Source organism: Lycium barbarum, chromosome 3 (assembly GCF_019175385.1).
Source record: "Lycium barbarum isolate Lr01 chromosome 3, ASM1917538v2, whole genome shotgun sequence".
In the NCBI taxonomy this organism is placed as follows: domain Eukaryota; kingdom Viridiplantae; phylum Streptophyta; class Magnoliopsida; order Solanales; family Solanaceae; genus Lycium; species Lycium barbarum.
This window is the reverse complement of record NC_083339.1, coordinates 36,829,491-36,901,579: the sequence shown is the minus strand read 5'-3', so window position 1 is coordinate 36,901,579 and position 72,089 is coordinate 36,829,491. Positions and strand designations below refer to the sequence as shown.

At 38.4% G+C, this 72,089-nt stretch overlaps 1 protein-coding gene across 4 annotated transcripts; it reads right to left on the bottom strand.

The window, feature by feature from the left end:
* Positions 1–26,466: 26,466 nt before the first annotated feature.
* LOC132631008 (uncharacterized) lies at positions 26,467–37,177 on the bottom strand. Of its 4 annotated transcripts, XM_060346602.1 has the most exons (6): positions 36,731–37,177; positions 35,786–35,860; positions 34,936–35,004; positions 32,742–34,386; positions 27,513–27,587; positions 26,467–26,731 (listed from the first exon to the last, which is right to left on the bottom strand). In XM_060346602.1, the coding sequence occupies exons 4-5, from the start codon at positions 34,384–34,386 to the stop codon at positions 27,541–27,543; spliced, it is 1,692 nt and encodes a 563-aa protein (XP_060202585.1). In that variant the 5' UTR covers positions 34,936–35,004; positions 35,786–35,860; positions 36,731–37,177; the 3' UTR covers positions 26,467–26,731; positions 27,513–27,540. The 4 variants fall into 4 exon arrangements, with proteins under 4 accessions (XP_060202585.1, XP_060202584.1, XP_060202587.1 ...); XM_060346601.1 differs by lacking the exon at positions 35,786–35,860; XM_060346604.1 differs by lacking the exons at positions 34,936–35,004; positions 35,786–35,860.
* Between the last annotated feature and the right edge of the window lie 34,912 nt (positions 37,178–72,089).

Below are 72,089 nucleotides of genomic sequence, written 5' to 3'. Positions count from 1 at the left end.
AATGTTGAATATGGTTAAATACGACCCAGTTTACTGCCCATAAACTGGTTTACGGACAGTAAACCAGGTCGTAAACTACCATGTCCATCAGCCAAAACTTTCTGTCTTTGAAATGGTTAAATACGACCACAGTGGACGGACCGTAAATCAAAATACGGTCCGTATATGGTGGTTTACGACCACTGTTCATCCCGACAAGTTTTCATTAAAGATCATATTTTGAATAATTAAAAGGGAACTTAAGCCCATTTCACGTCATTTTTCATCCAACACTTCAAGAAAACTCTAGAGTGTTCTTCAACACTTCAACTCTAAGAATAGCAAGAAAATCGAAGGAAACCTAAGATTATCAACACCAAATTCATGAGAATAAGTGTAAGAACTCATCAAAGGATCTTCTAAGTCAAGAAATTCCCAAGAAGGTGGAACTAGGGTTTTGGCTAATTGAAGTATTTCAACTTAAGGATTGTTCAACCATCCTCCAAGGTAAGTTTCATGATTATTCCATATTGTTTGAAGTATTGGAAAGCTTAGATACTTGAAATGTAGAAGAACATAGAAATGGGTCATTATTGAGTGAATAGTGACATAAATGAATGATAGTGGAATCGAACTATGAATATTGAAGTGTTGTGAGTACTAATAGGTTATAAATGATGTTTATATCATGAAACAAGCATTAAATGCATGAAAACGCAAGGATGAGCTAGAAGTAGAAATAAGGGAAAATTGGAGGAAAATGGTGGATTTTGCTAAACGCACGTAAATGACGATTGTCGATTATGATATTGCGAATAATATTATGAATACTGGGAGTTGATATAGAACGTGAGAAAAGTAGTATGAGCGAAGGAAGCGTTGTCCGACTTCTCCTAGAATTAGCGACACGTTCTTATAGTCAGTCACTAATGTTGATACGAATTCTCTTATGAAGGTAACGATGTGATATCGATGGAGAACAGGTGAGCGATATCTTAGCTAAACGACCAAGGTATGTGAGGCTAGTCCTTCTTTATAAAGGCATGAATCTTTTAACTTGAATCCCTATTTCTTTCGTGAGTTCTTACATTCTAAGAAGTTAAAAGCTTATACTTATGAATGTCTATATGAGATACGTTATGCGATATGATGACACTAGAATGATGATGATTTTATTCCTTGCCTACACTCACCTTATGTACTAGTCCTTTCAAGGTGAGGCAGAATGTCCATGATGGTTCCATAATATAATCGGGGGATCACGACCATACGTCACCCCGATAGAGTAAAGCTGATCATGAGTCATATATACGCACTATGATAAGATAAGTATTTTATGATAAGCATATTACTATGAGCATTTACATTGAGCATGTCATGAGCATTTCACACCGGGCCTAGACACCGGGCCTAGTTGGTCAGGCAGACACCGCTTCGGCGGGCGGCGATACGGATACACCACGACCTACGGGCGTGGGCAGACACCACTAGTGGGCGGCATGAGATGGTACCCCGGACGCGGGAGGCCTGTACGCGGGCTAATATTATTTATTATCACACCGTTCCGACATGGACGGGCAGCTTGCATATGATGCATACATGTTATGATGATGAGTAAGACAGCATGCATTACTTCATGTATGATATCAGTCAGATTCAGTTGTCTCATATTGATGTTATCCTCATATTACTGATGTTTCCTTTCATTATGTACGCCTCTCATACTCGGTACAATAGTCGTACTAACGTCCTTTCTTCGGACGCTGTGTTCATGCCCACAGGTAGACAGGGAGGAGAGCTTGGCCCAGGTCCTCAGTAGCTGTCAGCTGTTGGATAGCACTCCATTGTTCGGAGGTGCTTATGGCTATCCTTTTGTTGTACATTCATATATGCATATTTTGGGCATGACGGAGTCTTGTTCCGTCCATGTATTCATTATGTTAGTAGAGGCTCGTAGATACGCAGTGTGGGTTAGATGGTCTCACAAGATGTTTTCATATGTATGTATATTATTTTGATGGCCAAGAGGCAAATGTATATAAAGTATTTATGTTTTGATTAAATATGATTTTCCTACAATTGGTTTGTAAAATTTATAAAAGAGTATTAAATGAGCAAGACAAGCAGTAGAGTGAGCGGTGCTCGGTAATTGCTCCGGGTACCCGTCGCGGCCCCTAGCTGGGTCGTGACAATACCTTAGACCTATTACCTCGTGTCACTTCTTTGCCCTTAATTCGAACTCTTCCATTGCCGTTTTTCTGCGATTTTGCACTTAGCTTTTTTGTATCGTACCTAGAATTTTACCACTACATTGTTGTTATTGGACCCTTACTCCTCTTATCAAGTGCTTATCCACTTGGCTTGCTTAACGTACAAATATTCATAAGTTGCATAACCATTCTTACATATTCGTATAAAATGTATTCGATTTCAGACATATTCTTTCCATCTTCTGGTTTATTCTGTTTTACACATCCCGTTCCATCCATCGTTATTCCTTGTTGGCCCTCCAGTGCAGATTCCTTACAAGTATGATCGAACATCACCTCACGTCGATGATTCATATACTTTCATGGCGTATTTCCTCATGTTTCATATAATTAATGGTCCACGAACTGTTTTCTAATATCTAACGAACCCTTTTATTTCATTCATAGGCATTACATCCTTTCTTTCTTTCAAAAATTTCCAAACTACCTAGCGCGGGTATTCCTATTACGATAATCGTTGTTACCCGAAATATCCTTTGAGTCTTATAATTCTCTCCATTATTCTTTAGGAACTTAGCTCGTAGTCATTTCCTTGCTTCCTTTACTATTCTCTAAAACATATTACTGCATACTTAGGTATGACGCCAGTTTGTCCGATAAAAGGGATTCAAATCATGACATAAACGTATCATAATTCATGTTGACAAGAAGCATTTTCTTAAGGTATCTTTCATTCTTTCCATTTATGTAGGCCTTTCGGCACTCATTATCAATTTATTTATACTCCTTTCCTGTATTCTCTTGGTATGTCGATACGTTTAAGCTCCGGCCTCGAGTTAATAGATTTCCTTTCTTAACGCTTGAAGATATTGTAATTCTGTTCTAAGTCTAATATAATAAGTTCTCCCCCCCCCCCCCCTTTTAAGGGGCTCCCGAACCTCACGCATTCCTCTTTTGCTCCATACGACCGCATCTTATCCTTTTCATATGCCTATCTTCGAACTTTTATTCAGATAGTCTCGTACTTTGCCGGTAATTTCTCTCGGCTTCCCTTACTGGGATTTCTTACCTTTTTCCGATATTTTGGTCTCTTGTCTTCCATCTACGCGCTCTTTTTTTTTTTTTTCAAATATCGTTATATTATAACCTTTCCAGTCTTAGCCTATAGTGAAAATAATAACAGCTTGCCTTATTGCACTTGCACCATTTATTTCTGTTGTCATTTAAGCTTTGGTGCCCTTACTCAATTAATGCCTTCCACACCGTAGTGCCGGTTTCTGGGACTCACATGTCCGCCGATACGATCACATATGGGATGCCGTACGCATCTATACATACATATATATTTATTACCATCTAGCCCACAAAATACCTCCAAACGCTATTCAAACCTATCCTAATTCCAGAGCTGTGGCGTACTTTCTGTCTTTCTTCTAATCCAGCCATTTGTGTGCTGGGTGACCTTTCATGGTCTCCACCCATCCCGTATACTCTAAGTTCACTTAGACTATCCTAGCTTTTCATTTGTCTCTTATGTTTGAATATATAGAATTCTTGCATTCTTCCCAGGGGGTCACCCATCCTCCCACCTTAGCACGCTTAACCTCGAAACTTCGATGGAATTTAATGCTTTAATGCTGATATAATTACATCCGCTTTCTCATATGGCCTTTATTACATGATTTGAGGCCAGTCGAGATCTTACAGGTTCCGAGACATTTTCGTATTACGCCCTTCTTTGTACAATTACTATTTTACCCTTTTTACTTATGTGTATGATTATTGCCTGTCCTGGGCTTCCAGATTACTGATGGTGGCGGACATACCTTCGTCGCCATTTCCTATAAGTACTCAGGTATCCGTATGTCCAGATTTTCTTTTACCATCCGTACATACTAATCTACAGCAAAACTGATTGTTAGTTTTCTCTGAATCATCCAACAAACCTTGTTCTTACTAACCTCGAATATTATCCCTTTTAACCCTTCGGACTGTTTATTTATCTTTCTTACAATCGTTCCTCACGTCGTGCCCAAATCTGTAGCTTCTCTAAAATGTCACATCCCACCTATCGTCTATTTACGATGTTTCCTTTCCATGCTTCTTCCTGTTAGGTATACCTAGTTGAATTACCACATTTTGAAAAATTTGACCGAGTCTCCTTTACCATCCTTACTATTCAAAATCTGTACGCAACAATTATCAACAATACCTTACAGAGCATACAGTTATATAACACATTCCAGTCATCAAGAACTTCAAATTTCAGGTAGCAGAACAAATATGTCAAGGTTTATTTCTATAACTTTCCATATCATCACTTACTTCCTCCCGTTGTATGTACGGCCCACATAAAGAATTTTATTTTCCTATGACTTGGCTCTATCGCACGATCTATGACAGAAAGAAGGTCAACAATCCCTAGATGCCCCGAAGCCTCCTGTTTATAAATGTGGCGCGCTTCACACCATAAACAGGACTCTACTGGACACGACTTTGCAGACAACCCCTAGGACAGACCTGCTCTGATACCACTTTGTCACACCCTAATTCCACTAGGGTGTGATGGGCACCCGGCCCCACATCCGGAGCCGAGCGAACCCACAGACCTTTAGGACACACATAATCTTATCAGACTTTTAAATCAAATAAGGATAAAATACATAATAACTTTCAAAATATTCCTTTTTGATGCTTTCCAAATCGAACTGAATCTGTGACCATACAGAATTTATCACATAATACAAAACGACATATCGGCTAATGAAGCCGCTTACACACCCGACATACTATACCCACGACTCTGTCTGCAAAGTCTCTAACATCAACTCAGAAAAACATGCGTATAAACTCTGACTCGGCAGCACTCCAGGAGCAAATGGAGCTTGCCAACTCTGCTGGAACATCCTCTATAAAATCTTCACATCATCTGAGTGTACCTACGCAGCATGAAACGCAGCCCCCGAGCAAAGGGGGTCAGTACGGAATATGTACTGAGTATGTAAAGCATGAAGTATAATAAACAGAATCATAACCGGAACAGGAAGTACAAAAAATGAGTGCAATAATCAGAATATCAGAAATGCTTACTCATATAACATAGTTAATGCATGTCAAAACATATGCCATATCCGGCCCCATTATGGGACTCGGTGAACAGAACGTGGTCGCCACCCTGTCACTGGCGCCACAACACATCATACTCCAGAGTAGGGAATAGCTCCGTAACATATTATATCATGTCAGAATGTGCACATATCATAACATATCAGATGGCCATATCATGTCATATCATCACATATCAGAATATATGTACATGGCACAGCATACTCCACAACCCATGTACAGGTATACCTGCCCCCTCACATCGAGGCACGACGAACAATGCAGTGGAATACGCGTGATAACATATCCTGGCCCGGGCTCAGTGAAGGAAGCATTGAGGCATCCACGAGTGGAGTAGTGAGAAACTAAATGCAATATAAAACATAACACATTCACAAGGACTCGATAGGACATCTCAAATGACAGATCATAATAAAACAAATTGGACGATAATCATAACGCGTGTCTTTCTGATGTCAAGATGGATCATGTCAAAATAATCTTTCTGGGATCGTTTTTACGTTCCAAAATAGTTTATAAGACTCAATGGAATATTTAAAACAATTGTCGTTTAGTAACTAGAAGAGTAGCCGAAACGTTTCCTTTAAATATTGCTGGAAAACAAATTAATAGTACAATAGGAGAGGATCCGGAAATAGTGGGCCCGCCTCGGGTCAAACCGAGGTGGCGTAAAAAATTTACAATTCTTAAGCTTTATGGAGTCGTGTGCAAAACGTTTCGAGGCATTCCGATTTTATTTGTGAAAGATAAGAACGTTTTATGACGCAAGACTTTCCAAGAAGTAAAAGTGTTTAAACATATTTTTCATCAAGACTTAGGTTCATAATTCAATCACATTGAATGAAAGAGGGCCAAATCTAAGCTAAGATTTCTAGGAATGGAGTCTTCCCCGAGGCTCGTATCATAACCTATTACGACTAAGACATGCCAAAGAAAGAAAAGGTAGGGCTTTACATACCTTATTCGCTCCTTACGCTTATCCAAACTCAATTTCCAAACTCCTCAAAATCTACAAAAGGTCACAATTACCAAACTTTAACTATAAGTCTTTAGGAATTCAATCTTAAATCAACATGTGTCTACAGAAATTTGGGTAGCATCTCCCCTATATATTCAACACTCCCGAGAATTTAACTCGGCCAAAACATTAATAACAATACCAACAATATCAACAACCAATCCAAAACGCATTCTAACATAAGTAATCTTCCTTTCTACATAGCACATCATCTTTCAATCCAAAATCATCAAACTTTCATTTTCAATATAGAGTTCATAACAACCACAACTAGAATATTACATAAAATTGATTCATCTTGCCTATACCACATCTACATACACACGGCCTTATACATATATACACAACCATCATGAAATCGTTCATATTTTCATGAATTCTATCCATTTCTACTTACTACAACATAAATGAACCCTTCATAACATATAAAAAGGAAATAAATCTTACCTTTTCTTCCTAACTTCTTCACTTGACCACGATGCGAAAACGACAAAACGAGCGACCTATCTTCCAAAACAACTACACCACGTTGTAGAGGACCCTTGAATTAGTAAGAATACTAGAAGAAAATAATTTTTGGGATCAAAATTGAAGACTTCAATTTCCATGGTCATGGCCGAACCCGTCTTTCTTGCTCTCTTTCTTCTTTTTTTTTTTTTTTGGTCTCTTGAATCTTCTGGAATTATGACCCCTTTTGTCTAATTTATTTGATGAATTAAATCATTACATGGGCTTGGGCCCTTTTTTTACTCCTCATGGCCGAATGGCCCCTATATTGGGCCTCTTTTTTTTATTTTTTTTATTTTTAAGACCAATATTTCCATAACTAATCGTAATTCATGAAAACTAATTTTTCCCAATTTCCAATTTTTGCCCTTAACCTTCCTCAATATTTCCGCACCCATAACTTTTATAAACAACTTGTGTGCTAATCAAGGTTAAAATGTAGGCTTGCACTCAACCTCCCGCAATTGTCTTGAATTATCCGAATGCGCAAAATGCGGGATATAACACATTCTGCTTAAGCTTCAGAAATTGCTCAGCCTTAGCCTCTCTGACTTCTGTTGGCATGAAGTGGTCCAGAAATGTGCTTGTAAATTCATCCCATGTAGCATCAGGTGTATCCTCACCTCGGGATAATTCCCAATATTCATACCAAGTGTTAGCAATGCCCTGTAGCTAATGAGCTCTAAAAGTAGCTGCTTCGGTTTCTGTAACTGTCATAATCCTGAAGATATTTTGGAGAGCATCAATGTAGTCCTGAGGGTCCTCATCTTTCTTTGTCCCTGTAAAGACTAGGGGATTCATCCTGAGAAAGTCCTTAGTATTAGAAGACTCTCCATTACCTCCTGAACTTGACCCAGATTCCTAACATTGGGCCTGAGCTGCTACCAGTTGTGTGAGCATATTGATAGCATTCCTAACATCCCCATCTGAATCAGTAGGAGGTGTAACTGTAGGAGCGGTTGGGGCTGCTGTCTGATTCGGAACGGTCTCTTCGCGAGTTGTTTCCGCAGTAGCCCCTTGGCTGGTGGCTGTAGCCTTTCTGGTATATTTCCTTTTCGCAGGCATTTTCTGAAAATACGTACATGCACGAGTTAGAAAGGCATCCTAAAAGTACTACTCTAACTGCACGATCTATAATATGAAAGAAGTGAGACAATCCTGAATGTCTTGGTGGTCAACTATTTATATGTATGTGGCCCTCACACATATAAAAGTGACCCCACTGGACACGGTTCCATAGACTCCCTAAAGACACTTGAACCTAGGCTCTGATACGAATCTTTGTCACGCCCCGAACCATGGCCTAGTTACCTTCCAAAGGGATCAAAGGCACCTATCTTATGCAACAATCCTCAAGAGAATAACAATCTCTTGCAAATTGAATGATCAAACCAAGGTTGTACAATTTGGAGTCCACCAAATCACAAGTCTCAAGTAGAGAGAAAAGTTCAATATTCATATATTTCAAGATAGGTTCCAAAATCAGAAATAGTTCTAAGTGTAGCTTATATAGGTAAAGTCTACACCTGGTCATTAAAATAATAACCACAAGTCGGCTTTTAAAATATGGCCTCACAGGGCTCCAAATCATTAGCCACACGCATGGGACTCCAAAGTGGGTCCATGGGCTAGCACAAATAAGTCCATAGGCTGCTTCCCTGGGCTAGGTAGTGTCCACGGCTCCTGAAACGCAAACTCCTTCTCTAAAGCTAGGTGAACACCATGAAGGACCATAGCCTGACTCCTAGTGAATGGCCGGGATGGCTGGAACATGTCTTGATCAATTTGGAATGCATCATCCTCCCCTTCTTGGAAATATTTCGTCCTCGAAATCGCCGTGTCTTCACCCTCAACTACATCACCTGAAACACAAGGAACTAGGTCAGAAACATTGAAAGTGCTTGAAACATTATACTCACTCGGAAGATCAATGACGTAGGCATTATCGTTAATCTTTTCCAACACTTTAAATTGTCCATCTCCTCGTGCGGACAGCTTTTCTTTTTTGTTTTTGGTTCGGGAATCGATCTTTCCTGAAATTCACCCAAACCCAGTCGCCCTTTTGTAACTCCAACTTTTTTCTTCCCTTGTTCTCCTTGGACTCCACCTTGGCATATATGCCTTTTCCAGATTTTGTCTCACCTTAGCATGAAGTTTAAGCAATGAATCTGCCCTGCTTGTACCTTCAACATTCAAAATAGCATCTCGAGACAAAGGGATTAAATCCAATGGAATCAAGGGGTTAAAACCATACACACACTCAAAAGGAGATTTCCCTATCATTCTATGCACCGTACGGTTATAAGCAAACTCAATGATGAGTAATTGATCAACCCAATTTCCTGATTTTCCTTTGGTCATCGCCCTAAGTAGAGCTCCCAAAGTACGATTCACAACTTCAGTTTGTCCATCCGTTTGAGGATGACAAGAAGTCGAAAACAACAACTTGGTGCCAAGTGCACCCCACAAACATCTCCAGAAATTACTCAAGAATTTCGTTTCCCTGTCACTAACAATGGTACGCGGCACGCCATGCAATTTCAACACATTAGCAATAAATAAATAAGCAACATGCAGCATCATCACACTTTTTACACGGGATAAAATGAGCCATCTTAGAAAATCTATCCATAACAACATAGATACTATCATGACCAACCCTAGAACGAGGTAAACCCATAACAAAATCCATAGATATATAATTCCACGGGCTAGTAGGAACTGGTAAAGGGGTATACAAACCATGGGGACTGGACCTAGACTTAGCTCGCTTACATTCCAAACAAGCACCACAAAATTGCATCACATCTCGCCTCATCTTAGGCCAAAAAAACTGCTCCTCAAGAATACCTAAGGTCTTATCCACCCCAAAATGACCTATCAAACCTCCACAATGTGCCTCACAAATCAGTAACTCCCTCCATGAGGACATGGGTATGCACACCCTCCCCTTCTTAAAAAGATAGCCATCATGCCACTGATATTTCTCTACCCGCTCCCACTCACTAGATCCTCACGAATGCTCTTATATTTAGGATCGTGCTCATACATAGACTTTATGCTCTCAAATCCTAAAAGTATAGAAGTCAAAGTGGTAGCTAGGGAAAACTTTCTAGATAAGGCATCGGCCACTACATTCTCTTTGCCTCTCTTGTAATGAATCACATAGGGAAAACTCTCCATGAACTCAACCCACTTAGCGTGTCTCTTGTTCAGCTTCTCTTGGCCTCTAAGATGTTTCAAAGACTCATGGTCACTTCTAATCACAAACTCTTTCGGCCACAAGTAATGCTGCTAATGGGCTAAAGCTCTCACTAAGGCGAACAACTCTTTATCATATGTCGAATAGTTCAAAGCTGCCCCCTTAAGTTTCTCACTGAAATAAGCTATAGGCTTCCCCTCTTGCATTAGTACTCCACCTATCCCGACCCCTGAAGCATCACACTCAATCTCAAAGGTCTTACTAAAGTCGGGTAGTTGTAACAATAGGGAAGAACTAAGCCTATGTTTCAACTCCTTAAATGCTCTCTCTTGGGACTCTTCCCAAACAAACGGTTGTTCTTTCTTTATCAACTTAGTCAAAGGTGCTGCTATGGTGCTAAAATCTTTCACAAACCTCCTATAAAAACTAGCCAACCCATGAAAACTTCGTACTTGAGTAACACTAGACGGGGTAGGCCAATCCCTAATAGCTTCTACTTTTGACTCATCGACTTCAACGCCACTAGCACTCACAACAAAACTAAGGAAAACAACACGTTCAGCACAAAAGGAACACTTTTTCAGATTAGCATACAATTTCTCTTTTCTCAAAACATTAAAAACTTGCCTTAAGTGATCAACATGTTTATCCACAGTTTTACTATACACAAGAATGTCATCAAAATAAACCACAACAAACCTATTTATGAATGGTTTAAGCACATGATTCATCAATCTCATGAAAGTACTCGGTGCGTTAGAGAGGCCAAATGGCATCACTAACCATTCATAGAGACCAAACTTAGTCTTGAATGCGATCTTCCATTCATCACCCGGTTTCATCCGGATTTGATGGTAGCCAGACCTAAGATCAATTTTAGAAAACCAACAAGAACCACTTAACTCATCTAACATGTCATCTAACCTAGGAATAGGATGACGATACTTTACCGTGATCTTGTTGACGGCTCTACAATTACCACACATTCTCCATGTTCCGTCTTTCTTTGGCACAAGTATGACCGGAACAGCTCACGGACTCAAACTTTCCCGCACCAACCCCTTGCTTAAGAGCTCATCAACCTGCCTTTGGAGTTCCTTGGTGTCTTCCGGACTACACCTATAGGCTGGTTTGTTCGGAATTTAGGATCCGGGCGCAAAATCTATTTGATTCTCAATTCCTCTCAAGGGAGGCAGTCCACTTGGCATCTCCTCGGGAAATACATCCACAAAATCTTGCAAACGATTCTCAACAAAACGTGAAAATTGATTAGCATTAGACAAATCATCACTATCACTCAAGAGAATACCTTTATGCACTAGGCAAATCATCATTTTGTTTTCATCGTTACCTTTAAAGTACTCTCCCGGTTGCATGATTGCACATACCTTTTCGTTACCCAGCGGTGGTGATGTGGACTTAGGATCGGTCACAATACTAGCCTTACCTTTAGCCGCTTCCTTCAACTCCTTCATCCGACGATAATCTTCTATCACTTACTTTGGTGACAAAGGCTTGACTATGAGACTCTTACCTTCACTTTGAACTGCATATGTGTTGGCTCGGCCATCATGAATCGCAGCTCTGTCATATTGCCACGGCCTTCCCAAAAGTAACTAGCATGCCTGCATTGGTACCACATCACATTTTACCTCATCTTGGTAAGCTCCTATCTTGAACTTAACCAAAACCTGCTTTGTAACTCGCAATTCACCACACTCATTGAGCCATTGTAACCGGTAGGGTCGGGAATGTTTCAATGTAGGCAGTTTCAATTGCTCAACCAAAGTTTGGCTAGCAACATTAGCACAACTTCCTCCATCCACAATCAATGAACAAACCTTCCCCTTTACCCTACACCTAGCATGAAAAAGATTCTCCCTTTACACATCTTCTTCATTTTCCAAGATTATAGTGCTCAAGTTTCTCCGCACCACAAGAAACTTCGGGCAGATCATCCTCCTTTTCTCCTTTCGGCTTTTCAAGATCATGATCAAGTTCTTTTTCATTGCCATCTTCTGGTTCACTTTCTTGTTCTTGAACAGTGCCATCATCAAGAATAAGCATGGTCCTCCGAGTAGGACACTCTTTGGCAATATGCCCATATCCCCTATATTTATGAGATTGAATAGATGAAGCACTAGGAGAATTGAGTTAAGATTTACCTCTGGAGTCCTTTGGTTTAGATTTGGTTGGATTCTTTTCAAGTGGCCTTTTAACATCACGGCTAGCACTCGAACTTGGACTCTTCAAATCCTTACCCCTACTCCATGGAGTAGTATTAGCACTTCCTCTCGATCTAAATGTCTTGTCCTCCTTGACCCCTTTTTCTGCCTCTATAGCCGCTTGGAACACCTCATCAAGATTACAGTAAGTGAGTAACCTCAATTGAGATGAGATTTCTCGGTTCAACCCAACTTTGAATCGGATGATAAGCTGCTCCTCGTCTTCTTTAAGATCAAGAGCCATTCTTGCTTTCTCAAACTCATCATAGAACTCTTCTAGTATCTTAGAATCCCGCTTCAATTCATAGAGCCTTCAAAGTTGCTCTTGACGATGCTTGGCAGTGACATACTTAGCATCCAAGAAATGTTTCAATTGCCCCCAAGTAAGATGTTCCGGTAAACTATGTCTTCTCCGAACTCGCTTTTCTGATTCCCACCATGTAGAAGCATAGCCTTCAAAAGAGGCAATGGCATAAACCACTTTCCGCTCCTCCGAAAGTTCATTTGTGTCAAATATTCTCTCAATCCGAATCTTCCAATCGATGTACTTGTCCAGATCACTAGTTCCTTTAAATGGTGGAATAGTGATCTTGACATTGTTAAGATTAGTATCCTTTCTACCTTGATTCCCTCGGACCAGATCCGGATAATCATCATGGTTGCCATAGTCATGCTCAAGATTTCTCCCAACATATGCTCTTCGACCTCCTCTTCCTCTATATCTCCTTTGGCCCCTTTGTTCTTGGGCTCTCCGAACATATTGTTGATCAAACTCATCTTCGGCTTGTTCTAAGTCATGGACCTCAACATTTTCATCAACTTGGACCAAATTTCTCCTTGCCCTCATAGGAGGTACTTGCACTTGAATATGAGGATCCGGAAGTATGGGATTTTGAACTCTAGGAACTTGAGGAATTCCCATAGCATAAGCATTACCGGCAACTTCTTCCCTCATTCTTTGTTGACGGGCCACCTCATTAAATTGCTTCGGTGGTATTGTACTAGAACCGGTGTCCCCTGGAACCAATGGTGCTCCCCCTTGTTCAAGTGCTTGCATCCTTGTTTCCACTCCGTTTACCTTAGCCATCAACTGAGTTGTCATGTTGTTCATTGCTGCCACAAGGTCAGCTATAGTCACTCCTCCTTGTGCCTCCTCAACAATTTCATCTCCTGCCATTGTACCTGCACAACAAAGCTTAAAGAAATGGGTTAAGGTTAGAAATCACCTTACTCACTCCCTTACTTTATTTGGTTGGCGCTCGGTTCCCTCAATAATGTAAAGGTTTGGTTCGCTCAAACTTGTTGTAATTGGCTTTCTCGGAATTGACCAACTCCTTTTCGATCACTTCATTAGACCAAAGAGGCTGCTACCTCTTCGGGATTAGAGTGAGTTTATGGGACTCTATAGTCGGACGACTCCTTTAAATGTGGTGCACTTGAGTCAAACAATTCACTACGAATCAAAACGAGAAAAGTTTAAAAAGAATTAGCACGAAAGAAGTTATAGCTCAAGAACTAGTAAACTTTGAGTAGGTAATTACTCAATGGATACTAGCTAGAAGTTATGTCACAAAGAAATGATTAAGAAGCTTCCCAACCCCCCCCCCCCCCCCCTTAAAACATGCAAGGCAGACCCTTAAGTCTTACTCTTTTCTCAAAGTGACTGTCAGTCTTCCCAAGAATTGACTTGGGAACTTGTGTCAATTAATGCTTTGACTATTTGTTTGCCTGTACACCCTTTCACACACCCCAAACTGATTTTTTTACTTCTCCTAATGAGTGCAACCCCCTTCTCCACGTTTTGGAGGGGTTTAATGCACAAACTCCTTGGGAATTGACTCTTGACTAGTTTCTTTGACTTCCGAAACAGCTTTCACACTCCCTAACACCTTGAAAGCTTAACTTATCACCAAAATGATCAAACAAAGTTAGTAAATCTGAAATTATCAAGAACACACATGAACTTTCACAAAATATTTATGAACACTCAAGAACACAAGTATTCAAAACATTTCAAATGATATACCAAAATGACCATCTTGATGTCTAGTTTCCAAATATCACCACAGATCGCCCAAGATACCTAAACTAATGGCACGATTGGAGACTTTAAAATAATAGTTCATGAACTTTTTCTTTAACATATGAACATCCAAGTACACAAGTCTTCAAACACAAAAATCAGATTCACCAACAGATCAAGAACACCCAAATATTCCAAGTAACACGAATATCATCCAAAACAACAACTATCAAGAAGTTTAACCCTAAGAACACTAAGAAATTCGTCCAAAACAGAATTAATTTTTTTTTTTTAAATAAAGTTTGATACAAAACAAGGACTAGATTTGTAAGGACAAATCTATGACTGGCTCTGATACCAAATGATGCAAGAAAATAAAGACAAGATAGAAAGAAGACACAATTGATAAACAATTGGACAATAACTAGAAGAACAAGTCCTAGTTACCTTCCAAAGGATCAAAGGCACCTATCTTATGCAACAATCCTCAAGAGAATAACAATATCTTGCAAATTGAATGATCAAACCAAGGTTGTACAATTTGGAGTCCACCAAATCACAAGTCTCAACTAGAGAGAAAAGTTCAATATTCATATATTTCAAGATAGGTTCCAAAATCAGAAATAGTTCTAAGTGTAGCTTATATAGGTAGAGTCTACACCTGGTCTTTAAAATAATAGCCACAAGTCGGCTTTTAAAATATGGCCTCACAGGGCTCCAAATCATTAGCCACACGCATGGGACTCCAAAGTGGGTCCATGGGCTAGCACAAATAAGTCCATAGACTGCTTCCCCGAGCTAGGCAGTGTCCACAGCTCCTGAAATGCAAACTCCTTCTCTAAAGCTAGGTGAACACCATGAAGGACCATAGCCTGACTCCTAGTGAATGGCCGGGACGGCTGGAACATGTCTTGATCAGTTTGGACTTCATCATCCTCCCCTTCTTGGAAAGATTTCGTCCTCGAAATCGCCGTGTCTTCACCCTCAAGTACATCACCTGAAACACAAGGAACTATGCTCTGATACCAAGCTTTGTCACACCCCGAACCATGGTCTAGTTACCTTCCAAAAGGATCAAAGGCACCTATGTTATGCAACAATCCTCAAGAGAATAACAATCTCTTGCAAATTGAATGATCAAAACAAGGTTGTACAATTTGGAGTCCACCAAATCACAAGTCTCAACTAGAGAGAAAAGTTCAATATTCATACATTTCAAGGTAGGTTCCAAAATCAGAAATAGTTCTAAGTGTAGCTTATATAGGTAAAGTCTACGCCTGGTCTTTAAAATAATAGCCACAAGTCGGCTTTTAAAATATGGCCTCACAGGGCTCCAAATCATTAGCCACACGCATGGGACTCCAAAGTGGGTCCATGGGCTAGCACAAATAAGTCCATAGGCTGCTTCCCCGGGCTAGGCAGTGTCTACGGCTCCTGAAACGCAAACTCATTCTCTAAAGCTAGGTGAACACCATGAAGGACCATAGCCTGACTCCTAGTGAATGGTCGGGACAGTTGGAACATGTTTTGATCAGTTTGGACTGCATCACTCCCTAAGGACACTTGAACCTAGGCTCTGATACTAAGCTTTGTCACGCCCTGAACCATGGCCTGGGCGTAACACGGCACTCGGTGCCTAACTGCATGTGACCGAGCGAACCACATGGCTGGCTGAACCATCATGAGGCATACATGAGCGAAAATATAACATTAAGTGCATGATGAGCTTTTATAAAATATAGTAAGTCATAATATTAAACATAAATACTTGATTAAGTCATGAATGCGGACAATATCATAAGTGAGCCAAACCAGCTAACCAACTCTGGAAGTCTAACATGACAATTGTCTTGTCTATGAAACCTCTAACATGAGTCTGAAAAACACGTAACATACTTGCTGGGACAAGGCCCCCAACATACCTTTAGATGCAAAACTAGATAAAGAAAGATAATGCCTAAACCCCGAATGAGATGGGGCTCACCAATAAGCTGGTACGTGCAGATCCTAATGAGCAGAGGCGTCGTCCTGTAAATCCGTACCTGCATCATGAAATGCAGGCCCCCGGGCAATAAAAGGGGACGTCAGCACATTGAATGTACCGGTATGTAAAGCAACTGAAAGAAATAACATGGGACATGGAATAACATGATAAGAACTGAAACTGAAAACCTGGACATGAGCATGAGCATGGGTACATATATATATATATATATATATATATATATATATATATATATATATATATATATATATATAAGCAAAACATGATAAGTAGGGAGAGCATTTCATAAACCGACATGTGATATTACCACGTGGGTACATGGAGTCTGGTACCTTGCCGGACCAGCAGATCCCTCATACCTTGCCAGGATATAAGGTGGTAATGTGCCTGATGGATCCATTCAGTGTAAAATTAAGGAATCGTCCTAACTGGGCGGAGCGATCCTTGTCCTACGGTGGCTACGTAGTTTCAGGCTATCTGAGCCTTCTCGGTAATTCGTGCAACTCCCAAAAACATGAACATGATATAGTTGGCTAAGAAGCCCATGATTTTTGTGAATTAACTTGTAAACATGACTTGTAATTATGATTTCACGAAATAACTTGTAAACATGGTTTCATGAAATAGCTTGTATTTAGCATGTATGTATCTTGTATCATGGCATGAAAGTAATTATATAAAATAGTTGCATGAAAACTTGTAGACATGTAGGATATTCATGAAATAATCATTCTTAGTTAAAAACATGCATGCAAGAACCTATGGAATACAAGATATGGGTTTTCATAGATTACAGACTGATTCTTAATAATCATATGGAGTTATTAAGAACACAACGATAGAATAATAACAATTCATACAAAATCTATTCATGGACATGGACCTAGGGTTGTCATGAACATGGTGTAGAAACCCTAGTTTTAGTAGAGAATCATAATTCATGGATTATGAGGCGTGGCGAAGAACAATGATGTTCCCACACGTAGATAGTAACTCTACATACCTGGTAATGCTCCAAACTTGAATTAAAGACTATAACTTTGAAGAAGATTTCCAAAATCTTGAATCTTGAACCTTGAGATGGGTTTTCTTGAAAACCCTAGGTTAGGAATGATGATTCTTGTTTAGATTACAAGGATATATATTAGAATTGACTTGGAATGATTAGAATAGGCTTACCTTAGTGTTCTTGATGATGGGAGAGAATAGAAGGTCGTTCTAGGGCTTGGGGGTGTGAAGCATGAAGGGAAAAAGCCTTAAAACGAAGTTTTAAAATTTCCGTCGGACCCATTTTACGCCCTATTTTACGGCCCATAAAAGTTTTACGGACCGTATATCCCACCGTAAATCAATTACAGTGAATTGGGATTTCGGGACCAATTTTACGGCCTAAATATACGGCCCGTATATTCCACCGTAAATCGGCAGAACACTGTTTTAGTAAAACGGGCATAAATTTTTGTACAGATGTCTGTTTGACCTCCATAATATACCATTGGAAAGGTATTTCAAAGATCTACAACTTTCAAGAAGGAAATATTCCCAAATTCCTTACATATTTTTCCGTATACTCAATTGAGACATGGTGCAAACTCACTTAAAAACACGGTCCGTAGGGTAGCTTCCGACTTTCCTTTGCTCAAGGACTCTTCTCATATCTTGATTGGGTTTCAAACACCATTTATACACTACTAAAATTGGGTTCATTATACCCCCGTCTTATGAGTCAAATCTTAGCCCGAATGCACGAGATGTTACAGCCAACCTCTCACACCTACGCACTGGGGCATCTGTGTCTCTCCTCTTCACATGCCCAAACCATCTCAATCTCGCTTCTCGCATCTTGTCTTCCACCGAGGCCACTCCCACCTTGTCCCAAATATCCTCATTCCTAATCTTGTCACTCCTGGTGTGGCCACACATCCATTTCAACATTCTCATCTCGGCAACTTTCATCTTTTGAATGTGAGAGATCTTAACTGGCCAACACTCCGCCCCATACAACATAGTCGGTCTAACCACCACTTTGTAGAACTTTCCCTTAAGTTGTGGTGGCACCTTCTTGTCACATAGCACTCCGGAATCAAGCCTCCATTTCATCCACCCTGCCCCAATACGATGTGTGACATCATCGTCAATCTCCCCGCTGCTTTGCATAATAGACCCAAGATACTTGAAACTATTTTTCTTCTAGATGGCCTGGGTACCAAGCCTCACTTCCAAGCCAGCCTCCTGAGGTGCTTCACTGAACTTACATTACACTCTAAGTACTCTGTCTTGGTCCTACTCAGCTTAAACCCTTTAGACTCCAGAGTATGTCTCCAACCCTCCAGCTTAGGGTTAACTCCGCTACGTGTCTCGTCGATCAGGACTATATCATCCGCGAAAATCATACACCATGGCACATCACCTTGAATTTGCCGCGTCAATCCATCCATCACCAAGGCAAATAAAAATGGACTAAGAGCTGATCCTTGATGCAACCCCATCACACCTGGAAAGTGCTCCGAGTCTCCTCCTACTGTCCTTACCCTGGTTTTGGCTCCCTCATACATGTCCTTGATCACCCTAATGTACGCCACAGGTACACCTTTAGCCTCTAATCATCTCCATAGGATCTCTCTTGGAACTTTGTCGTAAGCCCTGTATATGAAAGGATCATTTCATAATTCATCCGATATTTATAAGTCGGAGTAGCGTATGACGCTGTATCAAAATACCTTTGCATTATTTGCCAAGGTTCATCCTTCCATTGAAGATCATCATTTTCAAGGAGAATTATTAACTCTCGATGAGTATTTTCTTCGTATGAATCAGTGTCCTCATTATCATCAACTACAAGAGCACTGGAATATGACAGAGGCATATTATCCCCTTTTTTCTGTGCTTCTATGAAAGCAAGATATTCAGCATAAGTGATTTGTTTCTAGGTATTACCAGAGGCTTCTGCAATATTATCGACTATTAGCCTTTTGTTACCCATTTGGGCAAGAACGGTGCCTCTGCCCGTTCCTTTTTGTCCTTTTCCCCTTCCTCTATTAGAGGGAGGTGTCAATGTGGGTCTCATCCTGCAAATAAGAAAATGACAGTTATGAACTTAAATATTCTCAATTAAGAAAATCAGGGAAACTATTATCTGATCCCTTTTTATAATGAATTTCAAAATCAAATGGTGCTAAAAGAGCTTGCCATCTGGCAAACATTTGTTTAGAAACATCATGTTTGCAATCTTTATTAAACATAAATTTAGCTGCTTAGTAGTCAGTTAAATATTAAAAACTTTGGATTATATACATCACCTTGAAATTTAAGAACACATTTAACTATAGCAAGATTTTATTTTGCTACAGTAGCATAGTTCTTCTGACTATTATTCCATTTGCCAGAATAAAACTGGACTAAATATTCTTGTTTATCAATTGGAGAAAGGTGTTTAAGTATTCCTCCATAGTCAATATCAGAGGCATCAGTTTCAATAATTTTTTGCCAGTTAGGATTGGCTAAAGTAAGACAAGGAAGATTATTAACTTTCCCCTTGATTTTTTGAACTGCTTGCGTGTGAGCATCAATCCAAGGTTTAGGAATCCTCTTTAATCTATCATATAAAATAGATGTATCCTTTGCTAGATCTTTATAAAATGGTGATATAATTTAAACTTCCAAGAAATCTTTGGAGTTGAGTTTTATCAGTAATAATATCAGGAAATTTAGAAGTGAATTCAATTCTTCTATTAATAGGAATAATTTTTCCCTTTTCAATATTATGACCTAAAAATCTGACCTTTGTTTGGAAAATAGACATTTTTGGTTTAGATATAACCAAACCATTTTGAATAATAATTTTCTTGAATATATCAAGATGTTGCATATCAAAAGTATTTGAAAATACTAAAATATCATCGATATAAACAATGATGAAATTACTATAATCTATAAAAATATCATTCATAATTTTTTGAAATTCTGAAGGGGCATTCTTCAGCCCAAAGGGCATAACATTCCATTCAAATTGTCCAATTGGAACATTAAAAGCAGTTTTATATTTATCTGCTTCAGCAATTTGGATTTGCCAATAACCAGATTTTAAATCAAATTTAGAAAATATAATCGCATTATGAAGACGATCTAATAAATCCTTTTTATTAATTTAAAACCTAATTAAGGGGTTTATAATTTATTACTAATCTTGGAACTCCTCGTTCCTGCTCAGCATGTTTATTAACATAAAAGGCTATGCATGACCAAGGAGATTTCGAAGATCTTATAAGACCTTTCTGTAAAAGAGAAGAAAACTCATTTTTGCATAATTCCAAATATTCGGAATTCATTTGACATGGTCATGCTTTGGTAGGAATATTATTTTCAGAAAAAGATTCCTCATATGGAAGAGTGACAATATGTCTTTTCCTGTCCCAAAAAGCATTAGGATAGTCACTACAAATTTGTAGAGAAAATTGATTTTTTATGAACTCAATTGTTTCCCGTAATTTAGGATTTTGTAAAATATCCTCAATTTTAAGAGTATAAATTTTCTGTTTGAGAAGATTGATTTGTTGATGCTTATTCATCAACCTATCTTTTATTTCATTTAAAATTCTTGAAAAAGATTCAGTTATAAACTGGAATTTAATTGGTTTTTCTCCATAGGTTCCCATAAAACCTTTATCATCCATCCATTGAATAGGAAATAATTTATGGATGAATGGAGTTCCTAAAATAACTTGATTTGAAATATTTTTTTATCAGTACAAAGTTTTCAGGAATACAAACTTTATCTTGTCAAATATAGGCTTTGGGTAATTTATAAGTAATACCCATTTTTTGGCCACTAGCAGACCGTAAACTATGAGTAGTTTCTTGAAAATATTTTGAAGGAATTAATCCTTCTTGAATACAACTTAAATCAGCTCCGCTATCAACTAGAGCAGTAAATTCCTTTTTAAAATTATAATCAATTAGAAGAGTAATTTTTATAAACAATTTGAAAGAAGTAATAATATCCAATTTTGTCAAAAAACTGGAACTGGTACTACCACTACTTCCTTCTCCTCCTCCCTCTGTAGTAATAGTTTCTACGGTGTTATTAACTGGTAGGTCTTCTACAGTATAAACTGGTGTTTCTATAACTTGTTTTCCTTTTTCCTCGAGTTGAGAGACCCTTTGATCTAGAGTAGTTTGGTGTCTCCGAACGGTGGAAATTTCTTGTTTGAGGTTATGAACCTCTCTTTCTAAATCTTGGGTGGTTGCTGGTGTACTTATGATATTCCGACGTTCTTGGAGGAGTTGTTTGACTCCAAACATAGTATAAGGTCCTGTAGGTTCTAATTTCTACAGCAGTTGGTTCTTCTTTGGGCTGCTGTTTTGAACCTATTTGGTCTATGATTTGGGACCTAAGATTGGGATCCTTAATATGTTTAAGGAGGTCAACGAGGTTATTACCATCTAAAACATGTATACTTGTTTCACTAAACTGGGATATGAGTTTGTAAATCTCATCATCTTCCTTGGACTTAACACAAGGTTGCCCTATCTAGTATGTTTGACATTCACCATCTGAACTGGTTGAGATATAACTCTCTTCGTCTAACACGCTAATATCTTCATTTGAAGAGGGGTTGGAAGAACTATCACTATCCTTGCCAGAATCATCCTCTGATTCTGGGTCTGAGTCTGAATTTAACAAAATCTTATATAAAGATTCTCTAAGGTCATCGTCTATGTTAAGGGCTTTAATATTTTCCTTAACCTTACAATTCTTATGAAAATGACTTACTCTGCCACACTTATAACAGGCTTTTGGGTTTTTGGATTTAATAAAATCCCTTCTTTCTTTGAAGGTCTTTTTGCGCTTTGCTTTTTTTTCTGTAAGCGCTTCTCCTTCCATTGTTGGAAGTCTTTATGCTTTTTCTTATGCCTACGAGGCTTCTTAGAAGATTGTGGAATATCCATACCAAACTGTCCACAAAATTCTCCTAATTGTTATCTTTCATTAAGACCATGGCGCTTGATTTGCTGACTTAGCCTATTTCATTACATAAGGCTAATCCTTCCTGCATACAAGTACCAATTAGTTTACCATAAGTATAAGAATTATAATCAATACTTCTTTCCCCTTTCCTAAGAGTTTTTCTAACTCTTTCTACAAAAAGAGGAGGGAATCCATCTATAAATTTGGACTTCCAGTGAGAGTCATTACTCTCTGGTAACTCCATGACCCTGCAAAGAAAATCATCTTTATACCATCTAAATGAGGTTAGGGTCTTACATCTAAGATTTTGAAGCATTGTACGAATAGATTCACTATTATCCGTCCATCTTCCTGAAAAATGTTCAACAATATTAATAACTAGTGTATAAACTATATTAGCAACAGGTGCCTGATTATTCCCTTCTTGCTTAACAGCGGTTAAAATAGAATTACGCTGTGTTGGGGTCAAATAATTATCCCACCAACTTTTTAATTGGCCATTGAAACCAGCTATAATCATATCTGCAATAACGCTTTCATCATTTTTATGAATTTTGCAGATAGTGCTGTACATCAACATCCTATGAATAGTACAATAAATCTAACGTTCACTATAACCGTCAATATTCCATTCATATATTTCCCTACCATTATAACTGTTGGAAATAACATGTTCATGTTCCTCTAATAAAACATCTTGAGGAGTTGGGCGAGGGTAATAATACATCCTCTGAGTAGGCTTAACAGCATAATATTCATCAATTTTATTAATATCTGATGCTATGCGAGCCTTATAATTAATATCAGATAAATATCCATCATCCTCTGCTATTAAAGGACTGATTTTTAAACCTTTAAACTTTTCATCTAAAAGTTTTTCTAAATCTGATAAAGGTTTTAATTTAAAATCATGAATCTCAGGAGAAGGCTGTATACTTGGAGTAGCAACAACTTCCTTTTGTTTCTCCTTATCAGAAGTAGATGTCTTATTAAGACAAGCTAAAATCTTATCAACTTTTTCATGAAGTGAAGATATTTGTTCACCCAAAATATTCATATAAATATTAGAATAATTTTGCTGCCTTACCATATTATTAATATATTTAGTTATGACAGGCAAACTATCGCTTTCAATCAATTTTGAAAAAGCTGCAAAGTGCAAAGTTTTATCATCTTTATAATAATAATAATAATAATAATAATAATAATAATAATAATAATAATAACAATAATAATAATAGAAATAATAATAATAATAATAATAATAACAACAATAATAATAATAACGACAATAATAACAACAATAACAATAATAACAACAATAACAATAACAACAACAACAACAACAATAAGAACAAGTAAGAATACCAATAATAATAATGATGATGATGATGATGATGATGATGATAATAATAATAATAATAATATTAATAATAATAATAATAATAATAATAATAATAACAACAACAACAATAACAATAACAATAACAACAATAACAATAACAACAACAACAATAACAATAATAATAATAATAACAATAACAATAATAATAACAACAATAACAAGAATACTAACAATAATAATAACAATAACAATAATAATAATAATAATAATAATAATAATAATAATAATAATAATAATAATAATAATAATAATAATAATAAGTACGCCGAAACATCATAAGTACACCGGCAACCACCCAAGATTTAGAAAGAGAGGTTCATAACCTTAAGCAAGAAATTTTCACCCTTCGGAGACACCAGACCACTCTAGATCATAGGGTCTCGCAACTGGAGGGAAAAGGAAAACAAGTTATAGAAACACCTGTTTATAATACGGTGGAGGACCTACCAATTGATAACACCGTAGAAACTGTTGCTACGGAGAAAGGAGAAAGTAGTAGAAATCCCAGTTCCAGTTTTTTGACAAAATTGGATATTATTACTTCTTTTAAATTTTTTATAAAAATTACTCTTTTAATTGATTACAATTTCAAAAAGGAGTTTAATGCTCTAGTTGATAGTGGAGCTGATTTAAGTTGTATTCAAGAAGGATTAATTCCTTCAAAATATTTTCAAAAAACTACTCATAGTTTACGGTCTGCTAGTGGCCAAAAAATGGGTATTACTTATAAATTACCCAAAGTTTATATTTGTCAAGACAAAGTTTGTATTCCTGAAAGCTTTGTATTGGTAAAGAATATTTCAAATCAAGTCTTTTTTACTCCAGCCATAGTATAAGGTCCTGTAGGTTCTCTAATTTCTACAGCAGTTGGTTCTTGTTGAGGCTGCTGTTTTGAACCTATTTGGTCTATAATTTGGGACTTAAGATTTGGATCCTTAATATGTTTAAGAAGGTCAAAGTGGTTATTACCATCTAAAAAATGAAGATTGTTTTCGCTAAATTGGGAAACAAGTTTATAAAACTTATCGTCTTCCTTGGGTTTAACACAAGGTTGCCCTAATTGGCATGGTTGACACTCATCATCCGAGCTAGTCGAGATATAACTCTCTTCATCTAATAACCTAATATCTTCATCTGAAGAAGGGTTGGATGAACTATCACTTTCCTTACCAAAATCATCATCTGGTTCTGGGTCTGAGTTCAACAAAATCTTATATAAATATTCTCTAAGGTCATCATCTATGTTAAGGGCTTTAATATTTTCCTTAACCATACAATTCTTATAAAAATGACCTACTCTGCCACACTTATAACAGGCTTTTGGATTTTTAGATTTAATAAAATCCTTCCTTTCCTTGAACGTCTTTTTGCGCTTAGCTTTTTTGTGCGAGCGCTTTTCCTTCCATTATTGGAAGTCTCTATACTTTTTCTTATGCCTATGAGGTTTTTTAGAATATTGTGGAACGTCCAATCCAAACTGTCCAAGAAATTCTCCTAATTATTGTCTTTCATTAAGACCATGGCGCTTGATTTGCTGATTGAGCAAATCTAATTTATTAAATCTTGTCCTGGGATGGTTCCATCTTTTGATTTTTGAATCAATTCTTTCCAGAATTTTGTATAAAAAATATGTTTAAGCAAGGCATATTTTGCGGGGTATAACCCACCAACTGACCATTTCATGATCCATGGAATAGAGAATTCAATGAACAAATACATATTAGAAATTTCTTCAGAGAAAGTAATATTATTTTCCAAATCTATTATTTTTGGAGAAACATCAACCCATTCAGTATATAAACTCTTGAAGGGTTCCGGTAAAGTTTTCACAGTTGGACCATAATGGATCCACCATTGATAAAACCAATTTGGAATGCTCTATTTATAAACATTGACACATATTTTTATAAACCATGAGTGTTTCTATTGTGGTTCTCATATAAAAAATCTTTATTAAAGCTTTCAACATAATCCCAATAATTAAATTTAACTGGGACTTTCTGCTCTGGGTGGATATAATCCCCGTCCTTTAACGGACTTATTCCCCATTCATTTGGAGAAGAGATCCTTTTTATAATGATTTTTGAAAATTTATAAACTTTTTTGGTATTATCCGGATATAAATGTTGGAATTCAGCTGATCCTGTATATGAAAGGATCATTTCATAATTCATCCGATATTTATAATTCGGAGTAGCGTATGACGCTGTATCAAATTACCTTTGCATTATTTGCGAAGGTTCATCCTTCCATTGGAGATCATTATTCTCAAGGAGAATTATTAACTCTCGGTGAGCATTTTTTCATACGAATCAGTGTCCCCTTTATCATCAATTACGAGAGCACAGGAATATGATGGAGGCATATTATCCCCTTTTTTCTGTGCTTCTATGAAAGCAAGATACTCAGCATATGTGATTTGTTTATGGGTATTACCAGAAGTTTCTGCAATATTATCAGCTATTAGCCTTTTGTTACCCATTTGGCCAAGAACAGTGCCTCTGCCCGTTCCTTTTTGTCCTCTTCCCCTTCCTCTATTAGAGGGAGGTGTCAATGTGGGCCTCATCCTTCAGATGAGAAAATGACAGTTATGAACTTAAATATTCTCTAGTGAGAAAATCAGGGAGACTATTATCCGATCCCTTTTTATAATAAATTTCAAAATCAAATGGTGCTAAAAGGGCTTGCTGTCACGACCCAATTCGCGAGTCGTGGTGGCACCTACACTATCCCTCAGAGTAGGCGAACCACATTACTAATAACAAGTTAAATAAGCAGAAAAATTAAATAAGAATAAGTTATCAAGTCTTAAATGCTTATCATAATTAGAAATGTCACGACAACCCCAAAATCTGGTCAAAGGGTACAAGAGCGCTAACATAGTACGGAATAGAAGTCTGAAAATACCCGAAGGCTACATTTTGTCTGTAGAATACAAGAACCGAAATAAATAGAGGAGGTCCTTCAGGGGCCACGAATGACCAAGTAGCTCACCCTGAATGACTGAAGATGTCACCCTCGCGTATCAGCCACGGGGTGTAGAACTGGAACCTGGATCGTACTCTGCACTCAATAAAAGTGCAGCAAGAGTAGTATCAGTACAACACTTGTACCGGGAAGTATCATAGGCCGACAATGATTAGATAACGCATGAAGAAGTTGAAACCAACAAGTAGCATATAGAGCAAACAGGTATGGTCACGTATCATATACAAATAAAGTATAAAGGAATCATGAAATCAACAAAGACAGATATAATTCACCAAATGATCAGTCAAATATATGAGTGGATGAATGCAATGCAATGCAATACAATAATCACCTCTCTCACTCCACTCTCGTACACACATGCTAAGGGCAGTGCCTCAAAGCCATGACCCATGGGGGACCCGCGAAGTCCATGTACCACTCGTGCTCTCCGGCAGAAACCTCGGAGGCTTTTAATCACTCTCAATCTCCGGCAAAGACCTCGGAGTCTCTCAATCAGTCACCTCACCAATCATCACAACAATAATATGGAAAGCATGCCATGCAATATATCAGTCTCAACAATATCACCAATATAAATCAACAAGTACAAGTCATATTACTGTCCACTGTTCAATTATCAATATTACCATTCTTTTTCATGCGATGAGTGAACTAGTATGTGACGGAGATACAAACAAGTGATTATCACAGAAATAACACATTTGGCGACAAGCACACATAACAGCTGACAAACCAACCTAATTAGAATTCACCTCCACTTCATGCCCGAAGGCCTATCATGCTATCCCCGTCACTTTCTACAACTACATGCGATTCTCTAATCAGAGTCTAACTAAAGTAGACCGTAACCTACCTCAATGCCGAACGAGTGCCACGAACAATCAAACTAATGCCTTCCCTTTGCGTAGAGCCTCTGAACGATTAAAATCTATAAGATATGCGATCTACGTTAGAATACGAATCTACGAGCACCCATATTGCTATATTTATATTCGAAACCCAGAAACGCACCCCAAAAGTGGCATTGGGCCCACAAGGGCAAGATTGTAATTTTATTGAAAACTGGCATACAATAGCCCAAACTTATGATTCTCAACAATCATCGAAATCCGATCACGAATCGACGTTCAATTCCACATTTTACTTGAAAACTCGTTTCCATGGAAAACCCACCAATTTCTATATACCATTATTTTATTGAATTTTTTTGAAATATCAAGAATATGAAATATAATGGACAATAATAAATAAAATAAAAAATCTGATCCAAACACACAATATAGATGAAAGCATTCACAGATTAAGAGAAAAACATAATTTAATATATTTGAACAAGGGCTTCCATTATGTACATAGTACCAAAACTTTTGCATACTTAATGAAGAAAAAGATTGTTAAATAGACCTCAAGCAATTGCCAAAAACATCTTCGTCAACTGAGGAAAAGCTCAACAAGCAGTAGCTCAACATTATAAAGTCATTAAAATCGTCCAGTCATTAAAATAGTGACTCTAGACCATGATGCATTCATGAGACAGATCAAAGGAAACATGCACAAAAAAAAAAAGAATTCTAACGTACATATATAACATCCAAGAAATCCAACATCAATACTTAGTTATATTTCACATGATATTAAACAATTAAATATATAGTATGAACTAAACTCAAGTAAAAGAAATGGATCCATAATCATTACTAATACCATCTCTGACATGAACACTATAATCTTAATCACTAAACACATAGAGGATTAATTATATTACACCAAGAATCAATAATTGGAAGAAATCCTTACTTGCACAGTTGAGTTCCTAGAATTCTTTTTGGAATGTTTTTGCTCTTCCTCTTGATATTTCTGGTGTTGGTCAAGTTAAAGTAATTTGTGTCCACTTCCAATAATGAATCGAATGGAGCAAGATCCGTAATAAGATATTGGACATGGGTGGTGTCTTGATAATTTAGAAAAGAAGAAGAATTGGTGTTTGTTGGCAGATAAATGAGCTGGTGGTTATCATTATCATTGACTTGTTGAAAAGGAAACATTGAGTGGAAATTATCCCTCCGTACTTCCACTAATTAATATGTTTTCAACTTAATAATAAGTACATGCACTAACTAACTGTGACTTTCCTTTATCTTCATCATTAATACCTACCTACCTAACAAATTTATTACTCCCTCCGTAAGTTCAAATAGTAGATTGGCCCACTTCTTTTACCTTTTATTTAATAACCAACCAATGCATTTTAGTCCACCAATCCATTAGCATATTAGCCAAATAAAATAAATACTCTCTCCTCATGCCTTATATATATATGTGTAAATAATATTTCCCTTAATTTCTACAATTTACTTATCCACTTAACCACCTGTAGAAATATAGTCCTTCCGCCAAATATGTTAATTTCCAACTTAGATCTTATATGTGTGAAACTCATATTCCTATAAATAAACTATACACACATATTAAATAAAAAGATATTTAAAAAAATATCCGCCAATTAAATCACCATGCCACCAAATTCCTGCAAATTAAGAATACCCTTTAAACTACGAAAAGGGTATTTTAGCGAAAACTAGTTCACAGGTTCTAAACGACCAAACGGGTCGTTACATCAGATACCAATCAAACAATCGCTCGTCCTCGAGCGACAAGGGTAAAGGGAGAGAAAAGGAGGTACCTGAACTGTCAAACAACTGAGGATATCTACTCTGCATATCAGCCTCGGTCTCCCAAGTAGATTCCTCAACCGGACGGTGCTTCCACTGCACCTTGACTGAAGCAATATCTTTGGACCTTAACCTTCTCACTTGTCTATCTTGGATTTCTACCGACTCTTCCTCAAAGGATAGATTCTGATCTAGTAGTACCGAATCCCATTGAATGATATAAGACTCGTCTGAATGGTACTTCTTCAACATAGAAACATGGAATACCGGATGAACACCTGCCAAACCTGGTGGCAACGCCAACTCATAAGCCGCCTCGCCAACACGACGAAGAATCTCAAAAGGGCCAATAAACCTCGGGCTCAACTTGTCTTTCTTCCCAAATCGCATCACACCCTTCATGGGTGAAACCTTCAATAGGACCTGCTCACCAACCATGAACTCCATATCACGAACCTTCCGGTCAGCATACTCCTTCTGCCTACTCTGAGCTGCCAGAAGCTTTTCCTGAATAAGCTTCACCTTATCCAAAGACTCCCTCAGCAAATCTGTACCCCAAGGTCGAACCACAAAAGCATCAAACCACCCAATAGGAGAACGACACCTCCTACCATATAAAGCCTCGAATGGCGCCATATCAATACTGGAATAGTAGCTATTATTGTATGCGAACTCTGCCAAGGGTAAGAATTTGTCCCAATGACCACCAAAATCAATAACACACGGCCTCAACATATCCTCAAGCACCTGAATAGTCCTCTCGGACTGACCATTTTTCTGCGGGTGGAACGCGGTGCTAAGATCTAACTGAGTTCCCAATTCTTTTTGCAAAGTCCTCCAGAAATGGGAAGTAAACTGAGTGCCTCTGTCAGAAATGATGGAAATAGGAACCCCGTGCAATCGCACTATCTCCCGAATGTAGATCCTGGCCAACTTCTCCGCGTTATAAGAAGTCTGAACCGGAATGAAGTGCGTGGACTTAGTCAACCTATCCACGATAACCCAAATCGAATCAAACTTACCCAGAGTCTTCGGAAGACCAACCACGAAATCCATGGCGATCCTTTCCCATTTCCATTCGGGAATGGGCATTCTCTGAAGCACACCACCTGGTCTCTGGTGCTCATACTTAACTTGCTGGCAATTCGAACACTGTGCAACAAACTCCACAATGTCTCTCTTCATTCTACCCTACCAATAGTGTTGCCTCAAGTCACGATACATCTTTGTTGCTCCTGGATGAATGGAGTATCTGGAACTATGAGCCTCCTTCAAGATTAAGGGAATCAACTCACCAACTCTAGGAACGCAAATACGCCCCTTAATTTTCAAAATACCCTCATCATCAAGAATAGCTTCTTTGGCTTCTCCACCTAGCACTTTATCCCGAATTTTGCACAATTTCATATCCTCAAACTGCTGGGCCCTAACCTGTTCTAAAAGAGACGACCTCGCCTCCACACAAGCTAAAACCTTACCAGGTTCTGAAATATCGAGCCTCACCATACTATTAGCCAAACTCTGCACCTCCATGGCTATAGGACGCTCTTCTACAAGCAAACGCGCCAAGCTACCCATACTCACTGCCTTTCGGCTCAACGCATCAGCTACCACATTTGCTTTTCCCGGATGATAAAAAATGGTGATATCATAGTCCTTAAGCAACTCCATCCATCTACGCTGCCTCGAATTTAGGTCCCGCTGATTAAACACATGCTGAAGACTACGGTGATCCGTGAACACCTCACAATGGACGCCATACAAGTAATGTCTCCAAATCTTCAAAGCGAAGACTACTGCAGCCAACTCTAAGTCATAAGTGGGGTAGTTTTTCTCGTGGACCTTCAACTGTCTCGAAGCATATGCGATCACCCTACCCTCTTGCATCAGCACACAACCCAAGCCAATCCGAGAAGCATCACAATAAACAGTAAAGTCCTTTCCCTCCACAGGTAAAGCCAAAATCGGGGCTGAAGTCAATAAAGCCTTGAGCTTTTGAAAGCTCTCTTCACACTCATCGGACCACTGGAAAGGCACATTCTTTTGAGTCAACCTAGTCAAATGGGAAGCAATAGATGAAAACCCCTTCACAAATCGACGATAATAACTCACAAGGCCCACGAAACTCCGAATCTCTGTCACCGAAGTAGGCCTGGCCCAATCTCTAACCGCCTTGATCTTCTTGGGATCAACCATAATCCCGTCCTTGGACACAACATGTCCCAAAAATGCCACGGAACTGAGCCAGAACTCACACTTGGAAAATTTGGCATACAATTTCTTCTCCTTCAATAGGCCAAGCACGATCCTCAGATGCCTCTCATGATCTTTCTTACTCCGAGAGTACACTAAGATGTCATCAATAAACACGATCACGAATGAATATAAGTAAGGCTTGAATATCCCATTCATCAAATCCATGAATGCTGCGGGGGCATTAGTAAGCCCGAAATACATCACCAAGAACTCATAATGACCATATCGGGTCCTAAAAGCAGTCTTCGGAATATCCTCCGCTCGAATCTTCAATTGATGATAGCCTGACCTTAAATCAATCTTAGAAAAGATCGACGCACCCTGAAGCTGGTCAAATAAGTCATCAATGCGGGGTATTGGATACTTATTTCTGATGGTGACTTTGTTTAATTGCCGATAATCGATACACATCCGCATGGTACCATCTTTCTGCTTCACGAACAGAACGGGAGCACCCCAAGGGGAAATATTAGGTCTAATAAATCCTTTGCTCAACAAGTCTTGCAACTGTTCCTTCAACTCTCTCAACTCTGCCGGAACCATCCGATAGGGTGGAATAGAAATAGGTCGAGTGTCTGGCTCCAAGTCAACGCAAAAGTCAATATCTCGATCAGGCGACATACCAGGCAAACCTGTAGGGAAAACCTCTGAGAACTCACGAACAACTGGCACTGACTCTAGGGAAGGAGTATCCACACTAGTATCCCGAATATGAGCCAAATATGCTAAACATCCCTTATCCACTAACTTCTTTGCCCGAAGAAATGATATGATCTTCTTAGGTGCTGGACTAGGAGTACCTTTCCACTCTAACCGCGGAATACCTGGCATGGCCAACGTGACTGTCTTGGCGTGACCGTCTAAAATAGCATGATAGGGAGATAACCAGTCCATGCCCAAAATAATATCAAAGTCCACCATATTCAAAATAACCAAGTCTACCCAAGTATCATACCCTATAAATTTGACCACACAAGACCTATAGACCCGATCTACTATCACAGAATCTCCGACAGGAGTAGAGACGCGAATAGGTACATCAAGCATATCACAAAGCATATCCAGAACCGTAGAGAAATAAGTGGACACATAAGAGAAAGTAGAACCCGAATCAAATAAAACAGAAGCTGGTCGGTGACAAACTGAAATAGTACCTGTGATAACCGCATCAGAGGCCTCGGCCTCTAGTCTACCCGGAAATGCATAGAAATGAGTACGTCCACCCTCGGACTGTGTGCCTCCACGACTACCATGGCCTGCCTGAGATCCTCCTCTTACTGACTGAGTGCTGCCCCTACTCGACTGATGACCACCTCTGCTAGGTTGATGGCCACCCCTGCCAGACTGCGAACCCCCTCTACCAGAATATCCTCCTCCTCTAGCTGGCGGTGCTGGAGGCCTAGATATCTGAACTCTAGAACCTTGCCTGGATCTAGGACTCTCTCTCGCGAAATGCCCTGTCTCACCACACTCAAAACATGCTCCTCTGGCTGTAGGCTGCTGAACTGTCATAGAAGAACCAGAATACCCTCCGCGGTCTGAAGGTCGAGAGTAAGAACCTCGGGAAGTCTGCTCAGAATTATGCCCGCTATAACCTGAAGAACCACCTGCCAAAGCCTGTAGTGATGACTGGATGGGGCGGCTGTAGGGATGATGACAAACCCTGTCAAGGCGTCCCCCACCTCTAATAGGACCTCTGAAACAATCAAATCCACGAGCTTTCTTGTCGCCACCCCCACTATGTGCCCGACCCATCTCTGACTCAACCCTCCTGGCATGCTCTACTACTGACTGAAATGAGGCCCCAGAGGCCTCTAACTGTAAGGTCGCCAGCCGAAGCGGAAGGTCCAAACCCTTCACAAATCTCCTCACTCTCTCAGCCTCTGTGGGAAGTAATGCCGTCGCATAACGGGACAAAGCGAGAAATCTGGTCTCATACTCCGCAACCGACCTACCCCGTTGCTCCAATGTTGAAAACTCATCCTTCCTGTTGTCTCTCAGAGTACGAGGGACATACTTCTCCAGAAACACCTGGTAGAACTGGGTCCAGGTCAAAGGTTGCAAGCCAACTGGTCGACACTCCATGTACGATCTCCACCACTGCTTGGCATCCCCAACTAACTGGAAAGAAACATAATCGACCCCGTGAGACTCCACTAGACCCAACTTATGAAGCATCTCATGGCAGCTAACGATAAACTCATACGCATCCTCCCTGGGAGTGCCATGGAACCAAGGAGGAGACATTTTGGTAAATCCCTCGAAATATTTTCGCTCCTCGCTGGTCAACACTGGCCCATCCATAAGCCTTGGAGCAAAATCAAGCGCTGGAGCGGCATCAATACGGGGAGCCACTGCTGCAGCCGGTAATACCCTCGATGTCCGAAATCCTGGAGCAACCGTAGCATCGGGAGTATGACCTCCCACTTTAGGCTGCGATCCATCTGGAGAAACTGGAATCATGCCCACCTGAGCCAAACTGTCAAAGTACCCCAACACTCGAAGCACAGCCTCCTGAAAATCAGGAGTAGCTGCGACCCCAAGCTGTGCCTCAGCAGCCCTAATCTCCTCTCCCGGAATGTCGTCAAGCTCCCGAGTTAAATCTCTGTCAGGGTCCTGAGCAGATGCTGGTGCTTGGCTCCTATTTGGATTAGCTGCACGGCCTCTGCCCCTGCCTCGTCCTCTACCTCGCCCACGGACAGCTGCTCGGGCAACGGGTATGGATGCAAGTGCGGGTGTAGGTGCAGGTGCAGGTACAGACTCCTGGCCTCCAGTAGCGGTTGATCGCGTCCTCACCATCTGTGAGCGAACATAGAAATGAGGTTAAGATACCAATCTGAACAATCTCACACGAAAAGAATGAACCAGATACCAATCGGATTGAACTAGCACGAAACGAGAAAAAGAAGTGGAGTGTTTCCTAAATGTCCTATAGCCTCTCGAGGATGGGTACGGACGTCTACGTACCAATCTGCAAGACTCTACTAGACATTGCTCTTGTACTTATTAGACCAATTAACCTAGAAGCTCTGATACCAACTTTGTCACGACCCAATTCGCGAGTCGTGGTGGCACCTACACTATCCCTCAGAGTAGGCGAACCACATTACTAATAACAAGTTAAATAAGCAGAAAAATTAAATAAGAATAAGTTATCAAGTCTTAAATGCTTATCATAATTAGAAATGTCACGACAACCCCAAAATCTGGTCAAAGGGTACAAGAGCGCTAACATAGTGCGGAATAGAAGTCTGAAAATACCCGAAAGCTACATATTGTCTGTAGAATACAATAACCGAAATAAATAGAGGAGGTCCTTCAGGGGCCACGAATGACCAAGTAGCTCACCCTGAATGACTGAAGATGTCACCCTCGCGTATCAGCCACGGGGTGTAGAACTGGAACCTGGATCGTACTCTGCACTCAACAAAAGTGCAACAAGAGTAGTATCAGTACAACACTTGTACCGGTAAGCATCATAGGCCGACAATGATTAGATAACACATGAAGAAGTTGAAACCAACAAGTAGCATATAGAGCAAACAGGTATGGTCACGTATCATATACAAATAAAGTATAAAGGAATCATGATATCAACCAAGACAGATATAATTCACTAAATGATCAGTCAAATATATGAGTGGATGAATGCAATGCAATGCAATACAATAATCACCTCTCTCACTCCACTCTCGTACACACATGCTAAGGGCAGTGCCTCAAAGCCATGACCCATGGGGGACCCGCGAAGTCCATGTACCACTCGTGCTCTCCGGCAGAAACCTCGGAGGCTTTTAATCACTCTCAATCTCCGGCAAAGACCTCGGAGTCTCTCAATCAGTCACCTCACCAATCATCACAACAATAATATGGAAAGCATGCCATGCATGATATCAGTCTCAACAATATCACCAATATAAATCAACAAGTACAAGTCATATTACTGTCCACTGTTCAATTATCAATATTACCATTCTTTTTCATGCGATGAGTGAACTAGTATGTGACGGAGATACAAACAAGTGATTATCACAGAAATAACACATTTGGCGACAAGCACACATAACAGCTGACAAACCAACCTAATTAGAATTCACCTCCACTTCATGCCCGAAGGCCTATCATGCTATCCCCGTCACTTTCTACAACTACATGTGATTCTCTAATCAGAGTCTAACTAAAGTAGACCGTAACCTACCTCAATGCCGAACGAGTGCCACAAACAATCAAACTAATGCCTTCCCTTTGCGTAGAGCCTTTGAACGATTAAAATCTATAAGATATGCGATCTACGTTAGAATACGAATCTACGAGCACCCATATTGCTATATTTATATTCGAAACCCAGAAACGCACCCCAAAAGTGGCATTGGGCCCACAAGGGCAAGATTGTAATTTTATTGAAAACTGGCATACAATAGCCCAAACTTATGATTCTCAACAATCATCGAAATCTGATCACGAATCGACGTTCAATTCCACATTTTACTTGAAAACTCGTTTCCATGGAAAACCCACCAATTTCTATATACCATTATTTTATTGAATTTTTTTGAAATATCAAGAATATGAAATATAATGGACAATAATAAATAAAATAAAAAATCTGATCCAAACACACAATATAGATGAAAGCATTCACAGATTAAGAGAAAAACATAATTTAATATATTTGAACAAGGGCTTCCATTATGTACATAGTACCAAAACTTTTGCATACTTAATAAAGAAAAAGATTGTTAAATAGACCTCAAGCAATTGCCAAAAACATCGTCGTCAACTGAGGAAAAGCTCAACAAGCAGTAGCTCAACATCATAAAGTCATTAAAATTGTCCAGTCATTAAAATAGTGACTCTAGACCATGATGCATTCATGAGACATATCAAAGGAAACATGCACAAAAAAACAAAGAATTCTAACGTACATATATAACATCCAAGAAATCCAACATCAATACTTAGTTATATTTCACATGATATTAAACATGTTAAATATATAGTATGAACTAAACTCAAGTAAAAGAAATGGATCCATAATCATTACTAATACCATCTCTGACATGAACACTATAATCTTAATCACTAAACACATAGAGGATTAATTATATTACACCAAGAATCAATAATTGGAAGAAATCCTTACTTGCACAGTTGAGTTCCTAGAATTCTTTTTGGAATGTTTTTGCTCTTCCTCTTGATATTTCTGGTGTTGGTCAAGTTATAGTAATTTGTGTCCACTTCCAATAATGAATCGAATGGAGCAAGATCCGTAATAAGATCTTGGACATGGGTGGTGTCTTGATAATTTAGAAAAGAAGAAGAATTGGTGTTTGTTGGCAGATAAAGGAGCTGGTGGTTATCATTATCATTGACTTGTTGAAAAGGAAACATTGAGTGGAAATTATCCCTCTGTACTTCCACTAATTAATATGTTTTCAACTTAATAATAAGTACATGCACTAACTAACTGTGACTTTCCTTTATCTTCATCATTAATATCTACCTACCTAACAAATTTATTACTCCCTCCGTAAGTCCAAATAGTAGATTGGCCCACTTCTTTTACCTTTTATTTAATAACCAACCAATGCATTTTAGTCCACCAATCCATTAGCATATTAGCCAAATAAAATAAAATAAAATAAATACTCTCTCCTCATGCCTTATATATATGTGTGTAAATAATATTCCCCTTAATTTCTAAAATTTACTTATCCACTTAACCACCTGTAGAAATATAGTCCTTCTGCCAAATATTTTAATTTCCAACTTAGATCTTATATGTGTGAAACTCATATTCCTATAAATAAACTATTCACACATATTAAATAAAAAGATATTTAAAAAAATATCCGCCAATTAAATCACCATGCCACCAAATTCCCGCAAATTAAGAATACCCTTTAAACTACGAAAAGGGTATTTTAGCGAAAACTAGTTCACAGGTTCTAAACGACCAAACGGGTCGTTACACTTGCCATCTGGCAAACATTTGTTTAGAAACATCATGTTTGCAATCTTTATTAAACATAAATTTGGTTGCTTGACAGTCAGTTTTTATTAAAAACTTTTGATTGTATAAATCTCCTTGGAATTTGAGAACACATTTCACTATAGCAAGAATTTCTTTTGCTACAGTAGCATAGTTCTTCTGACTATTATTCCATTTGCCAGAGTAAAATTGGACTAAATATTCTTGTTTATCATTTGGAGAAAGTTGTTTAAGTATTCCTCCATAGCCAATATCAGAGGCATCAGTTTCTATAATTTTTAGCTAGTTAGGATTGGCTAAAGTAAGACAAGGAAGATTATTAACTTTCCCCTTGATTTTTTGAACTGCATGCGTATGAGCATCAGTCCAAGGTTTCGGAATCTTTTTTAATCTATCATATAAAATAGATGTGTCTTGGGCCAAATCTGTATAAAATGGTGAAATATAATTTAAACTTCCAAGAAATCTTTGAAGTTGAGTTTTATCAGTAATAATATCAGGGAATTTAGAAGCAAATTCTATACTTCTATTAATAGGAATAATTTTTCCCTTTTCAATATTATGACCTAAAAATCTGACTTTTGTTTGAAAAAGAGACATTTTTGGTTTAGATATAACCAAACCATTTTGAATAATAATTTTCTTGAATATATCAAGATGTTTGAAATGAATTTCAATAGTATTGGAAAATACTAAAATATCATCGATATAAACAATGATAAAGTTGCTATAAGCCATAAAAATATCATTCATAATTTTTTGAAATTTTGAAGGGGCATTTTTCAGTCCAAAAGGCATAACATTCCATTCAAATTGTCCAATTGGAACATTAAAAGCAGTTTTATATTTATCTGCTTCGGCAATTTGGATTTGCCAATAACCTGATTTTAAATCAAATTTAGAAAATATGATCGCATTATGAAGGCGATCTAATAAATCCTTTTTATTAGGAATTGGATATCGAATCCATTTTAAAACTTTATTAAGAGGTTTATAATTTATGACCAATCTTGGAACTCTTCGTTCCTGTTCAGCATGTTTATTAACATAAATAGCTGTGCATGACCATGGAGATTTCGAAGATCTTATACGACCTTTTTGTAAAAGAGAAGAAATCTCATTTTTACATAATTCCAAATATTCGGAATTCATTTGGCATGGTCTTGCTTTAGTATGAATATTATTTTCAGAAAAAGACTCTTCATATGGAAGAGCGACAATATGTCTTTTCCTGTCCCAAAAAGAATTAAGATGATCACTACAAATCTGTAGAGAAAATTGATTTTTTATAAAGTCAATTTTTTCCTGTAATTTAAGATTTTGTAAAATATCTTCAATTTGAAGGGTATAAATTTCTTGTTTAAGAAAGTTAATTTGTTGATGTTTATTTATCAACCTGTCTATGATTTCATTTAAAATCCTTGAAAAAGGTTCATTTATAAACTGGAACTTAATTGGTTTTTCTTCATAGGTTCCTATAAAACCCTTATCATCCATCCATTGAATAGGAAATAATTTATGAATGAATCGAGTTCCCAAAATAACTTGATTTGAAATGTTCTTTACCAATACAAAGCTTTCAGGAATACAAACTTTGTCTTAACAAATATAAGCTTTGGGTAATTTATAAGTAATACCCATTTTTTGGCCACTAGCAGACCGTAAACTATGAGTAGTTTTTTGAAAATATTTTGAAGGAATTAATCCTTCTTGAATACAACTTAAATCAGCTCCACTATCAACTAGAGCAGTAAACTCTTTTTTGAAATTGTAATCAATTAAAAGAGTATTTTTTATAAAAAATTTAAAAGAAGTAATAATATCCAATTTTGTCAAAAAATTGGAACGGGATTTCCACTACTTTCTCCTTCATTCGTAGCAACAGTTTCTACGGTGTTATCAACTGGTAGGTCCTCCACCGTATTATAAACAGGTGTTTCTATAACTTGTTTTCCTTTTCCCTCTAGTTGCGAGACCCTATGATCTAGAGTGGTCTGGTGTCTCCTAAGGGTGGAAATTTCTTGCTTAAGGTTATGAACCTCTCTTTCTAAATCTTGGGTGGTTGCCGGTGTACTTATGATGTTTCGGCGTTCTTGGATGAGCTTTTTTACTCCAGCCATAGTATAAGGTCCTGTAGGTTCTCTAATTTCTACAGCAGTTGGTTCTTCTTGGGGCAGCTATTTTGAACCTATTTGGTCTATAATTTAGGACCTAAGATTGGGATCCTTAATATGTTTAAGGAGGTCAAAGAGGTTATTACCATCTAAAACATGAAGACTGTTTTCGCTAAATTGGGAAACAAGTTTATAAAACTCATCGTCTTCCTTGGGTTTAACACAAGGTTGCCTTAATTGGCATGGTTGACACTCATCATCCGAGCTAGTCGAGATATAACTCTCTTCATCTAATAACCTAATATCTTCATCTGACGAAGGGTTGGACGAAATATCACTTTCCTTTCCAGAATCATCGTCTGGTTCTAGGTCTGAGTTCAACAAAATCTTATATAAAGATTCTCTAAGGTCATCATCTATGTTAAGGGCTTTAATTTTTTCCTTAACCATACAATTCTTATAAAAATTACTTACTCTGCCACACTTATAACAGGCTTTTGGATTTTTGGACTTAATAAAATCCTTCCTTTTCTTGAACGTCTTTTTGCGCTTAGCTTTTTTGTGCGAGCGCTTTTCCTTCCATTGTTGGAAGTCTCTATACTTTTTCTTATGCCTATGAGGCTTTTTAGAAGATTGTGGAACGTCCAATCCAAACTGTCCACAAAATTTTCCTAATTGTTGTCTTTCATTAAGACCATGGCGCTTGATTTGCTGATTGAGCCTAATTTCATTACATAGGGCTAATCCTTCCTGCATAACAGTGCCAATGAAATTTCCATAAGTATAGGAATCATAATTAATACTTCTATCCCCTTTTCTAAGAGCTTTTTTAACTGTTTCTGCAAAAAGAGGAGGGAGTCCATCTATAAAATTGGACTTCCAGTCAGAGTCATTACTCTCGGGTAATTCCATGACCCTGCAAAGAAAAACATCTTTATACCGCCTAAATGAGGTTAGGGTCTTACATCTAAGGTTTTGAAGCATGGTACGAATAGATTCACTATTATCAGACCATCTTCCTGAAAAATATTCAACGATATTAATAACCAGTGTATAAACTGCATTAGCTACAGGTGCTTCATGGCCAGGTTCCTGTTTAACAGCGGATAAAATTGAATGGCGCTGTGTAGGGGTTAAACAATTATCCCACCAACCTTTTAATTGGCCAGTGAAACCAGCTATAATCATAACTGCAATAACTCTTTCAGTGTTTTTATGAACCTTGCAGATAGTGTTGTACATTAACATTCTATGAATAGTACAATAAATTTGACGTTCAGTATAACCGTCAATATTCCATTCATATATTTCCTTACCACTATAACTGTTGGAAATAACATGTTCATGTTCCTCTAGTAAAACATCTTGAGGAGTTGGACGAGGATAATAGTACATCCTCTAGGCAAGCTTAACAACATAATGTTCATCAATTTTATTAATATCTGATGCTATGCGAGCCTTATAATCAATATCAGATAAATATTCATTATCTTCTGCTATTAAAGGACTGAGCTTTAAATCTTTAAACTTTTCATCTAAAAGTTTTTCTAAATTTGATAAAGGTTTTAATTTAAAATCATGAATCTCAGGAGGAGGCTGTATACTTGGAGTAGCAATAACTTCCTTTTGTTTCTCCTTATCAGAAGTAGATGCCTTATTAAGACAAGCTAAAAGTTTATCAACTTTTCCGTGAAGTGAAAATATTTGTTCACCTAAAATATTCATATAAATATTAGAATAATTTTGCTGCCTTACCATATTATTAATATGTCTGGTTATGACAGGCAAATTATCGCTTTCAATCAATTTTGAAAAAGCTGCAAAATGCAAAGTTGTATCATCTTTCCCTATTTGAAAAGACTGTTGTGGAGGAAATACAGTATGAATGACTTCTCCACTAGATAATTTATCATCTCTTTCAAGAACAGAAATATAATTAGCAAGATATTTTCCCATAAACCAAGGCACAAAAGATATAATCTTATTTGCTTTTGAAAGATCTTTATAAAATTCATTTTGGAAAATCATTGTTTCCTCAGGTTTAAAATTATTAAAGAACCATTGTCTAAATGGTTCCCATCTCGGAGTATAAAACTCTTTACTGATTTGCAATCTTGCGGGTGATCCCCGACTAAAATTAATTTTTTGTACTTGATGCATTAAATACTTGGAAAATCCATGTCTGACGCAGTTAATTCTGGGTCTTGAATACCAGTTACAATATTATCCTGGTCAATTTTTAAATTACTAATTCTATTAGTATTAGTATCTCTGATTTGAGAAGTAGAAGCTCTTGATGGAGACTGTACAATATAATCAACAAGAGATATATAAGATCGACAAGAAGACATAGATCTAGGTATACCAGATCAAACACTATTATGTTCATTATCTTCTAATAAGGATTCCGGTTCATGAAATCTTAATTTAACTGTCCCATCTGGGATTTGTTCAATTTATGATATTTCAGTAAAAACATTTTGAGGAGGTGTTGCTCCCTCAATGACCCACTCTTTAGGGAAATCTATTTCATCTCACTTAATAATTCTTCGAGTCATAATTTTGGATTTACCAAAATTAGTTTCTATTAAAATAGTTTCATTTTTGAAATCCATGATTTTACACATGGGATTCATAGTATATAATGGTTTATTATAGATTCTATAACAGATGCATATTACTTCTGTACCTGGCATATAATCATAACCATGCAATTTGATACTTAATATTAAAGCATCTAAAGAATTGTCGTATTGCAAACATACCTGCAAGTTAGGATAAGCATTAAAATAAACTGGACCATAAGCCAAACTTGTTTGGACTGTCACTATGAGGGATTTTTTCCAGTTTCGGTTTCTTCCATCTCTTAAAGCTGCTATAAAGCTTTCTGGTAAACCTCTTAAGGTTAAAGGTTTGAATGCAACCTGTACTAATCCAATATGCATAAATCTATGGGTTATCCAATAAGGGGTAAGATCACTGTCAAATAATAATCTAAAAGTAGCATGATCATTATCTACAGTTATTATTTCTTCAGTAGTTTTAACTACTTGTTTGAGACCTAATTTCTCAAAAGTACCCATCTGATATATTAATGTGGGTTCTACTTTAGGAATCATCCATTTATTAAGGAGATCTAGTTCTTGAGGAGTATCATATTCCCCTTTCTTACTGTTTTTAACAGTTCTTTCACGGTTTATAAAATTCATGATATGAATCGTGGAATTACATCACCTATTACTACTGGAACACCATGGCTCTGATACCATTTTCAGCAGATCGCGCCGCCGCATGATGTCATCTAGGAAACAAAAGTTTTACTAGGTTACTAACCCTGGCGTTGGGGTTGTTCCTACCAGAACAAGTCCAACAAACGCCCTAAACTCCATCCCTCGGCTAAGCGGGCTAACAACAGGACCACCGCCTGGTTATGAACAGTCCGCCTGGGTCAGTCTCTACCTAACCTTGAACATCATGTTTTGGCTTTGACCATGATGCATTATAGCATTATTACCATGATCTCAGTAGTCTAGCGTGACGTAATTCAACGGAATATTTAGCCTATAAGACTAAACATGAACTGAATTATAAATAAAGAAACTAAATAAAAATTATACCTTGAATATGAAAGGTTGTGCTCAGCAGAGAAGGAATTTATACAAACTTTTATTTATGAAAGAAAGATTTTTACAAAGGAGACAGTATGAGAGAGCTTGTGCTTGGGGAATCCAAGACTTGGCTCTCAGCTGAGAAGAATGATCCTTTTATAACGGATCATGGATACTAAACAACAAAAGTAAATGGCCGACAACATTATGGCCAGATAAAAAGAAAACGAAAAGTAAAAAGCAAAAGTGGCCGAAAGTGACCAAAGTGGAAAACATAATTATTACAATCCTAATAATTAAAGTTGCTTTATTAAAGAAGATTCCTTCTTTATTAAAGTAGCCGCCTAGTGGCGGGTCCCACCAATCACTTCAATAATAATAATAATAATAATAATAATAATAATAATAATAACCACAATAACAACAATAATAATAAAAACTAAAATAATAAAAACAATAATAAAAACAACAACAACAACAACAACAACAACAACAACAACAATAATAATAATAATAATAATAATAATAATAATAATAATAATAATAATAATAATAAGTACTACAAATCCCTAAAACCTGGTGTCACTAGTACAAGACCTGCTAGAATAGAAATACAAGTTTTGGATAACATCCGAATACACCGTTTAGCATAAATAAAGATAGAAGAAGAATTTGATGTCACGAAATAGCCAGTAGCTCACCTCGAATCCTTCAAATGGCCACCTTAACAATCAATGAAGCCTCGAGCCCCATAAGTCCTAGGAATTGAATTTGCACACAAAAAGGGTGCAACAAGTATAGAGTGAGTACGGAATATCAATGTTTACTCAGCAACATCATCGAACCACCCTAAACTAAAGTGGTGACAAGGGTTGGTCTTCTGAATACTTACTTCCACACTTAACCATGATTAGTCCAACATAAAAATTGAAATAAGGTATTTTGACCATTTTACCCCTGCCGGTTCATTTTCGAGTGTAACGACCCGCTAGGTCGTTATGGGGGGGGGGACTTAAGAAAACTAGCCCTCCGTTAGAAATTTTGAGGCCGCGGGTGAGTCTGTAGTGTGATTTTATATGTCTGTACATGTTTTGTTTGTGTCTGCAGGACCTTGAATTGGTGTTGGGATTTTCGGGTGACAACAAGTGCGAAAACCCTAGCTACTGATCAAAATGAACCACTGCAGCTGGTGAGGGATCGCTACAGTGGGTCCGTCATAGCAGGTTGTGGGTCGCCGCCGCTGGGGGCAGGGCTTTAATGAGGTCTGCCATAGCGGGAGTTTCTCGCAATAGCGAGACCGCTGCAGCAAGACACCGACAGCTGCAGCTGTTGACAAGAGGCAGAATCCATATTTTATATTCTTTATTCCAAATCCATTCCTCACATAACACCAAAACAGTTTCCAAGAACTGCTGTGGCGAAAATTTAATGCTAGGGCTAAAGTGCGCTTGAAAGGTAAGTCTCAACCCTTGACTTTGTTAATTCCATCATCATGATAGATTCCATTAATAGTGAATGAAAGGGATAAAACCCTTGATTAATGAATGGGTTGTTGAATTTATCGTTGTTTAATCATCTAGAAGTATAGATTACCACTTTCTAGGATGAAAAACTTATCTATCACTACAAAAAAAAAGGTAATTTGTGGAGGTTGAAAGTTGCAATTTCCGGGGGCTTTAGCCTCCTCAAGCAATTAGTGGAGGCTAAAACCCCCACGAATTGAAACTTTCAACCTCCGCAAATTACCCCTTTTTTGTAGTGTATTAATGATGGGACTTGTTGAATGAGACCTGGGGTTTCATAAAGATGATAACTTTTGCATAAAAACTGCTTGAAAAGGGTAAAAGTAGTTGGGTTCTTTTCCCCAAAGTGTTGCAATGTTGAGTAGATGATTTGAATACTCATATAGTTCTATATTTCTAGACTTTGAATGTTCGGAAGATTTGCGAAAGGGGAAAGCTATCGCGGAGTGATTATTGTTCCAGTTCTGCTTTGAGATAGGTTGCGGTCTACTTGAGTTAGACTTTGATTAGTTGATTGTATGTATTACGAAATTAACAGAAGAAGCATGATTAGGGCTTCGAACATAAAGTGTGGTTGGTAATTCCTACAGTTTGATATTGATTGATTAATTGTGTATGAACTGATACGAAATGATAAACAAGGAGTTCATAAATACTCTTCTTGTTGATTTGGAGAATTCCTTTGTCACAACCCAAACCGATGGGTCATGACTAGTGTCTGAATTGGACATTTGTATGTGAACCTGTTAAATATAATCAGACTGATACTAAGGGCAACGTGGAAATTTGTAAAAGCATGCCATGGACTCATATTTCCATATATAATATTGAACCTGTCTCATGAGCAGTCACATTTGACCCAACATAACCAAATATGCAAGCCGAGAAGGCTGCCAATATACACGGGAATATCCAAACGAACTACATCTGTATAGCTGACCAGATCATACATATGCAACCCACATGTGTCTACAGACCTTTAAGAGTATAGCATAATCTATAACAAAAGATTTGTACACAAATATCTTAGGCTCCGGAACAATGGAGCTCTCCACGCAGCTGGGCAGGAAACCTAAGCCGAAGGATCACCAAACTGGGTATCTGTACCTGCGGGCATGAAACACAGCCCCCGAAGAAAGGGGGTCAGTACGGAAAATGTACTGAGTATGTAAAGCATGAAGTGCAATAAAGTAGATCATGACTGAGCAAGAAGTTGACAGGAGACGAGTATGATAATCAAAGATACCAATGCATCCGTGCCTTATAAGATGAGTCATACATATATATAATATACCGTACCCGTCCCATTATGGGACTCGATGAGCTAAGTCATATATATCGTACTCGGCCCTCTACTGAGGGACTCGATGAAATCATCATATGTATACCGTACTCGGCCCTCTAGTGAGGGACTCGATGAAATAATCATATATATACCGTACTCGGCCCTCTAGTGAGGGACTCGATGAAATAATCATATATATACCGTACTCGGCCCTCTAGTGAGGGACTCGATGAAATAATCATATATATACAGTACTCGGCCCTCTAGTGAGGGACTCGATGAACAATGCAATGAAACTGTTCACGAATACATACCCGGCCCGGGACTCGGTGAATGATATATCAACAACATGCACGAGTAGAATATCATGAGCAACCCTATGCAAACTATATCATCATCTGGGACTTAATAGAATGATTAGAATGAACCAGCACTGGAGAATCAAAGACAACCATCATGTCAAGTATCCCTGAGGACTAGAATTCATTGGAATTATGTACGTTCATCGTCCGCTTATTTTATATAACTCATGCCAAGAAAAGAAGGAAGGGGTAGCTTTACATACACCTTGGAGCCTTTAGTGGTAGAGTCATCATCAATGAATAAAATTGAGAACATCTAGAGCAGTTCCACATTTTCATATTCGCTTTGAAATCATAAACACAAAGTCATCATTATCGTTGTCACCATCATAAAATCGTTCTTAACCTAGACACCATCAGAAGATTTAAGAACCATGGACTTTTGGCTTTGAAGACAAGAAGGTTACGGAAACATTTGTGAAATCATACTATAGGAATCATGCCTTTGAAAGAAAGGGACGAGCCTTAACATACCTGTTCCACCTCCTATTAGTTACGCTTATTTGTCCAAACTCGCAAGTCTACATTTAAGAGGATTTACACTAACATTAGCCTCTTCATCGTACACTTATTCCAAGTTTCAAACCAAACTATTCTATATTCTGTCGAAAATCGGGCAGCATCTCCTCTGTTTATATGCCTAGCCCGAATTCTCAATTCAACAACCAACAACAATCACAACAATACCAATATTAACCATGATGTTTCCAACACCAAAATACTTCATAAACATCCCATATGGTGTTTGTCCCATATTTCCATCACAGAATCATTTTATAACAATTTTACAGCTCTTTCTCCATAAATAAACTAAGATTAACGTTAGTAGCAAGAGATTCATACCTTTCTTTCGATAAGAATGCTATATATTCACTCCCCCACCTTGAGCTTAAGCCACAACGCGTTGATACATAATTTTGAAGTTGCAACTATACGCTGTCTGGACCGGAATTTGGAAATTATACCTGGTTTTGGGCTAAAAAGTTGGTGGTAGAAAGTTGGGGAATTTTCTGGAATATTTGAGGGGTTCTTGGTGTGTTTGGGACCAGTTTGTTTTACTGTGCCTTCGTTCAGTAAAAAGGTCATAACTCTTGATCCCGATATTATGTGAGGGCCCACGACCTATGGTTGGAAATATAATTCAATTATCTACAACTTTTATTCTTGGTGTGTTTCGAAATTCCAAACTTATAATATTGTTTTGGCCCCTCCAAGTCAGATCATCCGAAAATGTTTCCTTAAATCGTTCTTTTGGAAGGCTTATGCCCATTTTTGGCTTATGGGTCCTTCTTAGGACTTGCTCAACTTTCAATGTACTACTCATATATCTCTTCATATGTCCTTTATAAAACTCCAATATGTGGGCCCCACTTAGCTTGCAGCAACGAGGGCTTTTCATCAAGTGCCATATGAACCAATTCACCCTATATGGTCTCCAGATGTCATATATATGTTATTATTACATTCTTATAATATAATCTTCATCCGAATCTGGGCCTCAAATTTTTGTTCAGCGCGTTCGCGCCTCGTGGTGGCGCGTTCGCGCTGTATTGGCCCTTGGCTTTTTGCGCGTTCGCACAGACTATTTTCCTGGTCTGTTAGCCTGACTTGTAACGTTCATATCTCCTTACCCCGGTATCCTATTGAGGAGTGGTTTGTGGCATTGGAAACTAGACTTCCCGAACTTCACTTTAGACTTTTGTTTCACTTCAAAACTCTTAATCTACTAAAACATATTCTTTCTTCCATTTAGACCAAAATTCTCGTACCAAACCTTTCCCAACTTTCCTTCAAAGCCTAGAAAGCTTAATCTCCTCAATTCATTGGTTTTCCAATCCTCCTATAACCTATTACGTGAACTCGGACTCGTATAATCGTACCACCTGCACCTATGATCTTGCATCTTCTCGACAATAACCCCAATATCTGCAATTGAATAGCTAATACCTAACGAATCTCAACGTACAGAAACTACGGGGTGTAACATCCTTTATTCATGTTATTGATTGTTGAGTCTTGATATGACTTGTGACATGGTGACTTCTGTTCCCTGATATTGCTTTATTGATTGTTCCCATTCTTTATTTGTTTGTGGAACGAAAATACATTTTGATAAGGAGGATATTATAAATATGAAAAGGCACATTTGACAGGGGGCGAGAATGTAGCCTAAGTTAAAGGCTTGTGATCCGAGGTAAGATTCTGGACCGAGGGTACATGGACACCATGGATCCTCTACAGGTCATGGCTAATGAGTCAAACACTACCATTTAGCATGTGTGTACGGACAGGTGATAGAGTTGAGATGATTTCTGTTTTACGATTGTGTTTGGTGATTACGTGGGTTGAGTTACTCTTATTGATTTCTATGTGTGTGGATTTACCTTATCCCTGTGTTCGCTGATATTTCGGTGTTGGATGATTTCTGTTGATAGTTCTTGAGATTATGTGTTGTTGTGCCTATATGTCTATTTTATTGATTTTGTGATTATATGCATGATACTAATCTTAGTCGGCCTATGATATCTACCAGTACATAGTGTTTGTACTTATACTACCTTGTTGTATTCTTTGAGTGCAGATTGTGATCCAGAGACTTCTACGAGGCCTCATATTTAGCTTGAGGCCAGTTTTCAACAGATTCAAGGGTGATCAATTACCCATGCCAGGCCGCTTGAAGATCTCTCCTATTTTAGCTGTGTATTTCATTTCAGACATTTATGTTATTTTTAGACAGTGGTTCTTTCTTAGACAGTTATGTTAGAGTCCTTGTACAATGACTTTCGGATTTTAGGGTTGTAATAGTTTAGACTTCTGTAGATTTGACTTATTTATGGCATGACTAGACTTGTGGAGATAATTATATTTGTTATATCCTTGAATGTTTTAAAATTGGCTAAGTAATTTGATAATGGTTTGGATGGTTAGTTAAGTAGATGGTTCGTCCACTAGGGGATTTGGGTGGGTGCCACTCACGGCTGTTTGGGTCATGAAAAAGTTGGTATCAGAGACCTAAGTTCATCGATCTCGTTGTACAAGGACGTGTCTAGTAGAGTCTTGCGGATCAGTACAGAGACGTATGTACTTATCTTCGAAAGGCTATGGGACACTAGGAAAATTCAATTTATTTCTTTCTTTCGTGCTACTTGATTCCAATTGGTAACTAAATGACTCAAATTAGTATATGAAATTTCTTTCTATTCTCTCACAGATGGCGAGGACTCATGCGGCAGCAGCAGCAAATGAGGCACCCGCGCCGGCCGCTGGAGCCACAGCTCGCGGGAGAGGTCAGGCCGCTGGGGCCGCCGTTCGTGGAGAAGGCTGGGCTAGAAGTCGTGGTCATGGTTGAGGCAGGGGAGCAGCAGCACCAGCCAGGGGCGGGGCCCTGCGGATGGTCAACAACGCGTTGAGTTCCCTGAGCCTCAGAAAATTCCAGATGAGGCAGCAAAGTTTGCAGCAGCACCGGCACAGCCAGATATTATAACTCTTCCAGTGTTGTCAGATGTGATGGTCTGAGTGTTGAACCTGCTGAATAGTTTGACAGAGGCTGGTATGTTACTAGCTGTGCTAAGTGCACGGGGTTCTAGAGTGGGTGATCCAGCTTCAGGCGGATTTCGTGCTTCGGAGTTACAATATGATGCTGTTGTGGCTCCTCGTTTGGATGAGGCTACAGAACTAAGTGTATTTCCTAGGCTAATGGGAGGTCCAGTGTTGATCGAGGATGAGCATGATTTGTTTTGGAGGTTCACTAAGGTGAAACCTCCAGAGTTCTACGGTACTTAGGGTGAGGATGCTTACGAATTCATTATGGACTGTCATGGGAGGCTCTATAAGATGGGGCAGTGGAGAATATGGTGTTGAGTTCATGGCCTTCCAGCTCTTGGGTGATGCCAAGTTATGGTAGAGAACTTTTATGGAGTGCAGGCCAACGGGATCACCTCCGTTGACTTGGACTCAATTCTATCAGGTATTTCTAGACAAGTATGTTCCTCATACTTTGAGGGGCTGCAGGCGTTATGAGTTTAGCAATATTGAGCAAGGTAATTTGTCTGTGGTTGCTTATGAGGCTTGATTTCATTCGTTGTCTCACTTTGCCCTCCAGCTTGTGCCTACTGAGGAGGAGAGGGTTAGGAGATTTGTGAAGGGGTTGAACCACTGCCCTTTAGTTTTCATCTCTTCAGCTTGCAACGATAGGTGCTTCCTTTCAGGAAGTGGTGGATCATGTTAGGATTGTCGAGGGTGTTTGGCAGGAGGGTTACCATAAGCAAGCGGAGAAGAAGGCCCAAAAGGGTGGTGGTTACAGTGGCTCTTTCGCTAAGGGCTAGAGTTCCCAGTTTTATTCGGGACTCCCTGTTTAGTCAGCCATGCAGGTTTCAGTTGGAGGCCCATCAGGGGTCAGTCAGCACTATTCCAGTCAGCCAGGGGTTTGCAGACCAGAGCTCCAGATTATGGTGGTTACTCAACTTCGTCTATTTCTATTCAGCGTCCGACGCTAGACCGTGGATGATTTGAGTGTGGTGATATGGGGCATTTCAAGAGGAATTGTCCCCGACTTAGGCAAGGTGGTCAGGATACTCAGTTTTAAGCTCCTCGAGCCCCAGCATCAGGTAGAGGAGGAGGACCTTACGGTAGGAACCGTGCTCATTATGGGCGTGGCAGTCACACAGCTGGTAAAAGTGGCCCCCAGCCTAACAGAGGCGGGTTTCAGTCTAGTAGAGGTGGTCATCAGCCCGGTAGGGGCGGAGCTCAGATAGGGCAGGTTGATCACAATGGTTCGCAGGCTACTGGCGGACGGGTTCATAGGTATGCCTTTCCTAGCAAGACAGAGGCTGAGGGCTCAGATACAGTTATTACAGGTAGCATCTCAGTCTATCACCGAATGGCTTCTGTATTATTTGACTCGGGTTCTACGTTTTTCTATATGTCTATATATTTCTCTATGGGTCTTGATATGGTTTGTGATTTACTTGATGCCCCTATACATATATCTACTCTAGTTGGAGATTCTGTGGTTGTAGATAGAGTTTTTTGATCTTGTACTGTCACACTTATAGGGCATGGCACCTGGGTTAGCTTAGTGATTTTAGACATGGTAGATTTTGATGTCATCCTTGGTAAGAGTTGGCTAGCTCCTTACCATGCAATTCTGGACTGTCATGCCAAGACAGTCACCTTACCTATGTCCGGGGTGCCTAGACTTCAGTGGAAGGGTAACCTTAGTCTCTCCCCAAAGAAAATAATTTCCTTTATTCATGCAAAGCATCTAGTGGACAGGGGGTGTTTGGCTTATTTGGCACATATTCCTGATACCAACGTTGATGGTCCATCTCTTGAGTCAGTTCCTGTGGTACGTGAGTTTGCGGAGGTGTTTCCCACAGACTTGCCAGGCATGCCACCGGACAGTGGAATTGATTTTTGGATTGACTTAGAGCCAGGGACCCACCCTATTTCTATTCCGCCATATCAGATGGCACCAGCAGAGTTAAGGGAATTAAAAGAACAACTTCATGATCCTCTTAGTAAGGGTTTCATTCGTCTGAGTGTCTCCCTGTGGGGCGCTCCCGTTTTATTTGTGAAAAAGAAAGATGAGACTATGCGGATGTGCATTGATTACCGTCAGTTGAATAAAGTCACCATCCGAAATAAATACCCCATCCATCGTATTGATGATTAGTTTGACCAGCTACATGGGGCTTCTGCGTTTTCAAAAATTGACTTGAGGTAAGGTATCGTCAGTTGAAAATTCGGGCAGAGGATATTCCTAAGACTTCTTTCTGGACAAGGTATGGGCATTATAAGTTTCTGGTTATGTCTTTCGGGCTTACTAACGCCCCAACTACTTTTATGGATTTGATGAATGGCATCTTTAAGCCATACTTGGACTCTTTTGTGATAATGTTCATTGATGACATCCTAGTATATTCCAAGAGGTGAGAAGATCATTAAAAACACTTGAGGGTTGTTCTTGGGTTACTGAAAGACAGGGAGTTGTATGCAAAGCTCCCTAAGTGTGAGTTTTGGTTTACGTCGGTGTCCTTCTTGGGATATGTGGTTTCTAAGGAAGGGATTATGGTGGATCTGAAGAAAATTAAGGCAGTGAGGGATTGGGCCAGGCCCACGTTTGTGATAGAGATCTGCAGTTTCGTAGGGTTGGCTAGTTACTATCATGGGTTCGTGAAGGGGTTTGCTTCCATTGCTTCGCATTTCAAGCGGTTGACTCAGAAAGAGGTACCTTTTCAGTGGTCCGATGAGTGTGAGGAGAGCTTCCAAAAGCTCAAGACTTTATCGACTACAACTCCTATGCTATCTTTACCCGTGGAGGGCAAGGACTTTGTAGTTTATTATGATGCTTCTCGTTCTGGTTTGGGTGTTGTTTTGATGCAGAAAAAGAAGGTGATTTCCTATGCCTCCAGGCAGCTTATGGTTTACGAGAAGAACTATCCTACTCATGATTTGGAGCTGGCAGCAGTGGTGTTTGCATTGAAGATTTGGAGGCACTACCTCTATGGTGTCCATTGCGAGGTATTTACTGATCATCGCAGTCTTCAGCATGTGTTTACTCAGTGGGATCTAAATTCTATGCAGCCAAGATGGTTGGAGTTGCTTAAGGATTACAACATTACTATCTTGCATCATCCTGGCAAGGCCAATGTGGTGGCAGATGCCTTGAGCAGGAAATCAGCTAGTATGGGTAGTTTGGCTCGTTTGATAGCGTTAGAGCGTCCGTTGGCCAGGGAGGTTCAGACTCTGGCTAACAGTTTCATGAGGCTTGAGGTGTCTAATTCAGGCAGGGTGTTGACCTGTATTGAGGCAAGATCATCATTTCTGGAGCAGATTAAGGCTAGACAGTTTAGGGATACGGGTTTGTGTAAGATTCGCGACAAGGTTTCGTGTGGTGAGGCCAAAGAGGCAGTAATTAATGATGAAGGTGTCTTAAGAATCAAGGTCATGTTTGTGTTCCCCGTGTTGATGATTTGATTAAAATAATTTTGGTGGAGGCTCACAGTTCTATATATATCATTCATCCTGGTGATACCAAGATGTACCGTAACTTGAGGTAGCACTACTGGTGGGCTAGGATGAAGCGGTATATTTTTGAGTTCATTGCACAGTTTTTGAATTTCCAGCAGGTGAAGTACGAGCACCAAGTGTCACGACCCAGCTAGGGGCCGCGACGGGTACCCGGGGCTAGCCACCGAGCACCGCTCGTTCTACTACTCGTCTTACTCATTTAATGCTATTTTATCAACATTATACTCAAATTGTAGGAAAATCATAATTTATATGGAAACGTAAATACCTCTATATACATATGCCTCTCGGCCATCAAAATAATATATACATATAATAGCATTTCGTGAGACCATCTAACCCACACTGTGCATCTACGAGCCTCTACTGGAGTACTATACATAAGGACGGGACAAGACCCCCGTCATGCCCAGAAATACATATACATGAATATACACAAAAGAATCGTCATAAGCACCTCCGAACAAAGGAGTGCTTTCAATCGGCTGACAGCTACTGCTGGTCTGGGTCGAGCTCTCCTCCCTGTCTACCTGTGGGCATGATCACAGCGTCCAAAGAAAACAGACGTCAGTACGAATATTGTACTGTGTATGAGAGGCATAAACAAGGAAATAAGGCAACGACGTACAAGAAGCATCAATATGGAATGACTGTATCTGGCTGACAAGTGTAAAAGAAATAATGCATGCTGGCTTACTCATAGTCATCATCAGGATATGCGTGCATAAATATATGTATATAAGCTGCCCGCCCATATAGGTACGGTGTAATAATGTATAAGCTGCCCGTCCATATCGGATCGGTGTGATAATCATAACATTAGCCTGCGTCCAGGTATCCCGCGTCCGGGGTATCATCTCATGCCGCCCACTAGTGGTGTCTGCCCATACCATTTGGCCATGGTGTATCGTATAGCTGCCCGCCTTAGCGGTGACTGCCTGGCCAACTAGGCGCGGTGTTATATCATCATCATACATGCTCATCATAATATGCTCATCGTAACATACTTATCATAATACATGCATAAGGCTTATGAACAACTTTACTTTATCGGGGTGACGTAAGGTCGTGATCCCCCAATTTCATTATGGAGCAAGTATTGACATCCTGCCTCACCTTGAAGGAACTAACATATAAGGTGAGTGTGAGCAATAAATATCATCATGCCATTTTAGGATCATCATATCATATTTCTTATCTTATGTTACCATTCATAGATGTAGACTTTTAGCTTTCCGGAATATAGGAACCCATGAAGAGGAGGAAAAATTATGCTATGAGATTCATGCCATTAGAAAGAAGGGACTAGCCTCACATACCTTTGTCGTTTAACTAAGCTATCGCTTGCTCGTCCTCCTTCAATGCTCGTGTTTTCAACCTTCGAAAGGAATCGCATTAACATTAGTGAATCGTCTATAAGACCAAGTCACTATTTCTAGGGAAAATTGGGCGGCACTTCCTTTGGTTATACTACTTTTCCCATATTCTATACTAACTCCCAAACGCCCACAATATTGTATTCAACAATCATCATTTATCTACATTTACCACATTCCACCATTTTTCTCTAATTCCTCCACATTTATTGATTTTAGCTCATCATCACATTTTCTCATACATCACACCTATTTCATGGTCTACACGTCATTTATAACATATTTTTACTCCCAACTCATCAACGTTCATAATGCAATAATGCAATCCAACTATCATTCAACTATAGCACTATTCACATTTTATGACCCATTTACTACACTCTTCTATAATCCAAGTGTTTCAATGTATTAATGCTTCAATCATCATGAGAAGGTCATCAAACTTACCTTGGGTAGTGTTGGAACAAGCCTTGAGCAACAACACTCTTTTATGCCAAAAACCCTATTTCACTTCCTTTGATATTTCTTGGTGTAGATGAACTTTGATAGGTTTCACACTCTTGATTTCATGGATTTGGTGTTGTTGACCTTGATTTTCCTTTGATTCTCTTGAATTCTTGGGGATGAAGTGTTTTGGAGTATTCTAGAGAGTTCTTGAATTGTGAAGATAAGAAATGAAATAAAATGAGCTTGGGGTCCCTTATACTTAACTTAAAAATTTGATTTTTGTGAACAGTAGTCGGGGTGTACAGTGGCCGTAAACCCAGTTTACGGGCCGTATTCTGGTTTACGGTCCGTCCTTTATGACCATAATTAAGCATATCAGAAACAGAAAGGTTTGTTGTAGGTCATGGTGGTTTACGGTCACAGTTTACGGGCCGTATTTCAATTTACGATTCGTATTCTAAGTCGTATTTTACCATTTCAACATTTGACAGAAATTTGAAGTTTTGATAGTTGGAAGACGATGGCACTTTACGATCCGTAAATCACTTTACGGGTCGTATTCTGTTTTACGACCACTGGGACGAAATGCAAATCTGCAACCTTCGCGTTTTCAAAACTCATGGATAGTCATTCCCTTCTTAGTAGAACATCGTACATTTATACTCTTCGTTGGTCTATTCATTGTATGCTCACGGAAAATTTTTCGAGGTGTAACACCAGGGACCCGGGGGTACACTTCAGATGATGCCCATCCCAAAATGGAAGTGGGAAAGGATAATGATGGACTTTGTGGTTGGTCTTCCGAAGACTTTGGGTAAGTTTGATTTGATTTGGGTCATTGTTGATAGATTGACCAAGTCTTCCCACTTCATACTGGTTCAGGTTACCCTTACTACTTAAAAATTGGCCCAGATTTATATCGGGGAGATTGTTCGCCTGCATGGGGTTCCAATTTCCATTATATCCAATAGAAGCACAACGTTTACATCTCAATTTTGGAAAAAAATTCATTTGGAATTGGGTACTAGATTGGACCTTAGTACAACTTTCCACCCTCAGATAGATGGTCAATCAGCTTTCCACCCTCAGACAGATGGTCAATCTTAGCAGAATTTTCAAGTCCTAGAGGATATGCTCCAAGATTTTGTGATTGACTTTGTGGCCATTGGGATCAGTTCTTACCATTGGCGGAGTTTGCTTATAACAACAGTTATCGCTCGAGCATTGATATGGCCCCGTTTGAGCCTCTCTATGGGAGGAGGCGTAGCTCTCATATTTTCTGGTTTGATGATTTCAAGGCAAGGCCAAGGGGTACAGATCTCTTGAGAGAGTCCTTAGATAAATTTATGAGGATTCAAGAAAAGCTCCTAGCTACTCAAAGTAAGCAGAAAGAGTATGCGGATTGAAAGGTCTGAGATCTTGAGTTCATGGTTGGGGAACAAGTCTTGTTGAAGGTCTCACCCATGAAGGGTCTGATGAGGTTTGGGAAGAAAAGTAAGCTTAGTCACAGATTCATTGGTCCATTTGAGATTCACAATCGTGTGGGGGATATAGCCTATGAGTTGGCTTTGCCCCCAAGTTTGTCAGGTGTCCATCCAGCGTTCCATGTCTCTATGTTGAAGAGATATCATAGTGATGGTTCATTTATCATCCGTTGGGATTCTGTCTTGTTGGATGAGAATCTGTCCTATGAGGAGGAGCCTATTGCAATTTTAGATAGAGAGGTTCGTAAGTTAAGGTCGAAAGAAATAGCATTCGTGAAGGTTCAATGGAAGAACCGTCCCGTTGAGGAAGCTACTTGGGAGATAGAATCCGATATGCGAAAGAATTATCCCCAGCTTTTCACAGAGTCAGGTACCTCCCCCTTGTTCCTTCTTTAGTCCGTTCGGGGATGAACGTTTGTTTAATTGGAATCTGATGTAATGACGCTAGGTCGTTATGGGGGTGACTTAGAAAACTAGACCTCCATTGAAAATTTCGAGACCGCGGCTGAGTCTGTAGCGTGATTTTATATGTCTGTACATGTTTTGTTTTCGTCTACAGGATCTTAGATTGGTGTAGGGATTTTTGGGTGAAAACTGGTGCAAAAAACCGAGCTACTGGTCAAAATGGACCGCTGCAGCAGATTAGGGACCGCTATAGCGGGTCCGTCATAGCGGGTTGTGGGTCGCCGCCATCGGGGGTGGGGCTTTAATGAGGTCTGCCATAGCAGGAGCTTTCCGGCTATAGCAAGACCGCTGCAATGAGACACCGACAGCTGCAGCTATTGACAGGAGGCAGAATCCGTGTTTTATATTCTTTATTCCAAACCCATTCCCCACATAACACCAAAATAGTTTCCAAGAACTGCTGTGGCAAAAATTTAATGCTAAGGCTAAAGTGCGCTTGAAAGGTAAGTCTCAACCCTTGACTTTGTTAATTCCATCATTAGAATGGATTCCATGAGTAGTTAAAGGTCCATTAGTGGTGAATGAAAGGGCTAAAACCCTAGAACTTAAGAAACCCTTGATTAATGAATGGGTTGTTGAATTTATCGCTGATTAATCATTTAGAAGTATAGATTACCACTTCCTAGAATGAGAACTTGTCTATTAATGATAGGACTTGTTGAATGAGACCTAGGGTTTCATAAAGATGATAACTTCGGCATAAAAACTACTTGAAAAGGGTAGAAGTAGTTGGGTTATTTTCCCCAAAGTATTGCATTGTTGAGTAGATGATTTGAATTCTCATATGGTTCTATATTTCTAGACTTTGAACGTTTGGAAGCTTTGCGAAAAAGGAAAGCTATCGCGGAGTGATTACATTGTTCCAGTTCTGCTTTGAGGTAGGTTACGGTCTACTTGAGCTAGACTTTGATTAGTTGATTCTATGTATTACGAAATTGATAGAAGAAACATGATTAGGGCTTCAGATATAAAGTGTGTTTGGCAATTCCTACAGTTTGATATTGATTGATTAATTGTGTGATGAATTGATATGAAATGATAAAGGAGGAGTTCATAAATACTCTTCTTGTTGACTTGGAGAATTCCCTTATTCATGTTATTTATTGTTGAGTCTTGATATGACTTGTGACATGATGACTTGTGTTCCCTGATATTGATTTATTGATTGTTCCCATGTTTGTGGAACGAAAATACATTTTGATGTGGAGGATATTATAACTATGAAAAGTCACATTTGACAGGGGGTGAGGATGTGGCCTAAGTTAAAGGCTCGTGATCTGAGGTAAGATTCCGTAGCGAGGGTACATGTACACCATGGATCCCCTGCAGGTCATGGCTAATGGGTCAAACACTACCATTTAGCATGTGTGTACGGATAGGGAACAGAGTTGAGATGATTTGTGTTTTACGATTGTGTTTGGTGATTATGTGGGTTGAGTTGCTCTTATTATTTTCTATGTGTGTGGATTTACCTTATCCATGTGTTGGCTGATATTTCGGTGTTGGATGATTTCTGTTGATAGTTCTTGAGATTATGTGTTGTTGTGCCTATCTGTCTATTTTATTGATTTTGTGATTATATGCATGATACTAATCTTAGTCGGCCTATGATATCTACCAGTACATAGTGTTTGTACTGATACTACCTTGTTGTATTCTTTGAGTGCAGATTGTGATCCAGAGACTTCTACGAGGCCTCATATTTAGCTTGAGGCCAGTTTTCAACATATTCAAGGGTGATCAATTACCCATGCCAGGCCGCTTGAAGATCTCTCCTATTTTAGCTGTGTATTTCATTTCAGACATTTATGTTATTTTTAGACAGTGGTTCTTTCTTAGACAGTTATGTTAGAGTCCTTGTACAATGACTTTCGGATTTTAGGGTTGTAATAGTTTAGATTTCCACAGATTTTATTTATTTATGGCATGACTAGACTTTTGGAGGTATTTATATTTGTTATATCCTTGAATGCTTTAAAATTGGCTAAGTAATTTGATAATGGTTTGGATGGTTGGTCAAGTAGATAGTTCGCCCACTAGGAGATTTGGTGGATGCCACTCACGGCTGTTTAGGTTATGACACCAAGACTAGGAGTGTGCTGAATGAAAACTTAAAGAGTTAGAATTCTAAAAACTGAGGCACTTGATTTCATTTTGTGTGCTTGTTTGAAAATTTTGGTTAATTTTTGTTAGGGAGTTTACTTAGTAAATTAGACCTCCGTTGTGAATTCCGAGGCCAGAGATCCGTAGCGTGTTTTTACATTTATGTGCCTGTTTGGTTTGTGTCTGTAGGGCCTCGAATTGATGTTGGGATTTTGGGTGAGAATCTGGTAGAAAACAAGAGGTCACTGATTCAGGGGCGACCGCTGCAGCGGGAGAGCGCTGCTATAGCGAGCCCGCCACAGCGGGCCGTCGATTGCCGCCGCGGGATTCCAAGAATTGGGAAAGTCCGCCATAGCAGGCGGTGGACTGCCATAGCAGGACCGCTACGGTGCGGTCTTGACCGCTATGGCTAGTCGGACGAGTTAATGAGGTCCGCCATAGCGGTGGTATTTTTTGCTACAACGACACTGCTGCAGCGAGACTAGTGATTGTTGCAGCGGTCAACGGGAGACAAAAACACTCTTTCATATTGCTGACTTCGAGGCATTACCCACATAACTCCAAAAACTGTTCCCAAGAAAGTGAGAGGCGAATTTCCTAGAGTCTTGGTGGATTCTCCCTTGAGGATATGTCTTAACCTTTTCCTTTTTCATTCCGTTATCATCTTTAAGTTCTTATACTAATTAAGGGTTCTCTAATGGTGAATGAAAAGACTAAAATCCCAGAATTGTTAAACCCCTGAATAATTGGTGGGTTGTGGATTTTATTATTGTTTAATAACCTAGGAGTGTAGGACATCACTTTTTAGGAAGGGAATTTGATTACTTATTGTGAAAATTGTATATTGGGACTTAAGGTTCCATTAAAAATGGGAACTTTGGCCTAAATTTTTTTTTTGAAAAGGGTAACTTGATTAGAAAACCCATAAATTAGAAGATTATGATTGTTGGGATTGAGATTATGATAACTTCTTTATTAAGTGATAGTTCAGACATTTGAAAAGGGTGGAAGTAATTGGGTCTTCTTCCCCAATTTTTGTTTTTATTTTATTAGAAGGTCTATTTCTTACTTATCGTTATATTGCTAGACTTTGGGCGTCCCGAAGCATTACGAAAGGGGAAAGCTCTTGCGGAGTAACTTGCATTGTTCCAGTTCTGCATCTGAGGTAGGTTATGGTTTACTTTAAGTTAGAATTTGATTAGTTGATTGTATGTGTAGTATAATTGATGGGAGAAAGCATGCATAGGTCTTTAGACATGACGTCTAGTTGGACATTACTTAGGTTGGTATGATTTCTAATTATGTGGGCTTGTCGCCATTGCTTTATATACCGAAACCTGAGGTGAAATTATTGTATTATGAGAAGGAAGGAGTCAATATACACTCTTCTATATACTCTTCTTGTTGATTGAGATGGTTGCATATTCATGCGGTGTTAAGTTGATTTTCTGAGTCATGTTATGACTTGTGGCATGGTGCTTTGCATTTATTGACATTGAATTGATTGACTGATCATATTCCATATTGACTGTTGGACTGGAATACATTGAGATGCATATTGTGATCAGATACATAAACATATATATATATATATATATATATATATATATATATATATATATATATATATATATATATATGAAGGTACAATTGACATGGGGTGAGGATGTAGCCCAGTTATAGGATCGTGATCCGAGGTCGGTTCCGGAGCAAGTGGTGCATGGACACCATGGGTACCCTGCAAGTCATGACTAATGAGCGAAAATAGTTGTTGGCATGTGTGTACGGTTGAGATACTATCATCGGTTGCCTTGCATTGCATTGGACTTATCTTATTCTTGTGGTGTATTGAGGACTGGTTGATGATTAACTCTTGATATTGTTGTGTTGTTGTGCCTATATGCCTATTTTGTTGGTTTTATAATCTATGCATGATACTGATCTTAGTCGGCCTATGATATCAACCGGTACATAGTGTTTGTACTGATACTACCTTGCTGCACTTTTTATTTGAGTGCAGATTGTGAGCCGGAGATTTCGTCCAGACCTCACATCTAGCTTGGGGCTATTTCCTGTCCAGATCAAAGGGTGAGATCCTATCCATGTCATGTCGTCTGAAGATCTTTCCTATCTTGATGTATACTTCATTTCAGACATTTATGTTATTTCAGACAGCTATTATTTCTTAGATAGCTTTATGTTTTAGGGTCCTTGTACGATGACTTTCGGATCTTTGGGGTTGTAATAGCTTAGATTTCCGCACTTTTATTTATTTATGGCATGACTAGACAATTTTATGATTACCTCCAGTGTTATTAATTTATCATTGGTTAAATAAATGAGAATTTGGTTAAGGGGATAGTTCGCCCACCAGGGGGGTTAGTGTGGGTGTCATCATGGCTAGTTGAGTCGTGAAAACAATAATTATAAGTTACAATCCTAAGTATGAGAATCCTCCAAGTTCACAAGTATTCAAATAGTCATTTAAGCAGGATAAGTACATTCTAATCAACAATTCAAGTGAGTTACCTAACAAGGAGTTCATCAAATGATATGACAGGCAAATGCAATGCAATGCAAGGCCTTTCCATCACCTGTATACACAAGCTCCATAATATGGAATACATGACCCATAGGGGACTCGCGAGGTCCGTACACCACCCGGAATCATTTCGCATCGAGTTCTTAGCCACTTGGGCTTTTAATGTCAATACGTAAGCCAATAAGGATTACATTACCTGTCTTTAGCCAATCAGACTCATATCACATATACTTAGCCAATTAGGCTCACCTTAACTATCTTTAGCCAATTAACCTCCTTATTAACATCACCCCTTAGACTATTTCCCCTCGAACATCACATATGTACCCTCAAGTGTAATATGCCTGAGATACCATATGAAATAATGAAGATGACATGCACAATAATAAGAAACAAGGCTATATAGTAAAAGGCTCAATCTTAGCTCTTTTCCGCTTTTAAATGAGTATTAAGGAGTGATGGGAACACATAATCACAATTAAGACAGGTAATAAGCATGAAATTATCAATTAAGAGATATCGTGTCTCATCACAATCCAAGTAAATCAATCTAAGATATCAGCTAATGTCCAAAGCAAGGCATTCAGATCGGACTATATGACTCCATCCTACATAACCCATAACATGGCATCGATACCCAATACAAGTGCTTATTACCTCACAAGGACGGTACCCCCTTTATTTCCCCATTACTCCCTTTTTATTAGTTCATTTAAACTAACCACACACTTTAAATAGAGTCAAGTAAGGTCTTAACTTGCCTGATTTGGAGTCCGACGTTAATAACGAAGTCTTGCCCTTTTCGAGAGCCTCCGAACGATCCCAATATGTTCAAATACAGATTCTACAGTAGCACACGAGTCTGTAGACACACATATTGCTATACTATAGTTTCGGACCCAAAAAGTCACCCTAAAAGGCAATCTCGAGCCTTGACGGGCAATACTGTAATTTCACCTCAATCCGACATCAATTTGATTATCGATTTGAAGAAATCCTTATTTTCAACTTAGCGTTCTTGAATCCCAATTTCTTAACCAAAATCATGATTTCAATAACGAAATTTCATAATAATCCAAGGTAGAATGGTTAAAGGAAGGTTAGAAGCTTACCCTCGCGAAGAATTTTGTAAACCCCTCCAATATCTCTCAAAACTAAGGTCTTTAGCTCTCAAACTTGTCGATTGAACAATGATGGGAAATGAAACATAAAACTGACCAGCTACATCGCACCTGTAGACAAATCCTTGCAGGTGCGGACGCCGCACCTGCGGAAAAACCATCGCAGGTGCGGGTTCCACTTAAATCCCAAAGCCCCCCAGGTCCGGAGAAGTCTCACAACTATGACATGCCCAGATGCGGAAAACCTTCCGTAGTTGAAAAACCTACAAACTCACAATATCTTGCACCTACGGCCCACCATGCATAGGTGTGGCTCGCTTTCTTGTGCACAGGTGCGACACACCAGACACCAGAAAACTCAGCCAAGTTCCAAACTTTGAATTAACACCCGAAACTTATCCGGGACCCCGAACACAAATAAAATATGTAAATCAGTCATAAAACATGCAACAAACCTACTTGTGCACTCAAAACAATCACATGGGGAAGTCTTGACCCAATGTTGACCGTGGTCATCTCCAAATCATTTCAAAAGCCATCCCAACCAAAGGTCCAAAATATCCCCTAGTCCCTCGGGAACCGAACCAACGATTCGACTAAGTCATTGATCACATTCCGGACCTAATAGAATCGACGAAACTTCAGAAAAGACTCATTTACCCCTGATGTGGACTTTGGTCAACCATTCTCATTTCTTAACTTATAGATTTCCAAAATATCATTTTTCTTACCCAAAACTCAACTGCAAGCCTCGAGAATCGCGCCACCATCCCCACAAGTCAAATACACCATAGTAAAGCTAAGGAAGTGTCATTTAAGAAAAAAGGAGTAAGAATCACAAAATGACTATTACACCTCATACTTTTGAACGTTGAGTATCGTCGTAAGTTAACCGACGAAGACTTGGAGAGTGAGACTATCTTTAAGGTTATAAGTGATTAATCATGGTAATCCTAAGAGTATAAAGGTTTAAGATCATTTTTAGTAGGTATTGGAAGGTTTAGGGGGAAGAAAATACGTTTCGTCAAAAATAGAGTTGTTGGCCAAGAAATACGGTCCGTAGATAGTATGTACGTCCCGTACATTGTGGAGCACCCACCAGATGTCTTAACCAAAAAGTTGAGTTTTTCCTATACTAGATACGGTCCAAATATACGGGTCGTACATAGTAAGTACGACCCGTACATTTGGCCGTACTTTGAGGCGGTCAAATTTTGTAGTTGATCTATTTATTTTGGGGGCTCACTTCTTGGATCAATTTTTATTTCTTACAGGCCCTATATACTCCCAAACCCTCTCCCTAAGTTATCATACCAAGTTGGAGCAAAACTAAAGGAAATCAAGGTGTTTATACACTACGAGGCTAGTGATACTTGTTAAAGTGTTGTTCATCTTCTTGTGGTTGATTTGGAGCATTCTTCAAAGTGAAGTAATATGAAGTTTAGAGTTGTTCTTGTTGTTTGAGGTAATATTTCATCCCTTCTATATTTATTTGAGTTGTGTAGGTTCTAGCCAACTTGATTGATGAAGAAATTGTGAAAGAAAGCTTGCAAATCATACTAGAACTCTTATAGTGTGTGAAATGTTTGGGGATACGATCTTGAGCCATCTTGTGGCTGGAAATCATGACGAATAGCTTGTATTGTTGTTGTTGTTATTGTTGTTGTACTACATGTTTGTGAAGGAGATGAAGTGTATAGAATAGTTGGTATGTTGTTCTATATTGGGCTGTTTTGAATTTGCTCTTGAGCTCTCTATGGTTGAGATTCTTGAAGTATGACTTCATTATGTTGTGGTTTTTGTCCTGCAAGTTTTTTAAGGAAGAGAAAGTTATATAGAATTGTTGTTTGTTGTTGAGAGATGAGCTTATCACTCGATATATCGTACTCAAGTCTTCCCTCATTAATATGAGCTCTATTATTGATGTTGTAGATTGAAACGCTGTGGTTTGGGTTCGTTATTGTGATTGACTAGGCGACGAGAGGTATGTAAAGGCTATGTCCCATTATTTTATTGGCATGAATCCATTATGGGAGAGAGTCAAACAATCGTATAAGAGAAGCATATATCGTAGAGTCCTTATATTCATAAGTGTTTCACCTCCCCTATGTTTTGTTTAGTCTTGTTGAGGGTTCATACTTATAGCTGGTGAGAGATATTGTATACAAGTCCCTTGGCTGGTGAGAGATACCGTATGCCCAGCCTAATGGCTGGTGAGAGCCCCGCTTATTAGCTGGTGAGAGATACACCGAGCCCTATATACGGCCGGCTAGCTATACTATTCCTTATGATTTGAGTTAGAGCAGGTAAGTACATCTTAGAGCATCCTTGACTTTCAGTATATTATGTATATCAGTTCAGTTTCAGCTTACAATTATTCAATTGCCTTACAAACTCGGTACATTATTTTGTACTGACGTCCCTTTTGTCGGAGGCGCTACATTTCATGCCTGCAGGTTCTGGTAGACGGTTGGATAGACCACCCTAATAGCCAGACCCAAGTATTAGCTTGATTGGTAAGCTCCATCTCATCTAGAGTTAACAGGTCCATATTTTGGAGTCTTTTGTGTATATATAGACATGATGGGTAGGCCGGGGCCCTGTCCCGACCACAGTACAGTTCTGTTATCTTTAGAGGCTTGTAGACGAGTCTTGTATATTCTGTATGTCAGTATAGCAGCCTTTCCATCCCTTGTACATGTACATTTTGGTATTACTGTTTGTAGACGGTCATGGCGGCCTTGTCAGCCTGCACAATTATATGTGTGTGTATGTGTGTGTGTGTGTGTATATATATATATATATATATATATATGTTCCCCTTTTAGTAGAGATAGATATTATTCACAGATGATTCAGAGTACGGCCTTTTTAGCCTAGATTGGTATTGCTTATTTACAGGTAGGCCTCGTTGGCCTAAGTTTAGGAATACCTTCATTCATAGGTCACAGAGTGGCACGCTCGGGGCCAAGTAAGGCACCGAGTGCCAGCCACACGTTCCCAGATTTGATGCGTGACAATGATCTAACGAGTCGTTATAATTAATCAGACTAATCGTCATAGTATGCTCAATTCCAAGCAAGTTGTGGTCAGCTATTGATGTTCGGCCTAAAATGCATATATTTAGCTATTAGTTGCCTCACATTTTAATACTTTTAATCGTCTTTTGAGTACTATTATATTGCTTAGTGCTTAATATTATATCTTTATTATGTAGGAATAAATCAGTGTGAAGATTAAAAGATTTGGAGCAAAATTGAATAAAAACCGGAAGAAAAAGAAAGAAGAAGAAAACGTTTGTCCCCCCAATGAGAAGACAAGAATAGAGAGTCGCAAAGAGTTGGCAGCGATGAAAAATAATTGTTCACTAGAAATTTGCCTTGGCTCGACGCACTGCGCGACGCGGGCCGCGTCGTGCTAGGCTTATTTTCCGTAGTTTTGGCCTGTCTGAGTTGGAATTGATTTTTAAAAGCCCAGGCCTTTTGGTACCCTATAAATACATATTCTATACGGTTTTTATAGAACTTTTGACCTATACAGAGCTTGGAGCCGTCGTGGAGGCCGGAGTTACAGGATTTTATCTTCTCTTCTCTGTAATATTCGTTTTTACATTTTTTTTATTCGGATGATTTGTTGTTTTTCCTCCATGTCTATGTGGATCTAAACTCTTTAGTTCTAGGGTTTTGACACAAACATGAAAGTTGACGTTTGATTATCGTTTATATCTATTAATTTTCCATCTTTGGGTTACTTATTTATTCTTGATCTTAATTGTTTGATTATTTGACGAAATAGTTGAGCACTATCTGTGGTGCGTGAGTTGGACTTGAAAGAGGGAATTCACGTACGTAATAAGAATAAATAGAGTTTGTTTGATTTACTCGTTTCGCTACTAAGGATAGAAATATACCCTTTAGCCCTACTTAGTTGGTTACGGAGAAGTAAATGTGTTCTTGTTACCTCTGGCGACCATAGAAATATAGGCGTTTGATGAATATAAATTATTCATGTATTTTCATATATAAAAATTAGTATTCTTAATTAAAAACATGAATAAATATATTTAATTCTCCTATATTTTCTAACAAATCTTGCAGGAAGAAGAATGCATAAAAAATGAGAAAAGGAAAGAAAGAGCTAAAAGTGAAAGAAGAAAGATGCATCCATGACAAATTCATGAAAGACTACACTGGGCAAGAAACAAAAAGTCATGGAATTTATCACCAAGGCCTTAGAATTTCTCACCAAGCTTAAATGATAAATTTGCCATGTCAAATTCTCTCCAAAGCCTCATGATATATTGAATTCGTCAAGATAAATTGAAAATCATTTTGGAGCAAGTTGAAAACCGTTTTGGAACAAATTGAAAACCGTTTTGGAACTTGTTACCAAGATCTCCGTATGAAATTTTCTATAAATTGGCACATGTTTGTAAGGCAAATCATCCAATTTGTATCTAATGGAAGAGGAAACAAGATCTAGTCTTCGTGTCTCTCTTGGCTCTTTCCTGTAGTAAAAGTATTTTCTTAGTCTTTTAAATTTCTATTTAGGTTTTCTTACTCCATAATGGAGTAATCTTTTTCTGTTGGGATAGTTGATGAAACTTGGTAAATTATAGTACTATCTCAGTTTTAATATATTCTTGATTTGAAATTTTCAATTTATATTTCAAACTGTGCTGGAATGGTAATTTCAATTCATTATTATCACATCTACATATTTTATCTCTAAGTTATTCTTATATTAATTTTGTAATTCTCACGGAGCAAAATTATATATAATAACCAATGAGTAAAATAGAAGAGTGAGAGTAATTTTTAGTATTATTATTCCAAATCTTTATCTTATTTCTTCCGGTCCTAATTCTCACAGAGGGATTGACTCAAATAAGTTTATTGATTTAAATTGTCTTTATTTTATTTCTTTTAGTCCTAATTATCACGGAGGGATTGACTCAAATAACTTTATTGATTTAAAGGCTAATCGCAAGAGGTCTTTACTCATGTAGCACAATTCAAGTAAGAAAGGTATTTTGGTTTAATTGTCACTAGTAATAAATCAATTAATTTACATAACCTCATGGAGTGTTAATTAGTTCTTTATTTCTTAAGGAGCAAAATATAATTGAATTAGCAATAAGAAAATTATTCTTTAGAGAAATACATGTGAAAACTGAGGTTTTATTATAATAATTTTATCAAGTGAATTCAACAATTCCCAACTCTTTTTTATATATAAATCTTCCGGAAGTGGTTTGTTTGAATTAAATAATTTATAATTTCAAACTCTGCTTTTATCAATTTGATTCTCTCAAATAGTAACAATGATAATACAAATCTGTAGCATAGGTGGTCCAATCTCTGTGAGACGATATCTTAAACTTTACTATAATTTGACAGAGTACGAGCAGAAAAATCTATACACATTGGCCTCGTCAGCGTTATAGTAGCATCTACAGGCTTGTGAGTAGTTCAAAAGAACATCATGAAGTTACAATTAACCCTCAACTAGTAACTCAGGAAATTGATTGGTAGAATGGTTTAAAGACTCAACTGGATTGTTAGTGGTCATAGCCCTAGATCTATCTCTTCTCCGATAAAAATCCGATCTTTCTTGATTGAAGTTCATTATTTGCTTTCTTTTATTTTTATTTAGTTTATAAATATAAATTTGGATTTATTTCTTGTTTAGATTATTAGCATTAGTTTAATTTAGTTAACGATTAATCATAAGTCCCTTTGGGTGCTCTATCTGGACTTTAAATCTTATATTACTGGTACGGCCGCGTATACTTGCATGTGCGTTTGGGAGCAATAGCTATTAATAGTTTACTTCGCAAAATCTAATTTGAAGTGCTCGATCGGAAAATTTAACATTTTGTTAAGAGAAAAACTTTTTGTTTTTTTTGTTGTCCTTGTTCCAACATACCCTCTTGCGAGGATTTCCTGAAAATACACCCCTATAAGATCTGTTGTGCAGTTCATCCTGAGATGGAATCATGTATGGTTGTTGTTATCTCTAGCCAGACTGTTTGTAATCTCATAATCCAACATAACCTCCACCGTATTATACATTTGGAAAGCTTCTTCCTGATCATTAACCTAACAATTGAGAATATGTTAAGACACATAGAAGAATAAATTAATCTACTAAATTAATTCAGGGAAAGTTGGACTTCTGTTCTCAAACGATTGAATTAGTAGTTCAATTACAGACTCTGATCAAAGAAATGAGCCAAAAAGAACATAATGCTATGTATACAATAGTGCAGGGAGTTTGTGACGTTGTGTTGCTCTCAAACGCACACGCAAGTATATGCGGTCGTACAAGTAATATAGGATTTAAAGTTCAGATATCATACCCACAGAGACTTATGATTAACCGTCAACTAAATTAAACTAATGCTAATTATCTAAACAAGAAATAAAACTTTATATTTATAAACTAAATAAAAATAAAAGAAAGCAAATAATGAACTTCAACTAAGAAAGAGCGGATTTTTATCGGAGAAGAGATAGATCTAGGGCTATGACCACTAACAATCCAGTTAAGTTTTCAAATCATTCTACCTATAGGTTACTACTTGACGGGTTGATGTTAAATTTATGAGTATCTTCCGAGTTGCTCACAAGCCTATAGATGCTACTATAACGCCTATATTCCCATGGTCGTAAGAGGTAACAAGAACGCATTTACTTCTCCGTATTTAACTAAGCAAGGCTAAAGGGTATAGTCCTATCCTCATTAGCGAAATGATTAATTGAACAAACTCTATTTATTCTTATTACGCATGCAAATTTCCTATCCCTAGTTCAATTCACACGCCACAGATAGTGTCTAACTATTTCGTCAAATAATCAAACAATTAAAATCAAGAATAAATAAATAACTCAAAGATGGAAAATCAATAGATATAAACGATAATCAAACGTCAACTTTCATGTTTAAACCAAAACCCTAGAACTAAAGAGTTTAGCTCCACATAGACATGAAGGAAAAACAACAAATCATCCGAATAAAAACGCAAAAACGAGTAATACAGAGAAGAGAAGATAAAACCCTGTAACTACGTTATCCACGGCGGCTCCAAGCTCTCTCTAGGTCCAAAGTTCTCAACTACGGGTTTCAAGTTATCCAAAATTATGTACTATCTTATGGACTATTTAAGGTGTAGGAAAAAATCCAAACAAAATAACTGAGTTTAAAACAAAATAGGAATAATTGGGATCCGAAAATAAAATGCACAGTACACTGTCGCGGTACACGTCGCTGAGACATTGCTGCCAAACGTTTTTTTTTTTTTTTTTTCCATTTCAATTGCAATGCACTTTGTATTTTTAAATTCCTTAAGTACTTCAATGATTGCACATTGATAACCAAATTATTGTGCCATGATGACATCTCCCACTTGTCCCTCTTCTGTTTCTCCTTTCTTCTTCTTCCCTTTTTTTATTAAATTTTGCTCCAAATCTCTTCAATTTTGCAATTCTTTATTCCTACATAATAAAAATATAATATTAAACAAAAAACAATGTAATAATACTCAAAAAACAATTAAAAATACTAGAATATGAGGCAGCAATAACTAAATATATGCATTTTTGGCCGTACATCACGTTGTGTCATATCTTAAGTGTGGAGCACGTTAAATTTGACTAGTGATATCCATAATAAGGAATATTTGTGTGATAAACAGGAGCTCCCCTCGCACGGGAAATGGATTAACTAATTAAAGTAAAACAATTCTTTAGCTTAGAAAATGAATTACGAATAAAAGATAGGAGCAATAATATTCTTTTATATACAGAATCCGAGGTAGTTATCAAGATATGGAAGTTCAAATCCTGAAAAAAGAACGTAGCTTATGGGTTCGTACAGCGATTTCAAGTTAATATATACGATCATAACTGTGTCCACAACATAATATTTATAGATATTTAAAAAACAAAATAGAGTCTGAACAAAATTTACTGAGTTCACGTGAACCGTAGTAGAAGTTGTGGATCCGCTCGTGTATGCTTAGGCTTAAACTAAAGGTTAGCATACCTTGTTTTGGATTTCCACGAGCGATAACTTCAATACACCGTCAAAGGAGGACACAAAGTGAGCTCCAAGGCAGCAAAAAAACTATCCGAATAAGCAGCAATGGATTTTCGAAGAGGGACTTAGATGGTCGACCCAGTACGGGGACTTAGATGGTCGACCCAGTACGGCACAAAACGTTTCATGTCCAGGAACTTTTTATGCTCTCTCGGTTGACTATGGACAACCTACAATATTTGTCTCTAATCCTGAGTTAGCTAAAGTGTTAAAAGAAAATTAGATTGCTAGGATGGTTAATCCCGTTCCAGCGATCAATCCTTCATTGGTCACTTTGAACGCTTCGACACAAGATGTTCTATCACAATCGTTGGATTCCTATGATGAGTACCAATATCAACAGGGAATGATCAAAATGTGGATAAAAGTGTTGCAAGTACTACGAGGTCGACTGATATGGTGGAGGATGAAGATGAACAGGTTGTTTCACCTACGAGGGCTAGCAAATTGTGTCCAGCAGCACCTATTTTTATCCCTTTAAATATGAGGACATGTTCTTCTAGCTTAACGGCAGGCGTTGGAACAGAAATGCATTTTAATATTAAAAACATAATATTAATTTGCATGAGTTATTGGTAAAAGTGGGCATTATTTCTTGGTGTAACTTATGTATTCTCTTGGAGAAAGTGGTGCCCCACAGAAAATCCCTTTGGATTTTGTCAATTTGCTTACACATTCTATCGGGGAGGGAAAAATACTGCATAGTATATCAATAGGGATATAGTCACCTCTCCTAAAGAGCATGGGGGATTAGGTATCCGTAAGGCCAGATATAAAAACTTAGTGTCTTTAACCAGCCTTGCTTGGAGATTATTTACTATGTACACTCTCTTTGGGCAACTGTCCTGATAGCTAGACATAAGCATAGAACCACAAATTCTGCCTCCTCCTTTATCTGGAAGAATATTCTACATGGAGGAACCATTTGTTCTAAAGCTATTGGATGGG

Bases quoted from the DNA above. Each gene is read 5' to 3' on its own strand.
- LOC132631008 (XM_060346602.1), bottom strand. From the start codon at position 34,386: ATGGTGAGGACGCGATCAACCGCTACTGGAGGCCAGGAGTCTGTACCT. The intron at 27,588-32,741 runs GTACTATTTCAG...CATATCTTATAG, and splicing joins CTCTGATGCGGTTATCACAG to ATTTTAATCGTTCAGAGGCT.